Source organism: Panthera onca, chromosome X, assembly GCF_046562875.1.
Source record: "Panthera onca isolate mPanOnc1 chromosome X, mPanOnc1 haplotype 2, whole genome shotgun sequence".
NCBI classification, from domain to species: Eukaryota; Metazoa; Chordata; class Mammalia; order Carnivora; family Felidae; genus Panthera; species Panthera onca.
Window position 1 is genome coordinate 99,307,352 of NC_138357.1, and position 72,089 is coordinate 99,379,440.

Here is a 72,089-nt window from a genome sequence, read left to right on the forward strand (position 1 = left end):
TGTACAGAGCCGTCAGGAGTGTGATAGTGTTCAGGCTGGTTTGAGTCTTGGGTAATAGAGGTTTAGGAAGTATGAATGTTTCAGGGTTAACTCCCTGGTGAAATGTACTCTCAACACTGGTTTGTGGCAAGAGAGAGAGAGGCGGGCAGAGTATAATGTAACTTTCAAGCTCTGAAACTTCAAGAGAGTCCATAAAAGTGGGATTTGGGGAAAAGCCAAAAAGTACTTACTCCTAGTAAAAAGGGTCTTCCTATACCTAATAAGTAAAGGGTTTAAAATCTAAGTCTGTGTGGAACTAAGCTGAGTCCTCACAGATTGATGAATTCCTGCTGACAACTGGGAGAGTGAATTCCTTTTAAGTTTCTCAAATTTTGTATCTTCAAACAAGCCAGATTTTATAGTTTCCTACTGCTAAAATCAACTAGTCTCTATTGACTTGCAATAATCAGTCTTTTATAAGTTTGGGGGGGGGCAGTGGAATGTTTATCTTTCCATTTCCTTACAATCCACAATTGAACACATGCAAGTAAGATAAATATTAGTCTATAAAGATCTATCAACATATCACTGATTTTTGGCAGCTGTTTATACAAAAGAATTTCAAAAACTGATTAAGAAGTAGTTACATATTCTTAGGGGGTATTTTTCTGGCTTTGAGCAAATAAAAGCTTATATCTGTAAAGTTTAAAAGGATTTTTCTTATAGATCAACTTTATGTTCAGCAAGAATTAGAAGCACAAACACACATATACCCATTTTATCCAGCTAGCCAAAGTGAATATCTTAGTATTTTTAGGTGGGATCTCATTTTGAAAGTCTGGCTCATACTTGAGAAAATAAATATCTAAAATGTGTAGAACCATAATTGAAGCAAGCCCACTTGATATGTGGAAACTTTACACATACAAAAAAGGCAGAATTGTTCCTCAAAGCAACTTTGGGCTTCAGCACTTACTGGGTGTAGGTAAATTGACCAGAGAGCAGGTGGAGGTCAAGTATTGGAGATCTAAGAACTGAGTACTAGGAAAAAGTGAGGAAACATTTCTCTATAGCGCTCCTAAAACAGCATATTTTCTATAAGCCAATAAATAAAGATGACCTAAGATCAATTAAAGCCCACTTCCTGAGCTTTACTCTGTTAGGCAAACTTTCTGATTTTTACCACAATCAGGAAAAATAGGCATTGTTATTACTACCATTTTACAGAGAAACTGAGTCATGGACAGGTTGTCCAAAGTTATAGAACCAGTAATGGTAAAACCAGAACCTGACATTATTTATTTCTGACTCCAAATCTTGAATTATTTCCACTACACTGTCAGCTTAATGTTTAATGTTGTGATGAAAGAAAATGTGCCTAGTTTCACTTGACACATATTTAAAAGTGCAGTGAGAGTCACACAAATAACCCATCTTAGTATAGTTTTAAATAAATTATATCTCCAGTGTTTGTTCCTTCTCCGATATCTGCCTTTCAGTGTTGAAAATACTACCTGAAATTATGTGCAGTTTAATCTTCATTTTTTTCACATAAATATTTAAAGTCTTAGATCCTATGTGATGTACCTTCCCCTGAGTCCTCTTCTTGCTCTCTTCTAACAAATTAATGCCTCAAAATGCTGAAGCTGAGGAGAAAGAAAATATTTACAACTTCTTCTCACTGTAGTCATTTTATCAACAGGCATAACATATATTTGATCTTTGTTCTACAGAAAGACAATAAATGAGATAGAAAAGTGCTTAGGAAGAAAAGAACATAGAAAAGTGAAGTAAAAGATAGCAAGACTAAATATAATGGCTTCCCCTTGGGACCTCAGTGCTCACTCATGGGTAAGAGAATTTTGGCAGTCCTGGTGACATGAGTTTACTGTTATTTCCAAAATCTTTCAAATGTAGTTTTTACCAATGGGGAGAGATTTCTGGACTAGTGATTATAAACATACTTGATTAAACAAGAGAATGGACTTGATTAACTGTGATAATGTACATAAACATTCATGTTATCCAGTAAGGACCTAATTAACAAATATTCCTATTTCTCTCCTTTATTTTAAAAAAAGTATTTTCTCTAGAACTTCTGATCTTGTATAGAAAGCATATTTAGAGTGTTAGATAAATTTGTTCTCATAGCCTGATTCTACCTCCCCATAGCTACATGATGGGGGTTTATTTAGTCGACTGCAGCAAATAAGAACATACCCACATGGAATCACATGGGGATTTGAGAAGGGCCACTTATAGTTCTGGGCTTGTGTTTATTATTCTCAAGGGAGATTATGGGATCTTGGCTTGGTTTAGATCTCATCAAGAAGGAGCAGTTGAGTGATTAGATTCTCAGTAATCTTTGTTCACCAGGTAGGATAATGATGCTGGCCTTGGAACATCATTGATAAGAAAGCAAAAATCACTCAGAAAATGGGGTCATGAGCCCTGTTTTTAGCTGTAATGTGGCCTTGTGATAAATACGGTTTACATAACCATGTCCACGTCTCATGGGAAACTGTTTTACCAGTATTGCTGGGTTTCACTTTCTCAAGAATGTATTGCGACACAACCATGAAAAGTTTTAAGAGCCAACATAGGTCCACTGAGTTGGTGTATGCTTTTACCTGGCTTCTGATCAGTTGACAAATAATTGAAATAATAAAACAGGACAAGACCTTAGAAGTTGTCATTTTATGAATGGGGAGCCTACAGCTTAGGGAACTGGCAACTAGCTCAGGATCCCCGAGGTGGCTCGTGCCATGAGAGGATTAGAACCTAGATCCCTGACAGTTGGCCCAGGACCCTTTACATGAAACCAGTCCACCCTTGGATACACAGTGACTGGAACATCAGGGCCACGTGTGAAGTGTTTGCAGATGATTTGTTACTGATCTGAAGTGATGCTGTATACCCATTTTCAAGCTGTAAAAATTGCAAACATCCAGTTAAAATTCTCTCTTGACTTCAATCCCCTCTCTCATCCCTACTACTGTATTATGAGTTCATTCGATATGGGCAGACGTGTGCATTTGACTGTTATACAAATGTAAAATATAGTACTATGTAATTGTTTTTGCACTTTTCTTTCCTCCTAACTAATAATACATCTTAGAGATTGCTCTATATCAGTAGGCATAAAGTCTGGAAACACAGATGGCATTATTTTATTATTTTACAATGTGAAGGTGTCCTCGATTATATTCTATATACTTTTCTACATCTCCAGACTTTACCATTTTTTCATTTATTAAAGAATAGCTAGCTAGCTAACCATGTGATTAAAATGCATGTATTTTCATGAAAAAATTATGTGGAGTAGTGAAGGTATTAAGATACAAAATCAGTGTGCTAGGTATCGTTCATGAGAATTTGCAGGCTATTTTTCCCAAGGGTCATGAGAAATATGAGGAAAAAAATACGTAGTTTGAATACCACTTGTCTCTGTCCATTTGGGCTGCTATGACAAACTAACACAGACTGGGTAGCTTATGAACAACAGAAATTTATTTCTCGTAGTTCTGAAGGCTGGGAAATACAAGCTCAAGGTGTCAGCGTGGCTGAGTGAGGGCTCTCTTCCAGTTTGCAGACTTCTGGCTGTATCCTCACATGGTAGAATGGGCTTGGGACCTTGGTGGGGTCTCTTTTGTAAGCACTAATCCCATTCACAAGGGTTCTACCCTCCTGGCTTAACTACCTCTCCAAGGCCCCACCTCCTAATACTTGGGACTTTAGGATTTCAACATATGAATTTGCAGGGCCGGGGAACACAAGCATTCAGATCATAGCACTGCTCTTTCTGCCGTATATAAACTTAACTCTGCATTTCCAATTCTTGACCTTCAAGGTACTGTTCACAAAATCCGGCTGATTATAAAGAAATAGGATGATAAAATATCAAGTAGCAGATTGAGGAAGATACATAAAACATGATATCCTAGTCTTAATTTCCAAAGGCTTAAATGTTCCAATATTAAACACAGGACCAGTGAGGGATTTTCCATGTGTCCCTTGAGAACTTGTTACAGCATTGCTGTGGTGTGTTTGAGTGAAGCAGTTTCTTACCTTAATCCATCCTACCATGGAATCGTTTTACAGCCCTCTAGGCCTGTTTTATTTGATGTACATTCCTTTTCTGAACCTGGAAACAAGGGTGAAGCCTGCACAACCACATATCTCCCTTTGGAATCCAGCTTTATATCTTTATCTGCTTTTTCTTGGTCCACCCTCTTATACTTTGTTATTAATCCCAAATAGTTTGTCCTTCCATATGTCTCTCTATTTCTTCCAGGATGAGGGTTTCATAGAAAGAAATTCTTTATGTAGTTTTGTAGAAATAATTCCATCATGGAATTCTAATACTTCTGAATTGGCTCCCATATTTGGCTCTACATTATGCTTCATTATAAAGCGATTAACTTTAAAATGGATAAAATACGGAAGTGGATAGTATTGTATTCATTTAATTCAGGGTGTTTTAATGGTACATTAAACATGTGCAATTCACAGTGACCACAATATATATTAAGTTAAAAAAATTGAAGTAGGAAGTTTTTGGTAAATATAACAAATGAACTTCTAATCACAGCTACTTTTAATGTGTTCACTGTTCTATAAAACTATAACATGGCAACTGTGATTGGAAACCTGCTCTATTAAGAACAGTAAATTAAGAGTATTAAATTAGTTTCTCTTGGTTACCAAGATTAAGATAAAAAGTCAAAAGTGCATACTGCTCATATAGCTTTTTAATTAAACTGTCTACAATTACTGTGTGTCATAAAATGGCACGTGACATGCTTTAATTTGCCCATGCCACTTTATGTAAAAGACATTGCCATTGTATTTGCTTTCACTAGGTTATCTCTATTCTCTGTTCCACATTTTTAAAAGAGTATTTTCTAGAGTAGCAAGCCAGTCGCTGAATGTTAGGTTATACAGGCTGTGTGTCCATGCAGAAGTAGTCTACCCTAGGTGAGTATCAATTGTTCATAAAGAGCCCAGTAACTGACAGGTGGTCACCAAGCAATCTGACTGAGTTAACTAATTTCTCATAGAAATAAAATGCATTGATTACATTGAAATCATAATCTAACATACAGTAGACTAAGATTGAGTTAATAGTTTACTGAATTTTAGAGATACATAAGAGTTTAGACTAAGGTTTCTCAATCTCAGCACTGCTGATATGTGGGGCCAGGTAATTTTTTCTTCTAGGGCGCTGCCCGGGGTATTGTACATTGTTTAGCAGCATCCCACTAGTGGCTTCTACCCACTAGAATCACTAACCTCACTTCACCTCAGCTGTGACAACCCGAAAGGTTTCAAGATTTTATGAAATGTATTTTAGAGGACAAAGTTGCCTCCTTTTGAGATACTGTGGTTTATCAAATGGGAAAACTGAAAGCTGGGTGGATAAAAGTACTTGGCAGGGATCACTAAAAGAATCATATGAATATTCTGTTACATTAATATTCTACCTGAATAATTATTTAACATTACTACTTCCAATTCCAATTTCATAATAGATTTTTTAAAGCCCATATAATAAACACATTCACTTGATTTGGGGGCTACTCTCTAGACTATTTAGTAGGTCATGTTCTCCCAGATAAACTAAGGTTCCACATGCAAGTGTTTTAAGGATTTACTCCCAGGAGAAATTATTAAGGGAGTGAAGGAGGCAGGATAGATAAGGGGAAGAAGCCATGTAAGTGTATAATGTCTGGTGAGATCTCAGATTTAATTTAATCCTACAGGGAGCTCTAGAGCATAAAGTACACCTCAAAACTGTTTTGGCCTTGAGGCAAAGGAGCTGTTCTGTCCTTGGCTGTGGATCATTCTGAGATTAGATGCAGGAATGTAAAATTCCTATTCCAATTCTGAATGTCTGTACTGGGAAGGAGGCCATGGATTATCTGGGGATTCAGAGAGGCTAGGAGGAATATAAAATTGCTAGACATTACTGACTCTCTCTGTGAGCAAGGAAACTCCAATGCCCAAGGGTCATTCTGAGAGGGTTAAATGTGTGACAGCTCAGCAGCAAACCATGAAGAAGCCTGGCAAGGGATGCCCAAAGAGATAGTTGGGTAGGGCAGTAGCAGAGTCTACTCTGGGGGTATTGTGGAAAAACCAGTGACTTCAGAGACAGAGAAATACGTATTCAAGCTCTGGCTTTGCTACTTACTACATGACCTTGGGTAAATTATTTGAATTTATAGACCCACAGTTCCTTTAAGTTTAAGGCACTAACACCTAACCTATTTCATATGATGTTGTGAGAATTAAACTACATATTAAATGCAAGAGGGAGATCACATAACAAGGTTGTTATTGTGCTTTTTAATTCTTCATGAAGTATACATCTCCCCATTTTTTTTACATCTTTTAAAATTTCCCTCATTAAGACTACAACATTTCTTTGTAAGGGTCATATACATGTTGCGTTAGATACATTCCCAAGGTACTTGGCATTTTTTTATTCCATTGCAAGTGGTGGGTCTTAATTTTATGATTCAGCCTTTTTCCCCCTAATATGTAGAAACACAATTGATTTTGTTATAAAGAATTAATAACCAGAAAGCTCATATATTTTCCTTAGATTATGTTGGATTATTCACATCCACAATCATATCATTTGTGAATGACAATTTTATTTCAGCCTGTATAATTTCAGTATATTTTGTTTGTATTATCTGCCTTATCTTGGAGGTGAGGATCTCAAATACAATATTGAATTGCCATGTAGAACGTCATTGTCTCAAATGAAAATCTTTTGGAACTTCACCAAAGACTGATGGTCTTTAGCAGGTTAAAGAACTCCCTTCTGTTACTAGGCTGCTAAGAGGATTTTTTTCTTTTTTAAAAAACCTGAATGTATGTTCAAATTTATCAAGTGCTGGTTTTTACTGAATCAGTTATATGAATTTTCTCTCTTACCAGAAATCAGTAATTTACATTAACTGACTTTCTAATGATAAATTAGCTTGCTCCAGGTGTATTATTCTTTTTATATATTGCAGGTTTAGTAAAATTTTATCACATTTAGGAGTTTGGCATCCATGTTCATGAGTGAGATGGACCTATAAATTGGCCCTTTTGTACTTTTCTTCTCCAATTTATGTATCATTGTATATGATATTTGAATCATTTGTTCTTGAACATTTGTGAGCACTAGAAGCCATCTCCTGCTCATCATCCAGGCAGGGTTCCTTGTAATTCCTGAGGATGGGTACACTGTGGGCAAGTTGACTTCTGGTTCTCCCTTACCAGAGCTGCAAGATTACCTAGGGCTGCAAGATTTGGCAAATAAAAATGCAGGGCACCTAGTTAAATTTGAATTATTTTAATTGTCTATGTTATTTTTGCTGGGACGACCATAACAAAGTACCACAAACTAGGTGGCCTAAACAACAAAAACTTATTTTCTTAAAATTCCAGAGGCTGTAAGTCCAAGGTCAAGGTATCAGCAAAGGTTGGTTTCTTCTTAGGTATGTCTTTTTTTGGCTTGTAGATGGCATTCTTTTCCCTGTGTCTTCACATCGTCTTCCCTCTGTGTATAGGTATCCGAATCTCTTCTTGTTATAAAGAAACCTGTTACAGTGAATTAGGGCCCACTCTAATGATTTCATTTTAACTTAATTGCCTCTTTAAAGACCCTGTCTCCAAATACAGTTGTATTCTGAGGTACTGGGATTAGGACTTCAACATAGGAATTTTGAGTAAACACCTAGATTATATACCTCTTTATTTAGCTATATTCCCCTTATGATTTATCTCTAACAGTTTCTTGTTTTACACAATATGCTTATAAAATTCTTTGCAGTTTCAGTCTTCCATTTCCATTATAGCCTAACTTATAATGGTTGCTTTTAGCTTATTTCATTATTTTGTCCTTTGAAAATTAATTAATGAGAACATAGGCTCAACCTGAGCATTATGAGCTGGTATACTGAACATGTACTGGCATGGTTAACAATTCTGACAACCGCTTTTCAAATTTGCTTTATAGAATCATACAATACCATCTTTCATGGCATCTTTCACTTTTCCATCCTTCAGGATTGTTTTGTATCCCTTAACTTTAAAAAAAAAAAAGTCACCCCTTGAAAAAAAAAAGAGCATCGTTCTCTTGCTGGATTAGTATTCAGGAACATCCATGTTACTAAATCAAATTTTTTGAGTGATGAAATCCATTCCAAATTATAGTTTTGGCAAATTCCATAATAATTACCCACTTCAAGTCAGAATTTCTTTTCCTGTTCATAAGTAATGTTGTTCATTTTAAGAAGAGACTCCATACATAGAAGGGAACATTTTTCATCAATTCTTTAACACATTCAACAAATTCTTTTAATCAATGGAGTATTTTAATAATACTGTTTGCTCTTCTTTCAGTGCACATAATCCTCTTGCTAGAGAAATATTGAAAACTATGAGCAAGAAATAAGTAGACTTTGCTCAGGGGCTTATTTAAAAAGTCACCAAGAGTTTTGGGGGCCTTTGCTTCAAATTTAAATTATGATATCAATGCTTCAAATAAACTAAAGATTCTTTCAGCTGCATTTGTTAAAGAGAGCCAATGGATGTTTGAATGAGAATCAAAGACTTCTCAATGCTAACAAAATCCCCAAGTTCTTGGTGATTTAATAGCTTTAATAACTCAGTTCAAAGAAGGTAAATGTTGAAATAAGAATCATTTTATAACTATCTCTTCAATTTCAATAAAAAGGACATCAGATGCTGTTTGAATTGCATGACACGGAATATGGACAGATAACCAACATCTACCATCAAATCATGCATGTTTTTAATCAACTTTAAGCACTTGAATTAACTCCTAACTTAAAAAAAAGGAAGTCACTTCAAAAATTGTTGTTGCTTATATAGTCACATTTCCAAATGATTTTTCTCACAATAGCCTTATAAGAAAGCCTTTTTTTGGTGATAAAACTTTCACAAGCCAACAGAAAATGTATTATGTAATTGTCATTACATGCATCTGTGGCTATACCATAAAAATGGTGAGGCTTTTAGATCTTTGATAATCTCTGTAATAGATGGAGCCATTATATATATATATTTTTATTGCAGTAGATTTGGTCTTGGCACTTGGAAATTTGTTTCCAACTTGAAGTGAAAGATTGATGATGATATACCGCATAGAAGGCCATTATAACTTCTGTGATTATTTTATCTTTTTAATCTCAGTGTCTCTTAAACAAAAAATTTCATTATTATTTTTCACTGTCTTTAGTACCATTTGAGGAAATCCTGCATTGCTCATGCTCAGCTGTAGGCATATGCTGGTTTCTGTCTGACTTTCCACCTTTTCTATATTGAATGAACCATTGCATACTGCAGAAAGAACTTTGAAAGGACTTGTTCCTCATTTGTTAAATGTCCACCATCCATAAAATTTGTCACAATATTTACACTTGTGTTGGGCATTTTGAGGTTCCAATATACACAAAGAAAACAACCTTTGCAAGAACTGAAAAGATTGAATTTGCACATCTCTTCACCACCTCAGCCAGTGTGCCTGACACAAGTCTGAACAAGTCCATAAACAGGGATGAATGGTTGAAAAGTTTGTGAACTTGCGAACTAAGAACTTGAACTTACTGTTTCATGCAAAAAAGCCGAACTCCCGGGGCGCCTGGGTGGCGCAGTCGGTTAAGCATCCGACTTCAGCCAGGTCACGATCTCGCGGTCTGTGAGTTCGAGCCCCGCGTCGGGCTCTGGGCTGATGCTTCGGAGCCTGGAGCCTGTTTCCGATTCTGTGTCTCCCTCTCTCTCTGCCCCTCCCCCGTTCATGCTCTGTCTCTCTCTGTCCCAAAAATAAATAAAAAACGTTGAAAGAAAAAAATTCAAAAAAAAAAAAAGCCGAACTCCCCATTTGCCTGAAGGGAGAACTATACCTGTAAGGCACAGTCTTTCTGAACAAAGCCACAGCTGACCCTCCAGGAGGTTTGGCTATTGGGCATTCAGGGATTGGTGGACATTGAGAAGCAGAGTGTTTAGGGGCCAAGAGATGTTCATGGGTGTTCCTGTGGTCCCTAGAGTCAGGCTGCTAGGGACCAACCTGGGGATGCAGGGCACCTGGACAGAGGGTTTGCGGCTTGGATGCTGTCAGAAATGTGAGGCTGTCGCTGATTGGCTGATCTTCATTGTGGGAGTATCACTGATTGGCTGAGTTTCAGGAGCCTGGAACTGACATTGACTTGCTGTCTTGCAGAAGCTTAGTTACTGGGGAGAGGCAGTCCTCGAGGGTCTCATTATACAGGTCGGAAGTTACATGTAGTTAATGGTGGTTACTTGTTCACGACTTGGGACTGTGGCCAAAAATATTCTTTCTTGAATTATTTTCTTTCTTTAATTCTAAATCTCCCCTTTTGATCTTCTATCAGCCAAACCTCTGGAGAGACAAGATCTTTATTTGTGGAGGTATGATTTTCAGCTAGTGTTGCCTTAAGTGATTTAATTGCCAATTATTATGCTGGAAAAATAGTTGTAACTGCTACATTTTTATAACTTCTTAAAAAGCTGAATACAGGGCATTTAGGGTGTCAAGACAAAATCAATATAGAATACAGGACAAAATCACATAGAAGACATGTCCTATGTTTTCAGGATGACTGTCAGTCCTAGATGAAGTCCATGTCTGAGGCAGGGTCTTGTAGCACCAAGTTTTTCCAGCAATACTCAGAGGGTACCCCATAGTTCTGTGGGTGTCAGGGTTCAATGGCTTCCAGGAGGAAGAAGGAGCTGAGTGGACAGGACTCCGGGCTTGCAGTCCCCATTTTACCTAGATGGCTCACTCCTCCTTGTTTTCGTGGATCAGATTTCTGGGGAAAGCTTCAGCTGGAATAAGTAGTCACATGGCTAAAATTTTCACAATCACTGTCCCCTAGTTAGGTAAAGAATGTGTCATGAGGTTTGAACCGCCAGGGCCCTGGACCCAAGATTGCCACCAGCTCCTCGCTCTGTATGTCATGAGAAACTTGAGTTACTACTGAGCTACCAGCTGCCCAGAACAGACACATTAGTTAGAGGAGATAAGTGTGTGTGTATTGTGGATGTAAGCTCAGCCTTGAACAAAGGCTGTTAAGAGTAGAGTCCTACAAAGGACCAAGATAGCAGATAGGCAACTGAAAAATCATTATAACTTCATATATATTATAAGCCACAAATACACAGGCATAGGTAATACAAAGTCAAAAGCACAGATAAATGCTTAGAAAAAAGAGCTTAAGGAAACATAAGAAAGTTTTCTCTAATTAGTAGATTTATGGGTGAGGACTTTCTCCTTTTGAACTCTTCCCTGGATTTATTATGTTTTGTGTAATTTTGGCTTCCAATAATTTTGGGGAGGAGACAGAATATAGGCCACCATATGCACCACACTTGATTTTACCTCCACCTATATGGCCTTGCATGACCTCTCTTGATCCAGCCGAACGTAATCTGCAGGGACCCTCTCCTGATAGCCATTTCCATGTTTACTACTCATAGGACATCTCCACCTGGACAGCTGGGAGAAGCTCACCATCTACATGGCACACGCTGATGGATCCACTACACCCTGCCTAATCTCTACCTCTAACTGAAATTGCCACCAGCTCTTCCTCCTCAAAACTTATCCTCAATCTCAGCTAACAATAGGCCATCTTTAGAACTCAGAGTCATTATAGACTTTCCCCTACCCTTTCATATAGTCCTTAACATCCTACAATTCAAATCTGTCCCCTCCTCACCATCCTTGTATTCATAGCCTGAATCAGGTGCCTTGCTATTTCATTTTGTTTTCTTTACTTAGTGTTTTCCCTCAGTATATGTTCAATAAATACTTGCTAGACAAATGAATGAATGAATGAATGAATCAATCAATCAATCAAAGTATTAGAGGTAACATTCACTGATTCAAAATAATACCAGGTAGAGCCTCTGGCTACCAGGGAAGAAACCCAAAGTGTTAGAACTGCTTACCTAACTTGTGAATTCCCATGGGAAACTATCACTGAGAATGCTATCACTGATGTTTCTTTCACTGCCCCTAACACCCTCATCTCGCACATGGGGATGCTGGCAACAGGATGGTACATCATGCTTCACTCATTGGACCCCGCATATCTCCATCATCCCCTGTCAGTGTAACAAGGAAATGTGGCATCTCCATCACCTTATCACATACTCTGCAAATATTTGCTCCTCGGCCCAATCTGCTGTGCCAGGCAATATCTGGTGGTGACACAGGCCAGCAAACACAGACCCAGGATACCAACCTCTTGTGTGCCAAAAAATCAAGAAGCATGAGAAGGCAGTCTGAGTTAGGAACGCCATCTGGATTGTCTTTCAAGACATGTCCATAGCTAACCCTTGTAGTCACTGAGCTCATTACCCCTAAGGCATTCCTCTTCCAATTTCTCCTTCCTTGCCACTGTATATCCTCTTCTACTACTCATGGTACTCCCAGCCTGTCTCAACTGTGTGTCATCATTCACTAACCGCACCCATTCACACAGCTTCAACCTCAATGGAGGGTGTCTGCTGTATATAAGGTAGGAAATAGTTGTCTCCAAGAGACGTAGAGATAGCTTCCAGCCCAGGTACTTTGACAAGAGTACATTGGAACCCCCAGGGTCATCAGGAAATGTTTCTCTACTAGAATCCATCAGTAACATCATTAGATGACACAGAGGAACCAGTTATGCCTGATTATGTAGAGAGGATTCTAAAGTAGGGTGGGATGTCTGATAGGCTTTGGGTTCTTTCATCTGGAGACCTGCCCACTTAGATCACTCGACAATTTCCAGCTGGTGGAAGTGAGTCAGAAATTTTCCAAGCCTATTTACATAAGTCTCCTTTTATGTCCCACCCTGATCCACCACTTTCTCCCCTTATGGTCACTTCTCCACATATTGCTGAACTTTAGGATCCCCAACTGCTAGCCTCCTCTATGTTCTTTGGACATTTTCATGGACTCTGAAATTGCCCTCCCCTGCCATCCTCCTCATGCCCCTCTCTATCTGGGAGTGTCCTGTCTGGCCCAAATCTCTGGCACCTGGTTATTCTAACCAAATCTTTGTGCCTCAATGGTAAAAGGAAAATATCTTGTTGACATCAGAGTTCTAAAGGCTTGATCAGAGGAATCCTGTGACTCAGAACATTGCTGCAGAATTTCAGCTTTATATGGGGAAAAGATTAAGTTCACCTTCTGCTTAACTTAATTAGAAAATAGGGAAGTACAAATTAATATGAGACATTTTTTCATAAGTTTGACAGAAAGTTAAGGGATTTTAAAAAAAATATGAAAGTAGAGGGTATTTACATATATTAATTATGAAATATTAATTGGCAGATAAGTGGGATGATATTTTGGCAATATTTATAAAAATGTATAGTTTTCATACCCTCCTCACTTTATCCCAATTTCTGTTTGCTATATCTTTCTTATGCACATTTGCCCAAGAACTAATGTCCAAAGATGTTGATTCATTCTATTAAGCATAGAAACTAATGGGAATACTGATGTGTCCATCAGGAGGAAAATAGTTTAGTTATGGAACATACATACTTTAGAATCCTAGGGAGTAGTTAAAATAATGAGGTGGATTTATCTGTGTTGTCATGAAATGATGCTACATTCATTTTATTAAGTGACAAAGGCAGGTGGGAGAACAGTATGTATATCACTATCCAGTATATTAAAATATCACAGTATGTTTTTATAGCACGTGTATGCATTAAAAAGCTTAAAATTGTCTTTACAATAATATACACCGTATTTTTTTCTTATAGTTAGCTCTGAGGAGAAAGCTTGAGTTGTAGAGGAGCATGGTAAAGGGAAGGGATAGACTTATGTATGTTGTTAGAAATGTTTGCAATGAGAATATATGCACTATTATTACCTTTGTCATTAAAATTTTTAGATAAGCTTAACAACATAAATATTACCTGTTTATTAGCTGGGTAAAATAACTGCTAGCTGATGCAAAACATAAAACATAAAATCTGAATGACTTAACACAGGTTTATTTCTTGTGCAAGTAAAATTTGATGTGATTTGGCAGTGGATCTTCACCAACTGGTGGCTCAGAGACGTAGGCGGCTTCTGGCTTTGTCTTGCAGTTCCATCTCCATCTTTGCCACTGAATGGAAGAAAGGGAGTGGAGGTGGTGTGCTGGATCTCAAATGGGTGGGCCAGGAAACGACAAATACTGCTTCTGGCAAGAGTAGTCACATGATCTTTCTTAACTGCAAGTAGCCTGGGAATGTAGCCTTCCTGTGAACCCAGGAAAGAAGGCAAGAAAGGATGTGGGTAAGCACTTGCAGTCTCTCCCTTTAATTGTTACGTAGTAGGTGCTCGATAAAGAGCAACTCTTGAGTTTTTTAGGACAACAACCCTCTTTGTTTCCTGCAGTAGTTTCTGTGAAGCCCAGTATTGACCTTGCAATGTACCACCTTTTTTAAGCTCCCACTATATGACGAGTACTTTCAAGTACAGGATCATATCTGATTTTTAAATGAACCTTGTAGGGGCGCTTGGGTTGCTCAGTCAGTTAAGTGTCAGACTCTTGGCTCACGGTTTGTGAGTTCGAGCCCTGCACTGGGCTCTGCACTGACAGTGAGGAGCCTGCTTGGGATTCTCTCTCTCTCCCTCTCTCTGCCCCTCCCCAACTTGTACTGTCTCTGTCTCTCTCAGAATAAATAAATAAACTTAAGAATGAATGAATGAATAAATAAATAAATAAAAGAATGCTGTAACCTCCCCCAACAGGAAAGGTTCACCCTTGTTCACTCAGCACATTTCTGTACGGCCCTTTGCAAAAACCTCTATAATTTCAGCAGGTGAGAATTAGCTCTTTCTTTTTCCTGCATGGTCAGTATCTTAACTTGGGAGTCTCTACTATACACCACCTGACTGAATGTGCCTGAACGCCTGCAAAGTGCTAGTAGGCACAGTGAAAACCAAGATTACCTTCTGGGGAAACTACACAAGTTACAGATATCAGAAGGATAATGCATTATTATTTTTTTCTTTTTTTAAATTTTTTTTTTATTTAAAAAAAATTTTTTTTTCAATATGTGAAATTTATTGTGAAATTGGTTTCCATACAACACCCAGTGCTCATCCCAAAAGGTGCCCTCCTCAATACCCATCACCCACCCTCCCCTCCCTCCCACCCCCCATCAACCCTCAGTTTGTTCTCAGTTTTTTTTTTAACGGTTTTTTTTTTTTTTTTTTTTTTTTTTTTTGAGACAGAGAGAGACAGAGCATGAACGGGGGAGGGGCAGAGAGAGAGGGAGACACAGAATCGGAGGCAGGCTCCAGGCTCTGAGCCATCAGCCCAGAGCCTGACGCGGGGCTCGAACTCACGGACCACGAGATCGTGACCTGAGCTGAAGTCGGCCGCTTAACCGACTGAGCCACCCAGGCGCCCCTGTTCTCAGTTTTTAACAGTCTCCTATGCTTTGGCTCTCTCCCACTCTAACCTCTTTTTTTTTTTTTTTTCCTTCCCCTCCCCCATGGGTTTCTGTTAAGTTTCTCAGGATCCACATAAGAGTGAAACCATATGGTATCTGTCTTTCTCAGTATGACTTATTTCACTTAGCATCACACTCTCCAGTTCCATCCACGTTGCTACAAAGGGCCATATTTCATTCTTTCTCATTGCCACGTAGTATTCCATTGTGTATATAAACCACCATTTCTTTATCCATTCATCAGTTGATGGACATTTAGGCTCTTTCCATAATTTGGCTATTGTTGAGAGTGCTGCTATAAACATTGGGGTACAAGTGCCCCTATGCATCAGTACTCCTGTATCCCGTGGGTAAATTCCTAGCAGTGCTATTGCTGGGTCATAGGGTAGGTGTATTTTTAATTTTCTGAGGAACCTCCACACTGCTTTCCAGAGCGGCTGCACCAATTTGCATTCCCACCAACAGTGCAAGAGGGTTCCCGTTTCTCCACATCCTCTCCAGCATCTATAGTCTCCTGATTTGTTCATTTTGGCCACTCTGACTGGCGTGAGGTGATATCTCAGTGTGGTTTTGATTTGTATTTCCCTGATGAGGAGCGACGTTGAACATCTTTTCATGTGCCTGTTGGCCATCCGGATGTCTTCTTTAGAGAAGTGTCTATTCATGTTTTCTGCCCATCTCTTCACTGGGTTATTTGTTTTTCGGGTGTGGAGTTTGGTGAGCTCTTTATACATTTTGGATACTAGCCCTTTGTCTGATATGTCATTTGCAAATATCTTTTCCCATTCCGTTGGTTGCCTTTTAGTTTTGTTGGTTGTTTCCTTTGCTGTGCAGAAGCTTTTTATCTTCATAAGGTCCCAGTAATTCACTTTTGCTTTTAATTCCTTTGCTTTTGGGGATGTGTCGAGTAAGAGATTGCTACGGCTGAGGTCAGAGAGGTCTTTTCCTGCTTTCTCCTCTAGGGTTTTGATGGTTTCCTGTCTCACATTCAGGTCCTTTATCCATTTTGAGTTTATTTTTGTGAATGGTGTGAGAAAGTGGTCTAGTTTCAACCTTCTGCATGTTGCTGTCTAGTTCTCCCAGCACCATTTGTTAAAGAGATTATCTTTTTTCCATTGGATGTTCTTTCCTGCTTTGTCAAAGATGGGTTGGCCATACGTTTGTGGGTCTAGTTCTGGGGTTTCTATTCTATTCCATTGGTTTATGTGTCTGTTTTTGTGCCAATACCATGCTGTCTTGATGATGACAGCTTTGTAGTAGAGGCTAAAGTCTGGGATTGTGATGCCTCCTGCTTTGATCTTCTTAAGAATTACTTTGGCTATTCGGGGCCTTTTGTGGTTCCATATGAATTTTAGGATTGCTTGTTCTAGTTTCGAGAAGAATGCTGGTGCAATTTTGATTGGGATTGCATTGAATGTGTAGATAGCTTTGGGTAGTATTGACATTTTGACAATATTTATTCTTCCAATCCATGAGCAGGGAATGTCTTTCCATTTCTTTATATCTTCTTCAATTTCCTTCATAAGCTTTCTATAATTTTCAGCATACAGATCTTTTACATCTTTGGTTAGATTTATTCCTAGGTATTTTATGCTTCTTGGTGCAATTGTGAATGGGATCAGTTTCTTTATTTGTCTTTCTGTTGCTTCATTGTTAGTGTATAAGAATGCAACTGATTTCTGTACATTGATTTTGTATCCTGCAACTTTGCTGAATTCATGCATCAGATCTAGCAGACTTTTGGTGGAGTCTATCGGATTTTCCATGTATAATATCATGTCATCTGCAAAAAGTGAAAGCTTGACTTCATCTTTGCCAATTTTGATGCCTCTGATTTCCTTTTGTTGTCTGATTGCTGATGCTAGAACTTCCAGCACTATGTTAAACAACAGCGGTGAGAGTGGGCATCCCTGTCGTGTTCTTGATCTCAGGGAAAAAGCTCTCAGTTTTTCCCCATTGAGGATGATGTTAGCTGTGGGCTTTTCATAAATGGCTTTTATGATCTTTAAGTATGTTCCTTCTATCCCGACTTTCTCAAGGGTTTTTATTAAGAAAGGGTGCTGGAGTTTGTCAAAGGCCTTTTCTGCATCGATTGACAGGATCATATGGTCCTTATCTTTTTTTTTATTAATGTGATGTATCACGTTGATTGATTTGTGAAGGCTGAACCAGCCCTGCATCCCAGGAATGAATCCCACTTGATCATGGTGAATAATTCTTTTTATATGCTGTTGAATTCAACTTGCTAGTATCTTATTGAGAATTTTTGCATCCATATTCATCAGGGATATTGGCCTGTAGTTCTCTTTTTTTACTGGGTCTCTGTCTGGTTTAGGAATCAAAGTAATGCTGGCTTCATAGAATGAGTCTGGAAGTTTTCCTTCCCTTTCTATGTTTTGGAATAGCTTGAGAAGGATAGGTATTATCTCTGCTTTAAATGTCTGGTAGAACTCCCCTGGGAAGCCATCTGGTCCTGGAGTCTTATTTGTTGGGAGATATTTGATAACTGATTCAATTTCTTCACTGGTTATGGGTCTGTTCAAGCTTTCTATTTCTTCCTGTTTGAGTTTTGGAAGTGTGTGGGTGTTTAGGAATTTGTCCATTTCCTTCTGGTTTTCCAGTTTGTGGGCATATAATTTTTCATAGTATTCCCTGATAATTGCTTGTATTGCTGAGGGATTGGTTATAATAATTCCATTTTCATTCATGATTTTATCTGTTTGGGTTATCTCCCTTTTCTCTTTGAGAAGCCTGGCTAGAGGTTTATCAATTGTATTTTTTCAAAAAACCAACTCTTGGTTTCGTTGATCTGCTCTACAGTTTTTTTAGATTCTATATTGTTTATTTCTGCTCTGATCTTTATTATTTCTCTTCTTCTGCTGGGTTTAGGCTGCCTTTGCTGTTCTGCTTCTATTTCCTTTAGGGGTGCTGTTAGATTTTGTAATTGTGATTTTTCTTGTTTCTTGAGATAGGCCTGGATTGCAATGTATTTTCCTCTCAGGACTGCCTTCGCTGTGTCCCAAAGCATTTGGATTGTTGTATTTTCATTTTCGTTTGTTTCCATATATTTTTTAATTTCTTCTCTAATTGCCTGGTTGACCCACTCATTCTTTAGTAGGGTGTTCTTTAACCTCCATGCTTTTGGAGGTTTTCCAGACTTTTTCCTGTGGTTGATTTCAAGCTTCATAGCATTGTGGTCCAGAAGTATGCATGGTATGATTTCAATTCTTGTATACTTAGGCAGGGCTGTTTTGTGACCCAGTATATGATCTATCTTGGAGAATGTTCCATGTGCACTCGAGAAGAAAGTATATTCTGTTACTTTGGGATGCAGAGTTCTAAATGTATCTGTCAAGTCCATCTGATCCAATGTATCATTCAGGGCCCTTGTTTCTTTATTGACCGTGTGTCTAGATGATCTATCCATTTCTGTAAGTGAAGTGTTAAAGTCCCCTGCAATTACCTCATTCTTATCAATAAGGTTGCTTATGTTTATGAGTAATTGTTTTATATATTTGGGGGCTCCGGTATTCAGCGCATAGACATTTATAATTGTTAGCTCTTCCTGATGGATAGACCCTGTGATTATTATATAATGCCCTTCTTCATCTCTTGTTACAGCCTTTAATTGAAAGTCTAGTTTGTCTGATATAAGTATGGCTACTCCAGCTTTCTTTTGGCTTCCAGTAGCATGATAAATAGTTCTCCATCCCCTCACTCTCAATCTGAAGGTGTCCTCAGGTCTAACATGAGTCTCTTGTAGACAGCAAATAGATGCGTCTTGTTTTTTTATCCATTCTGATACCCTATGTCTTTTGGTTGGCGCATTTAATCCATTTACATTCAGTGTTATAGAAAGCTACGGGTTTAGAGTCATTGTGATGTCTGTATGTTTTATGCTTGTAGTGATGTTTCTGGTACTTTGTCTCACAGGATCCCCCTTAGGATCTCTTGTAGGCCTGGTTTAGTGGTGACAAATTCCTTCAGTTTTTGTTTGGGAAGACCTTTATCTCTCCTTCTATTCTAAATGACAGATTTGCTGGATAAAGGATTCTCGGCTGCATATTTTTTCTGTTTAGCACACTGAAGATATCGTGCCAATCCTTTCTGGCCTGCCAAGTTTCAAAAGAGAGATCAGTCACGAGTCTTATAGGTCTCCCTTTATATGTGAGGGCACGTTTATCCCTTGCTGCTTTCAGAATTTTCTCTTTATCCTTGTATTTTGCCAGTTTCACTATGATATGTCGTGCAGAAGATTGATTCAAGTTACGTCTGAAGGGAGTTCTCTGTGCCTCTTGGATTTCAATGCCTTTTTTCTTCCCCAGTTCAGGGAAGTTCTCAGCTATTATTTCTTCAAGTACCCCTTCAGCACCTTTCCTTCTCTCTTCCTCCTCTGGGATACCAATTATGCGTATATTATTTCTTTTTAGTGTATCACTTAGTTCTCTCATTTTCCCCTCATACTCCTGGATTTTTTTTATCTTTCTCTCAGCTTCCTCTTTTTCCATAACTTTATCTTCTAGTTCACCTATTCTCTCCTCTGCCTCTTCAATCTGAGCCGTTGTGGTTTCCATTTTGTTTTGCATTTCATTTAAAGCATTTTTCAGCTCCTCCTGACTGTTCCTTAGTCCCTTGATCTCTGTGGCAAGAGATTCTCTGCTGTCCTGTATACTGTTTTCAAGCCCAGCGATTAATTTTATGACTATTATTCTAAATTCACTTTCTGTTATATTATTTAAATCCTTTTTGATCAGTTCATTAGCTGTTGTTATTTCCTGGAGATTCTTCTGAGGGGAATTCTTCCGTTTGGTCATTTTGGAGAGTCCCTGGAGTGGTGAGGACCTGCAGGGCACTTCCCCTGTGCTGTGGTGTATAACTGGAGTTGGTGGGCGGGGCCGCAGTCTAACCTGATGTCTGCCCCCAGCCCACCCCTGGGGCCACAGTCAGGCTGGTGTGTACCTTCTCTTCTCCTCTCCTTGGGGCGGGATTCACTGTGGGGTAGTGTGGCCATCTGGGCTACTTGCACACTGCCAGGCTTGTGGTGCTGGGGATCTGGCGTATTAGCTGGGGTGGGTAGACAAGGTGCACGGGGGGGGCAGGAGGGGCAGGCTTAGCTCGCTTCTCCTTAGGTGATCCACTTCAGGAGGGGCCCTGTGGCAGCAGGAGGGAGTCAGATCCGCTGCCGGAGGTTTGGCTCCACAGAAGCACAGAGTTGAGTGTTTGCGTGGAGGGAGCAAGTTCCCTGGCAGGAACTGGTTCCCTTTGGGATTTTGGCTGGGGGATGGACGAGGGAGATAGCGCTGGCGAGCGCCTTTGTTCCCCGCCAAGCTGAGCTCTGCCGCCCGGGGGCTCAGCAGCTCTCCCTCCCTTTGTCCTCCAGCCTTCCCACTTTCTGAGCAGAGCTGTTAACTTATGACCTTCCAGATGCTAAGTCGCTAAGTCTCGCTTGCTGTCAGAACACACTCCGTCCGGCCCCTCCGCTTTTGCCAGCCAGACTCAGGGGCTCTGCTGGGCTGGCAGGCTGCCCCTCTGCCCCGGCTCCCTCCCACCAGTCCGTGGAGCGCACACCTCCTCGCCGCCCTTCCTACCCTCTTCTGTGGGCCTCTTGTCTGCGCTTGGCTCCGGAGACTCCGTTCTTCTAATCCTCTGGCGGTTTTCTGGGTTATTTAGGCAGGTGTAGGTGGAATGTAAGTGATCAGCAGGATGCGCGGTGAGCCCAGCGTCCTCCTACACCGCCATCTTCCGTTCCCCCATTTTTTTTCTTTTTTAATCAGTACAGCATGTTAGGCCAAGGGACCAATCCTTGCCTTCTCAATTCCTCCTGCCTCCTAGGACTTCCAGAGTGAGAGGAATTAGAGTCAGGATTTATAGATGTTTGCTTACACAGTGACTTCCATGGTCTTGCCCCATGTATCCCTTAAGGGTGAGGCTTTGGTTTTTGACCACAGAGGTATGCTCATTCATTGGTATATCTTTTCAGTGGCTAGTCCCAAATATGATACCCCATTAAAATCCTACTGCACATATCAAGGTGGTTCCAAAAACTTCTCTTATTTCAGATTTACATCCAAAGAATCAGTATGTTCTGTGCCTACTCAGACTCAGCTCACAAGCCTACTTGTAAAACACTTTGAGAGTATGGTGAAGAAGCCTGTCAGGGAATGACCATGTACCTAAATTTCACTGTTCAAAGAGAAGGGGGTATAGCAGAGGGATCCCATGGTGAAGGTCAACCAGGAGATACCTGCAGGGAATTGGAATACTCTGAGTCAGGGGGCAGATAGGTGATCCTGGAAAGTCTGTTCCACTGGGAGCACGGTACAGTGTCCAGAGGAGGACACACCAAAGAGCCGGCCAGCAGGTCAGTTTCCAGAGTTGGACAGGAGGGCAACTGGGAAAGACTCAGGGGATGGGCACCATAATGTGGGCAAGTGTTGGGACTGTACACGTGTGCCAGTTACTGAGCAGAGGCAGCTCTCAAGGAACCCTGGGGTGAGGCAGCAGCACTTTGGGTCAACGAATGTCACATACAACCCCCAAATGGCGTGTGATTCTCATTTTCACGTTCCTTCTCTGTATCTATCTGGTTTTCATACTTTGGCTACAAGGTCCTTTTTTTAAATGGAGAAGCGTTGTGGGGTAATAAGAGAAATGAGTTAACAGAACATTAGGGAGGAGTAGAATAGCATGGGCTCTAGAAGAATCCAAACAGGAGGTTTAGTTCCAACTCTGTACATTCTAAGCCTATGAATTTATGCACATTCACAAACTTTCTAAGTCTTATGTTCTTCATCTGTGAAATGGGCTTGATAAGCCTTGTGTTGTATGTGTGACTGTTAGAAAGTATGTATTATATATAAAGCCCTTGGTACAGTGAGTGGTATGCCTTGGGTCTTTGATGATTGGCAGTTATTACTATGTTTATTTTGACCCCAGACATTGGTGCCTTCCTCTCTGGGATTTGTTTACCCAGGAGATGTCAGAGAATATGCAGTGCTGTAGGACACGGCATACCAAACCAGTCCAAATGGCTGCTTAACAAAAAAACCTTGGTAAATCTAACCCAGTAGAGGATAGATTATTTAATCTGGGCTTGGGAGAGTATTTCTCAACTGAATGCAACTCAGAATTCCTAGAATTTGTGTCAAGGACCAACTCCTTCCCTCCTTCCCAGTTGTCCTTCCAATAACCCATCCCTATCTTCATTTACTTACCTCCTCCAAAAATCTAGGTCTTGCTTAGAGCTTGCCAAACTATACTGAACATAACTTATTCAATGAATAGTATAGGCTCTGGATCTGCAAACTCAGGGCAGAGTTCCAGCCCTGTGGCTTTTGGGTATCTCACCTCAACGAAGTATCACCCTTATTTCTCACAAACTCCTTGAAGATGGTGTTCATGAAACACCTAATTTGTGCATTGTGTTCAACTGCACTTGGATAAGGATGCAGGGTATCTTCCATTTTTTGTTCCAGGTGGGATCTGGTTAACCCATAATCCCAAAGAAGCCGCTAAGAATAGTTTTCCATCCTAGGCTTTAATCTCTCAACTGTGAGACATACCATCTGAGGATCTGACCCCTGGTCACCACTCTCATAGCCTCGGCTCATGTATTACAGCTTAATTTACAATTATCTCCCAGTGAAAGACTTGCTGTTTCCCAAGGTCACAGCCTGTCTTGTCTTGGGACATTTTACTTGACTGCCTTCATATGGACCCCCCAACTCTTCATTCCTTTTTACTTTTTCTTTTGGTATTAAAGGATACCTACCATTGTCTTTACATGATTGTTGATCCTAGCATCTAAAATTATATGGGCAGGCAGTGAGTCTTGTTTATCCTGGCATCCCCACTACTAACACAGTGCTTTCCAAAATGCAGATGGATGAACTAATATTTGGGGAAAAAATAAGCCTGTGTACATGGAATGTAATTTATTAAGGTTTATTTCTCATACATTTGTTTTAATTTGAAAGAGAGAGAGAGAGAGTTTGGGAGAGGGGCAGAGAAGAGAGAGAGAGTGAGAGAATCTTAAGCAGGCTCCATGCTCAGCATGGAGCCCAATGCAGGACTTAATCCCACGACCCTGGGATCATGACCTGAGCCAAAATCAAGAGTTGGGCACTCACCTGACTGAGACACCCATGCACTTCTCTCATATATTCTTAAATAATCTAAGTAAATACATGTGTGTGTCACTAAATTTTACAGAATGGGAGATTAAAAGGGTTAAGGAAAGCTAAGAATTGACCATCTTGACCCCAATTATTTTACTGCTGAGTTCTTTGATAGTTCCAAAGAAATGCCTATTTGAATATCATTTATCTTTTCCAGATCACAAAATAAGATGGTCAGTTTTACAAATTTGTTTTACAAACAAACAAAACTAGTATTCTTAAATTTCATAAATGGCAATAAATGTATGACCAGTGTTATTCATAAACTTAGATCCTGGAGTTGATAAAATGCTACATTAAAGGGAACAACATTTGAAAATGAACTCTCCCTTCCATGAAGAAGATAAACCTCCATGTTAGCCATATAGAAGAGGGACACAGAGACGTTATACATTGTGTTCCCTATAGCCACACCCCAGCCCTCCACTACTTAGAAGACTAATTGTTAATTTTAATGACAAACTGAAGAATCTGCTTCTGACTTCACTAGGGATGGGAGACGCTGCTGGATCTGGCACTGGAATGAACCCTCTCGGTGGCAGTAGTGCTGGCCCTGTTTGTGCCTCCAGTTCAGGCTCTCTCTGCTTCATCTCTCAAAGCCTCCTCATAATGGAATGGGAAGCACCTGGGGTCAGACTCATGGATCTTGGTTAAAAACTCCAGCAATTTCATGTTGCTGGTTTCACTGTGGGCTCTGTGGCCCCAAAGGAATTCTTAGCATGGAGAATCACTTTTGGGTACCTGGTGGTCCTCCAAGTACTTTTCTTGCACCAAATCTTTGGTGATGAACTTCCTGGGCTTCCCAAAAATGGAGTGTTTCCTCCCAGAATATAGGTCCCTCATATTCAGCACTTCTCAGATCTCCTCAGTGGCACAATTGCCCTTCATGAAGATCACACTGAGGATAGTTATCAGGAGGCTGGTCTTGGGCATGCTCTCTTCACCCCAGAGCCTCAAATCATAAGCAAGTCCTAGTTTGTTGACAAGGGCATAACTGTGGCTGGTGGGGTCCACCTTCTTCACATCACACCAAAGACCAGCTCCATGTGCTCAGAGGCTCTCCTGAGGATCTCAAGGAAGTTGTCCTTGCACTCTTTGATGACAACATCAATCATGTGTGCCTTTTTGATGGGCTCTTTCATTTGATACTTGCGCAGCAGGAACTGCACCAACAAAGTCACCTTCTCATCTAGAGGGTCTACAGGCAAGTTCTCAGTGTCTGACAGGGCCTTTGATGAAGAAGCTGAACTATCTTCCTTTTCTTGGCTGGTGGAGCTCTCATCTGATTTGCTTGGCGAGGTGGCTGTGATGACAGTGTAAGATGAATAGGCACTCTGAGGACTCTGGGGAGTACTGGGTATTCTAGCAGCCAGAGCTTCCTCCATATTGCCAGGCATAAGAGGACAAGGTGAGGGAGAGGTCCCCTCCACATCCTTGGAGACCTGTGTGGCCTCAAGGCCCTGGATCTCATTGTGGGCATAGTGTTGTTCCTGTGTGCAACGTGGAATTTCCTGATCCTGAGACATCCTCACTCTTGTCGGTGGAGCAGGCAGGAGGGTGGATGATAGGGGATCATAACCTAGGAGTAAAGGGAGGATGTGAGTGGCCTCATCTGGTAAACTCAACTGTGGCAGCTCTGATGAACAGTGCCTCCACCTTCCCTGAGGACAGTACTCTAGAGCCTCACAGATCTCCTGTGCTGTCATGTAAGAAGCTGGAAGAGGGAGTGAGAAAGCTCCTCAGGGTGCAGCCAGCTGACACAGCCAAGGTTTCCCACAGCTGACAATAGGACAGGTAGGATCCATTAGGCTCTGTGGATCTTAGTCTCTGTGGGATCTTTTCTCTTTTAGAGTGAGTAGTCCCTTCCGTCTTTCATTAAAATCCTCAGTGTGACCCCAGGGAGTATCTGGGACTCTATCTATAGACCCAAGGATTATCACCTCAGGAGACCTTAGTCTCCTTGAGTCATTTGAGTTAAAAGAAAGGGCCTGCTTCTGATTCACAACTCTTCTCAGAACCTCTCAGCCAGGAAAGTCACAGGAATGACAGATAATGTGGGAAAAGAAGTAAGGGGGTGCCTCATTAAGCTACACCTTCCTGGGCCTCCCAGAGTTGCTCGAGGAAGCCAGCTGTCTGTTGGGGCTCTATTGTTCTTTTTTTTAATGTTTTATTTATTTTAAGAAAGAGAGAGAGAGAGGTACAGAGAGCATCCCAAACAGGCTCTGCACTGGCAGTCAAGAGTCCATTGTGGGGCTAGAACTCATGAACTGCGAGATCATGACCTTAGATGAAATCGACAGTTGGATTCTTAACCAACTGAGCCACCCAGGTGCCTCGGGGGCTCTGTTGTTCTGGCATGTGTGGTACCCTCTACCTCAGGGTCATAAATTTGACCTTGACAGAGACTAAGATACTTAGTATGCTAATCTGAGACAACAGCCTTCAGACTCCTAAAGCCAAAGTCAGAAAACACCAAAGTCCAACAACTGTTGCAGGGCCTACCAGTGTGACAACATAAACAGGGCTTGGTAGGGCCTGTGCTATTCTGGAGTGTTTGATTCCTCCTAGTCCTTACCAGCATCTTACTTAGATTCCTAGCAGGGGGTCTGGGATTCCCTTTTATGTTTACTTGAGGCCGCACCTCTCAAACAATGTCCTCACCACCCTCACACTCTCTAGGCAAAAGTCAGGGGAAGTCACTCCTGGCCACCCCATCCTCTTCCCAGGGCAGACATCAGTTCTGAGGGGCCTTCTCTATTCTGGTGGAAAGTCCTCCTTATTCCTTATTCAGCATTTTACCTTGACTCCTGGCAGGGTCTGGGACTCCTCCCTCTGCTCACCTGAGGCTGCCTTCCTCAGAACAGATCTCCCCTCCCTGAAAACTCAAAGTAGAAGTCGGGGGGGGGGGGGCAACTCAGTCTTACAGCTATTATAGGGCCTCCCAGAGCTCATGGTAGGGACTGGGCTCTTATCTAGGGGATCCCTCTGTTATGAAGTGGGTAGTTGCATCAGTCTCCACTCAGAGCCTTATGGCGAGAGTTGGCAGGCCTGCCATTTCTGCCTCTGCTGAGACCTCCCTCAGAACAAAGTACTCACCACCCTTAGATTCTGAAAGCAGAGTCATTGGATGCCAATTACAGCTACTCCTGCCCAACACCTCCCGGGGTGCCAATAGGGTTCAGGGTCTGTACAGTCCTTTCCAGTGTGGAGTGGATGTTCGTTCAATCTTCACTCAGCATCTTACCTTAAATGTGGTAGAGGCTAGGACAACTCCTCTCTTAACTGAAGGCTGCACTCAGACTCCTGAGGAAAAGCAAAGGGAAAGGACTTCCAGGCCTGCCCTCTCCCTACTCCCAACTCAGCCTCGACCCACCCACGGCTGACAGTAGACCTGTAAGTGGCCCCTCCATGCTGGCAGAAGGATCCCCTCAGTCCTTACTCAGTCGTCCCTCTGTTGACTTGCGGCCATACCCCTCAGACAAAGGCTCTCACACCCTCAGATTCCTGAGGCCCCAGTCATTGGGTGCCTCAGGCTGACAGTTACTCAAGGGGTTTCCTGGGATGACAAAAGGGACAGAGCTTTACTCAGTGGGGCCCCCCTATTCTGGTGGTGTTGGTTTCCTCATTCAGTGTCCTCGGGTTGACACTTGACAAGTCTTCGGACTTCTTCTGTTGATAGAGGCCATGCCTTTAAGTATTGGCCTTCACCAGCCATATTGAAAGTGGAAATTAGTGGACTTGCCTTCCACTCCTTCTCCCGGTCCCCTCCTCTGCTTACTCCCCCATGGTGCCAGGGTCCTCCCCAGGAGGACAGCAGGAGTAAGGTTCTGTGGGGCTCCTTATATTCTGGGTAATTAACCTCATTCAGTGTCTGCACCTGGAATCCCTTCAGGCCCAGTGATTCCTCCATCCACCGAACTGAGGTTGTGCCCCCATACACCCAGACCCTCACCACTGTCAGATTCCCAAGAGGCTGGAGTCAGAGGGAGCCTCTGATAGTTATTCTGGAGCTTCCTGTTGCCAACATGGTGGAACTCTTAGAGCAACTTCCATTCTGGACTCAGGAGTGCCCTCAGTCTCAACCTGGAACTCTTCCCTCTACTGACCTAAGACCACACCCCCTTAACTCATGGCCTTCGTTGCTTTTAGAATACTGAGCCAAAGTCAGGGGATGCCATTTCTAGACACCTCTGCCGAGAGTCTACCAGGGCTGACAGCAGGGACGGAGTTTTATGAGGTCCTTCTCTTCTGTAGCAAGTGGTTCCTCTAGTCCTCACTTAGGGTCGATACCTTGGCTCCAGTCTTTTTGATTAATTACTTCCTAAGCAATGCCACCTCCTTGCCAATCTGTATTTGCCCCACTGACTCTCCTAGAGGTTGAGTCCAAGTTCCAGGCTAGACACTAAGTGGTGAAGCTTCAGCACAGCACTTAAAAAACACACACTTTCCCAAGGAGTCCTTTCCCAGACAGTTGGGAGCCTTCTGTTCTAAAAGACTTATTTTCTACAGGGAGCCTCGAATAGACACATATGAACATAGAGAAGTGTTGAAGTGTTTTTCAAATGATTTGTTATTGATCAGAGTTAAAATACTAAAGTTGTGTTCTATGACTATGTTCTCACTGCAAACGTTTCAAACATTACAGTTAAAACAATTCTCTCTTGCCTTTTCAATCCTCTCTGCTACCTGCACCACCATATAACCTTATTAAGAATAAATTTTGTATGGATATAATTGTGCATTTGATTTACATAAATAAAATTTATGTAAATTACATAACTATAACAATAAAGTAAGTATGGGTTTGCTATTTGCTTTTTCATTCAATCATCTTGAGTAGTGTTCCTTATCAGTCTTCAGAGTGGCCCTAAAGTTTGGAAAACCAGATAGTATTATTTTATTGGTATTTGAAAATTGAAGATGTTCTTGATGGCATTCTATATGTTGTCTCTATTTCTAGACTGTATAAGCTGGCTTTATATATATATATATATATATATATATATATATATATATATATATATGCCATTTTTTCCTTTTATTTAAAAAATAAAATAGATGGCTATGTCTACAATTAAAACTCTTGTGCATATTTGTCTTCAGATATTTTCATGAATGGAAAGAGTGTTGAGATATACAGTTAGTGTGCTAGGAATTGCACATAAGTTTTTGTGTCTTCAGGGTTTTTGATCTTCAGGGTCAGTCCACAAAGCTTTATTGATCACGGTCATGAGATACTCACTAATGTATTGGAAAGCACATATGAAACAGGATAACCTACCCTGATGTCCAAAGGCCCCCAGACAAGATCCAGTGAGGGATTTACCATTTGCACTTTGAGAGTTTACGATTTTACTGCTGTGCTGTCTGAGTAAAATGATTTCGTCACCTAACCCATCTTGCTATGGAATCATTTAAAAACCCTATGAATTTGTTTATTTACATTTCTTTTCTGAGATGAATATGAGAGTAAGACAATCCACCTTTGGTGCCTGCATTTGATTCCTTTTATCTACTCATCGACATTATTATTAGCATAAATTAGATTTAATTTCTCCATTTCTTACATATATTTGCATAGATTTAATTTCTCTGTTTCGGGGTTTGAAGAAAAATACTATTCATAGACTACATGGAATTAATGCCATCTAGAATTTTAATGCTTCTTCATTTTGTCTAGTATATGAGTTCATGCTATATCTCATTTCAAAGCACATATACATTAAAATGGTAGAATTCTGAATTATACTGCTTAATTTGATATATTTTAATAGCATATTAAATAAAGCTGACAGTGGCCAATGCTATACATTGAGTCAAAAAGCTGAAATAGAATTTTTTTTAAACATGTAACATGTGGATTTATAATCACAGTTCTAGTATGTTCAGTGTTCTATAAGACTTGACAGTTGTTACTGGAAATCTGTTCTATGGAGAAAAGTAACTTAAAGCATTAAATCACTTTCTCTTGGTTACTGAGATTGATAAAATGTCAAAATGTGGATATTGTTTATATAGCCTGTTGTTTAAATAGTCCGTGATTGTTTTGTGTCCTAAAATGGCCCGGTGCATACTATGTTCAATATGCACATGCCTCCTCGACAAATAACGCTTATATTTCAAAGGGCAAAGTTGATATCCAAACAGATGAAATGACCCAGCCAAGGTCACTAAATAAGGTACACACACATTTAACTGATTAAACACTTAGCTCAAATGACTAATTTTAATTCCATACTCATAACATGATCTAAAAAATTAATACCATGCCCCCATTATCCTGTGGTTAAATTCTAGATGAAGTTACAGTGAAATATCTGTATATCTGTAGAAGCAGATCCTGAAAGAAAATTCGTGCGGAAGTGTGCCCTGGGTAAAGCCAGTAAGAAAGTAAAGGTAGCATGGAAGAAAAGAAGAAGAAGCCAAGCAAAGATACAGTGTTAGGTGAGGTCTTAGTGAGGTCCTGTGGGGAAAGCTCTGGAGCCTAAGTTCAACTTCAGAGTTTGCCTTGCCTTGTGGCAAAGGACCTGGGCTTTTAAATCCCCACACCAGTCAGGCATTGACTATGTCCCACCGTGGGATGATGAGGGGGTGGGGGTGAGGGAGCGAGGCATGGGGAGTCCAAGACCTTTCTGACTCTGTTCAGGCTGTGAGATTCCAGTGTCCAAGAGCAATGCTTTCAAGGTCAGAGGCGCAGCATTTAGTAGCATAACAAGCAGAAGCTAGATGAGTGTGCAGAGTTAGGGGAAAGGATCTGAGAAGAATCATGACACCAGCAGAGCCTACAACTTGGTATGGTGGGGAAAACCGTGGACTTTAGGGATAGAAAAGTGCATGTTCAAGTTCTGGCATTGCTCATCAGGTATAACCTTGGGCAGATTACTTGGGTAATCTCTTACACAGATGTTTGTGAATAAATCCTTTTCATTTTTATTCCGAACCTGTAGGAAAATGCCTGTCACATAGTTGGCATTCAAGAAAAGAACGTTGAGTAAATGAAACCACTGAACCTATTTTTACATAGCTCTGGTGGGATTCAGCTTGTTGGGTTTTATTGTTACTGTTGTTTGTTACTTTTTAAATTTTTGTTCTCCCTTGTCATTGAATAGAACTTCACTTCTGTGGTTTTAATTCACATCTTACTGGAATATCAACTATCTCTACCACAGAATTGACTCTGGGATTAAAGTTCACATCATAAATTTTTGATGTATATGTGTATTTAAAAAGTCATATATACTGATTGATTGATTGAGGGGACTTAGCAATTCCACCACTAGTCAAGAGGGAACCTAAGATTTTTTTCTTGCTCTAATCAGTCAGATCCTAGGAAGCAAATTTGAATGCTAGATTTTGATGTTTCCCATAAGGGTATTATGGGAAAAAATTAAAAATAGATTTGATTACCTAATTATTCTTAAGATAATCAATGTTGATCTACCAGATCAGACTTAAATGGAGGAGCCATACAAAATAGAGATGATGAACTTAGTACTCATTGTCTAAAAAGAGGAGGGAAATTTTAATTTACATTCACTCCGAGAGGCCACGAAAAAGCTTATTATAAATTACCCCATTATTAGGTTGCTCCAAGATCTATTTTTATTTGATTCTTATACCTCATGGGTCATTTGTTTTTCTTTGGATGCTGATGGCTCCAAGATCGTGCTTCTCAAACTTATTCCATGCCCCTAGTAGGATAAATCCACAACTTTTTATGTCTAGAGATGTACAACAGCAAGAAACAGTTATTGAGAATGTGCTTGTGCCCGGTACTGTGATGAGGATGATTTCATCTCATTTCTCATTTAATGCTTGATACAACTCTATGAGTTAGAGACTATAATCATCTAGATTTCACAAATGGGGAGATGTAGGCTTAGAGAGGTTAAGTAATGTGACCATAGGCTTGTGGCTAGAAAGAGGCAAAAGCAGGATTCACGTCCAGGTGGTCTGAAACCAGAGACTCAGCCCAAACTTCCAAAAGGGAGAAAACATTTTGAAAGTCTGTATTAAAACTCAAGATTCTTTGGGGAGTCCAGCCTACTTTAAGACATGGGATGGTGAAAATACAGAGAAAAAGCTTTGCTCCTCAAATCAATATAGCCTGCATTCCCAGCCAGACAAATCAGAACATTCTTTACTCCATGTAACTTTCTCAAGATACTGTGCTGATCTCTCTTCACTCCTAACTCCAGTGGACACAAGTGCTTATTTGAGAAATACCCCAACAAGGGTTTGTACAATTAAAACACATGAAAGTCCCACTTGGACCCCTTGAACAAGAAACAAGAGTTAACTTAATATGAATAAATGGTGGGAGGATTGAGATTCTTATAGAAAGCTTTAAGAAAGCTTTTTATTTACTTTTAGAAGACAGATTTTAACGATTCTATTTTAGGAGTTGTGTCCCCTTTCAGTAAAAATAGAACAGTAAACAAGTCCCAATTATGTCATTTTCACTAACAAGAAAACTTAATTTCACTGCCTGTCATATGGGTATGTAATGATTGGATGAGAAACTCCATGAATTCGTGAAGGAAGTGTCACCAAGCACGGGGAGAGCAAAGACATGAGCAGGGCCATAGCCAACAATGAGAGGTTGTTGGCTTCACAGAGGAGACATGCATGCAAATTCTCAAATCACACCTGGGTCTCTGTGGACCACATTAGAGGTTAAAAATGACTCAGGGCTGGCATTAGGGCAGGGCTTGCTCTTCACAGGGGAACTCTTTGCTTCATCCAAAATGCCAGGGCTATACTGGGAAGAAACATAAATTCTGCACAAAACAGACTTTCACATTGGAAGTGTTAATCCGAGCCAAGTAGGAAGTTGGGTTTTTTTTTTTCCTAAGTACCAATTATGGTGATCCTGGGGGAAAATGGATTTGGGGTAAACACCACCTGCATTGGCAGCTGACAGAATGTGACAGGAGAGTTTGGCATCTGAACCCCATTATGTATGTTATATTATGAGTAGAATGTGTGAATTCCATCTGTCCCAAGACTGTGGTTCTTTATTGCTAAAAACCTGTTTTGACAGACCAATTACAGATGGAAAAGACTCACTCATTTGTCTAAGCTGGACCCCACACTGCTCTGTGTTGTATAGCATGCCATTATTCAGTTAGTTGAGGCTAATTCCCAATGCTCTGAGTATAATGCTTGATGTTCATGCCATTCCCGGTTACTGTCCACCATCCTTGCTCTGCTCATGAAAACAGGGAATAAAAACAGGTGGGGTACGTCAAGGTGGGAATTGGTAGCATCAGTTACCTTGTTTTCCTTTTCATACAAACAGAATTGGGAAGTGGAAACATTATTTTCATTGCCACGCTGGGGTGACCATACAGGAGGCTTCTTGTAGTCTCAGCAATAAGCTCTGTGAGCAGTGAAAGGAACAGAACAGAAAGCCCTATTTCCTACTGAGATTTATGTTGGCAAATCGTTGCTGCCAGGGCCACGGGTTACACTGAGACATTTCTGAGCTTCCTCTGAGTCTGTGAACAAGACAAACATTGCAGAGTCTGAGAGCCACAGGATTGCTGTTCTATTTCCTTGGTTAGGAGCAATTAATCATGGTTGTATGCCACCAACGAATGAAAATATTTTTCTTTTAGACAGCCAGGAAAGTTGGAAAGGAAGTCAGGAAGAGTGTTCCATTCTAAATACATCTTTATTCATTTTAGAGTCAGTGCAGGATGTTTTTATTTTATTAGTATATTTCCAACAAGAGTACTGAAGCCCTGTTGCGAAGCAGGTCCATTATGCTACAGTCCTGTGGTCTCATTCGCACCTTCTTGCTAACTCAAGGATGTCTTTAGTGCATTTTTCTCACCGTGATACTAGGACAGGCATTTTACTTCCAGTGGAAAGACACTAAGGTTCCCAGATGTGTGTAATGCATAGATCTGTGCCTAGGTGTCGGGCGTTTTCCTAACTAATATTTTATGCAAACTAGCTGCAGTTAAGAATTTTCACAAGAGAAGATTGTGAAACTCATTCAGTGTGCTTTAAATGCCTTGTATGTGCTCATACAAACTCATTCCAGTGTGCTTTAAATGCCTTCTCATAAAAGTAGTAGGTGACTTTTTTTAGTTCCTGGAAAAAATGAAGTTTCAAGATTCCAAACTTCATCCCTTCCTGGTCCACCATTGAGGCCTCGTAGGTAATGGCTTCTCTGGAACCCAGCACATGACGCTGTCAGCAATCCTAAATGCTTGACTTTATCCTCATGTTTTGCATTGTCCACTCTTTGAAACAGCTGGATCGAAATACTTTAGCCACAGAATTTCCAGTGTCTACAACTCAAAACAAAAACAAGCACACAAACCGCTTCTGGAAAATTATGTCTTCTACAGTGTGTGAAGAAAAGATGGACAATGAGAGTATTTTATCTATTTTTCAAGAATGAGGGAGAAATAATAAATGAGGCCTATAAAAAGTCTATTATTTTTACGGTACATTTCAAGAGTATTTTTTTATTTTTCTTAGGATTTCACAAAAATCCTTGTAAACTCAAACTGCTCTGTTTAATGTTGCTCTTGCTCTCCTGCAACTGACAGGAAATTTTCACTTATGTTTAATTTCAGTTGTGTAGCATTTCTACTTTACTAAAGGTTGTCTGACCCAAGGTTAAAAGTGAATGGGAATAAAATGTTAAAACCCATTTATTTAACAATTTATTTATTTTTTTTTACTATATGAAGTTTATTGTCAAATTGGTTTCCATACAACACCCAGTGCTCATCCCAAAAGGTGCCCTCCTCAATACCCATCACCCACCCTGCCCTCCCTCCCACCCTGCCCTCCCTCCCACCCCCCATCAACCCTCAGTTTGTTCTCAGTTTTTAACAGTCTCTTATGCTTTGGCTCTCTCCCACTCTAACCTCTTTTTTTTTTTTTTCCTTCCCCTCCCCCATGGGTTTCTGTTAAGTTTCTCAGGATCCACATAAGAGTGAAACCATATGGTATCTGTCTTACTCTGTATGGCTCATTTCACTTAGCATCACACTCTCCATCCACACACAAAATCATTCATGGTTTTGATGGTTTCCTGTCTCACATTCGGGTCCTTTACCACATGGATGCCATATCCATCCACGTTGCTACAAAAGGCCATATTTCATTCTTTCTCATTGCCACGTAGTATTCCATTGTGTATATAAACCACAATTTCTTTACCCATTCATCAGTTGATGGACATTTAGGCTCTTTCCATAATTTGGCTATTGTTGAGAGTGCTGCTATAAACATTGGGGTACAAGTGCCCCTATGCATCAGTACTCCTGTATCCCTTGGGTAAATTCCTAGCAGTGCTATTGCTAGGAATAGGGTAGGTGTATTTTTAATTTTCTGAGGAACCTCCACACTGCTTTCCAGAGCGGCTGCACCAATTTGCATTCCCACCAACAGTGCAAGAGGGTTCCCGTTTCTCCACATCCTCTCCAGCATCTATAGTCTCCTGATTTGTTCATTTTGGCCACTCTGACTGGCGTGAGGTGATATCTCAGTGTGGTTTTGATTTGTATTTCCCTGATGAGGAGCGACGTTGAACATCTTTTCATGTGCCTGTTGGCCATCCGGATGTCTTCTTTAGAGAAGTGTCTATTCATGTTTTCTGCCCATCTCTTCACTGGGTTATTTGTTTTTCGGGTGTGGAGTTTGGTGAGCTCTTTATAGATTTTGGATACTAGCCCTTTGTCTGGCATGTCATTTGCAAATATCTTTTCCCATTCCGTTGGTTGCCTTTTAGTTTTGTTGGTTGTTTCCTTTGCTGTGCAGAAGCTTTTTATCTTCATGAGGTCCCAATAGTTCATGTTTTCTTTTAATTCCCTTGCCTTTGGGGATGTGTCGAGTAAGAGATTGCTGCGGCTGAGGTCAGAGAGGTCTTTTCCTGCTTTCTCCTCTAGGGTTTGGATGGTTTCCTGTCTCACATTCAGGTCCTTTATCCATTTTGAGTTTATTTTTGTGAATGGTGTGAGAAAGTGGTCTAGTTTCAACCTTCTGCATGTTGCTGTCCAGTTCTCCAGCACCATTTGTTAAAGAGACTGTCTTTTTTCCATTGGATATTCTTTCCTGCTTTGTCAAAGATGAGTTGGCCATACGTTTGTGGGTCTAGTTCTGGGGTTTCTATTCTATTCCATTGGTCTATGTGTCTGTTTTTTGTGCCAATACCATGCTGTCTTGATGATGACAGCTTTGTAGTAGAGGCTAAAGTCTGGGATTGTGATGCCTCCTGCTTTGGTCTTCTTAAGAATTACTTTGGCTATTCGGGGCCTTTTGTGGTTCCATATGAATTTTAGGATTGCTTGTTCTAGTTTCGAGAAGAATGCTGGTGCAATTTTGATTGGGATTGCATTGAATGTGTAGATAGCTTTGGGTAGTATTGACATTTTGACAATATTTATTCTTCCAATCCATGAGCTCAGAATGTTTTTCCATTTCTTTATATCTTCTTCACTTTCCTTCATGAGCTTTCTATAGTTTTCAGCATACAGATCTTATACATCTTTGGTTAGATTTATTCGTAGGTATTTTATGCTTCTTGGTGCAATTGTGAATGGGATCAGTTTCTTTATTTGTCTTTCTGTTGCTTCATTGTTCGTGTATAAGAATGCAACTGATTTCTGTACATTGATTTTGTATCTTGCAACTTTGCTGAATTCATGTATCAGTTCTAGCAGACTTCTGGTGGAGTCTATCGGATTTTCCATGTATAATATCATGTCATCTGCAAAAAGCGAAAGCTTGACTTCATCTTTGCCAATTTTGATGCCTTTGATTTCCTTTTGTTGTCTGATTGCTGATGCTAGAACTTCCAACACTATGTTAAGCAACAGCGGTGAGAGTGGGCATCCCTGTCGTGTTCCTGATCTCAGGGAAAAAGCTCTCAGTTTTTCCCCATTGAGGATGATGTTAGCTGTGGGCTTTTCCTAAATGGATTTGATGATGTTTAAGTATGTTCCTTCTATCCCGACTTTCTCGAGGGTTTTTATTAAGAAAGTTGCTGAATTTTGTCAAAGGCCTTTTCTGCATCGATTGACAGGATCATATGGTTCTTTTCTTTTCTTTTATTAATGTGATGTATCACATTGATTGATTTGTGAAGGCTGAACCAGCCCTGCATCCCAGGAATGAATCCCACTTGATCATGGTGAATAATTCTTTTTATATGCTGTAGAATTCGATTTGCTAGTATCTTATTGAGAATTTTTGCATCCATATTCATCAGGGATATTGGCCTGTAGTTCTCTTTTTTTTACTGGGTCTCTGTCTGGTTTAGGAATCAAAGTAATGCTGGCTTCATAGAATGAGTCTGGAAATTTTCCTTCCCTTTCTATGTTTTGGAATAGCTTGAGAAGGATAGGTATTATCTCTGCTTTAAACGTCTGGTAGAACTCCCCTGGGAAGCCATCTGGTCCTGGACTCTTATTTGTTGGGAGATTCTTGATGACTGATTCAATTTCTTCGCTGGATATGGGTCTGTTCAAGCTTTATATTTCCTCATGATTGAGTTTTGGAAGAGTGTGGGTGTTTAGGAATTTCTCCATTTCTTCCAAGTTGTCCAGTTTGTGGGCATATAATTTTTCATAGTATTCCCTGATAATTGCTTGTATCTCTGAGAGATTGGTTGTAATAATTCCATTTTCATTCATGATTTTATCTATTTGGGTCATCTTCCTTTTCTTTTTGAGAAGCCTGGCTAGAGGTTTGTCAATTTTGTTTATTTTTTCAAAAAACCAACTCTTGGTTTCGTTGATCTGCTCTACAGTTTTTTTAGATTCTATATTGTCTATTTCTGCTCTGATCTTTATTATTTCTCTTCTTCTGCTGGATTTAGGCTGTCTTTGCTGTTCCGCTTCTATTTCCTTTAGGTGTGCTGTTAGATTTTGTACTTGTGATTTTTCTTGTTTCTTGAGATAGGCCTGGATTGCAATGTAGTTTCCTCTGAGGACTGCCTTTGCTGCATCCCAAAGCGTTTGGATTTTTGTATTTTCATTTTCGTTTGTTTCCATATATTTTTTAATTTCTTCTCTAATTGCCTGGTTGACCTATTCACTCTTTAGTAGGGTGTTCTTTAACCTCCATGCTTTTGGAGGTTTTCCAGACTTTTTCCTGTGGTTGATTTCAAGCTTCATAGCATTGTGGTCTGAAAGTATGCATGGTATGATTTCAATTCTTGTATACTTAGGAAGGGCTGTTTTGTGACCCAGTATGTGATCTATCTTGGAGAATGTTCCATGTGCACTCGAGAAGAAAGTATATTCTGTTGCTTTGGGATGCAGAGTTCTAAATGTATCTGTCAAGTCCATCTGATCCAGTGTATCATTCAGGGCCCTTGTTTCTTTATTAACCGTGTGTCTAGATGATCTAGCCATTTCTGTAAGTGGAGTGTTAAAATCCCCTGCAATTACCTCATTCTTATCAATAAGGTTGCTTATGTTTGTGATGAATTGTTTTATATATTTGGGGGCTCCTGTATTCGGCACATAGATATTTATAATTGTTAGCTCTTCCTGATGGATAGACCCTGTGATTATTTTATAATGCCCTTCTTCATCTCTTGTTACAGCCTTTAATTGAAAGTCTAGTTTGTCTGATATAAGTATGGCTACTCCAGCTTTCTTTTGGCTTCCAGTAGCATGATAAATAGTTCTCCATCCCCTCACTCTCAATCTGATGGTGTCCTCAGGTCTAAAATGAGTCTGTTGTAGACAGCAAATAGATGCGTCTTGTTTTTTATCCATTCTGATACCGTATTGTTTTTGGTTGGCGCATTTAGTCCATTTACATTCAGTGTTGTTATAGAAAGATATGGGTTTAGAGTCATTGTGATGTCCGTAGGTTTCATGCTTGTAGCGATGTCTCTGGTACTTTGTCTCACGGGATCCCCCTTAGGATCTCTTGTAGGGCTGGTTTAGTGGTGACAAATTCCTTCAGTTTTTGTTTGTTTGGGAAGACCTTTATCTCTTCTTCTATTCTAAATGACAGACTTGCTGGATAAAGGATTCTCGGCTGCATATTTTTTCTGTTCATCACATTGAAGATCTCCTGCCATTCCTTTCTGGCCTGCCAAGTTTCAGTAGAGAGATCGGTCACGAGTCTTATAGGTCTCCCTTTATATGTTAGAGCACGTTTATCTCTAGCTGCTTTCAGAATTTTCTCTTTATCCTTGTATTTTGCCAGTTTCACTATGATATGTCGTGCAGAAGATCGATTCAAGTTACGTCTGAAGGGAGTTCTCTGTGCCTCTTGGATTTCAGTGCCTTTTTCCTTCCCCAGATCTTGGAAGTTCTCAGCTATGATTTCTTCAAGTACACCTTCAGCCCCTTTCCCTCTCTCTTCCTCCTCTGAAATACCAATTATGTGTCGATTATTTCTCTTTAGTACATCACTTAGTTCTCTAATTTTCCCCTCATACTCCTGGATTTTTTTATCTCTCTTTTTCTCAGCTTCTTCTTTTTCCATAATTTTATCTTCTAGTTCACGTATTCTCTCCTCTGCCTCTTCAATCTGAGCTGTAGTTGTCTCCATTTTATTTTGCAGCTCATTGATAGCATTTTTTAGCTCCTCTTGGCTGTTCCTTAGTCCCTTGATCTCTGTAGCAAGAGATTCTCTGCTGTCCTTTATACTGTTTTCAAGCCCAGTGATTAATTTTATGACTATTATTCCAAATTCATTTTCTTTTATATTGTTTAAATCCTTTTTGATCAGTCAGTTAGCTGTTGTTATTTTCTGGACGTTTTTCTGAGGGGAATTCTTCCTTTTTGTCATTTTGGATAATCCCTGGAGTGGTGCGGGACTGCGGGGCACTTCCCCTGTGCTGTCTTGAATAACTTGCATTGGTGGGCGGGGCCGCAATCAGACCTGATGTCTGCCCCCAGCCCATCGCTGGGGCCATAGTCAGACTGGTGTGTGCCTTCTCTTCCCCTCTCCTAGGGGCGGGATTCACTGTGGGGTGGCTTGGCCCATCTGGGCTACTTGCACACTGCCAGGCTTGTGGTGTTGGGGATCTGGCGTATTAGCTGGGGTGGGTTGGGAAGGTGCACAGGGGCGGGAGGAGCAGGCTCAGCTCGCTTTTCCTTAGGAGATCTGCTTGGGGAGGGGCCCTGCCGCACCAGGAGTCAGACCCGCCGGAGGCATGGATCCTCTTCTGTGGGCCTCTCATCTGCGCTTGGCTCCGGAGACTCCATTCTGCTAGTTTTCTGGCGGCTTTCTGGGTTATTTAGGCACATGTAGGTGGAATCTAAGTGATCAGCAGGCCGCGTGGTGAGCCCAGCGTCCTCCTACGCCGACATCTTCTATTTCACAATTTAAATTGAAATAATCCTTGTATTTCATAACTTGCAAGGACTTGTTCGTCGAAGCCTTTCTTTTAAACTTTTTGGTCCCTGACAGTCTTAAATCTAAACTGTAATATTTCATGGAATCAGGTCTCACTGTAGATAAAATAAATTCTAGTTTTGCTTTCTGTTTTCCTGTCCTCTGACAAGTGTTTATTAAATATCCATTTTGAACAAGTCATTTAACCTTCTCAGGTCTCAGACTCCCCATTTCTAAAGGAAGGTTTGGGACTAATGTTTAAGATACTTTCAACTTTAATTTTGCATTTATAATTTTGCCATAGGCTTAGGATCCTTCTAAATATCCAAAAGGGTTACATATAGGAGTTGATACCATGACCAAGTAGACATATAATAGACTTTGTAGTAAAAAGGCTGTATTCAAATCTAAGTTCTGCTCTTCTGTGACTTCTGTGAGCCATAGTTTTCTCACCTGGGAGATGGATACACTACTGCTGTTGTGAAGACGTTGTCTGGAGAACTGGAATAAATGACAAAACATGTAACACATAGTAGCTCAATAAATAATACTGGCTGATCTCTCTTGCCTCAAATTGCTTACACTCCAAATACTGAGAGAGGATCTGTGCAAAAAAAAAAAAAGATACAGCAATGTAATGTTAGAAAATGGTATATGAAATGGGCAATTTATACGTAATGGGCATCATAAATATGTTTTGCAACCTAGCTTAGCTGTCCCGGCCCTGCTGAATTCTAAATTCTGCTCCTTACTTATTTCTGGTAATTGCCTTGACTCAACATTTGTCTTTGGTGGTCCTGATTAATCTTTTATATAGTAATTAATCAAATGAGGTCTGAAACCTTTTCCCCATACTATCAGAGCCAGGAATATTAAGATCAGGTGTAGGAGCTATGGTTAAGATGGGGAATAGAAGTTCTGAATTGAGAGGCAGATCACCTGCTGAATGGGGAAAGCTTCAGGCCTGAACAGTTAGAAAGTCCACTTGTTCAGCTTGAGCTTACTTTATAAATTCATCATTCCCTACTGGCTGAGGTAGCCTGTTTCCTCACTGGGTCCTAACAATTCATTAGAGATAGAAAAAATAAAAATAAACAAATTTAAAGTCAGGTGAGCAAAAATCCTTTATTACAACCTTCTAATGGGAATTAAACAAAAAATTACTGAGGGCTTTGAGATGCTTAGAATAGAAGGTATTACAAATAATACTGAGAAACATCCAGAGTTATCTTTAAATCAAACTATGTAGTTGGCTCTGCATAATTTTGAGGGCCTCCACAAATCGCAGAATTGAGACGTTTTAGAATAACAGGCTATCTAGTCCAACTACTTGATTTCAAAGATGAAGAAACTGAGGGCTTGGATTAAATGACCTGCAGATTAGCACATAATTCAGTAGGTTAAAAGTAAGGGACCTGCTCTGCCATTTTCTACCAGTGTGACTTTGGCAAGTAGATAGCCTTTCTAAGTTCCACGGTACTCAGATGTAAAATGGGCTTAGAATAGTAAGTACCCCATAATAATCCATAGGATGCATGTAAAATGGTTAGCAAAATGCCTCACATATATTAAATACTAGTATCATTATTAGAATGGGGATTAGAATCTGGCATTATAATGGTTTATAATTTGGAATAATGAATAGGAGGACTCTACTTAATATACTAAGTTGAAGAAAATTTTAGATCGTGTTGATAATCAGTCTTTAAACTTGGATGTAGTAGAGATGGCAATACATAATACTTACCCTAATACTCTCCTCAAAGAAAAACGTCTTTTCACTAAAAGCCTTCTGTTGTAGCAACAGGGAAATTCCCCAGTAGATACAACTGTTGATAAGAAGTGAAATCTATTTCTCCTTAACTTCATAATATTTATTTACCCTGGAAAAGTCAGATATACTTAATGATTTCAATCCCCTGCCTGAGAAGCAAAGAAGCCCGATAAGACAAATGAAAGAAGAATAAGAAAGACTTCAGATAGTATGGTTTTATGGTATCGAGGAGTCCTTTGTTACACTATGAGGCCCTCAAAGTCCAGACACATTGTGAGTTTTATACACAAGGAACTCTTTACTAAATAAGGGATATTATGTTGATCTATCTTACTTAAGTGTTTCTGCTTCCTGTTAGTCTTTTTTCAGTTGTTAAGCTATTTCACAACCCAAATTAAAGCTCATAGGGTAAAGGGTAATTTTTTAAACAAGCCAAATTGCATTCACATCCATCCTAATTCTGAATTGCACTATATATACAGTCTTTTCAGAAAAGACATAAGAAGATCCTCTTTGTCATTGCACTCCTCCATTTCTCTCATGCTAGTGGGGCTGAGCTTGGAGGCTCTTCTTGAGTAGAGGCAAACTTGTATCTCATTTGGGTAGTGTCCAGAAGCCAGGTCAGTGGTAAGTGGTCCTAAGGCTGTGGGGTATCAAAAATGGATCCATGGATGTCAGGACGCTGAATTTGAGTGCACAACCCAGGGTACTCAAATGTTCCAAGACTTTAGTTAATCTACTTTGAAACTGTAGATACGGTTCTGGATTATGTGTCAGAATAGCAGGCAGTATTATCTGATCCAGCTTTGCATTTGGGAAGGAGGTAGATATTAGAACAATTAATCTCATAATGTAATTTGAGGGTTTTTTTTTTTGTCCTGATGAAAAGCCAGGATAAGTATAAGACTTGATTTTGCCCACTCTCACATGCATCTACCCACCCAATTTATTTTTTCCTATCTTGGAGTTAGAGTTGTCCCCACTGAGTAGTAAACTTTATACCCAACAATACATAAGCAACCAGGAGGAGGTGCTTTATGGAGGATGCTACCTTAGTTCTCATGCGTTCTCTGTAAAAGGACAGAAAATCCAAACACTTCTCATATGGTCACTGCTCATTTTGATATGTATATATGTATAATATATATCGTGGTCCATAACATCTTGAAAAATATTTAGATATATCTTTTCCTTCAAATAAAAATTACACATTTAGTTTTCCATATAATTAATCCCAAGTGCATTATTTCCAATAGCCAGTTATGAAAATTATATACATCATATTCACCCTTCAGGTAGTGAATAGTATACTCTGTCTGAGAATGTAATTAGACAGATCACATAAACTAAATCCCAAGGAAGGCACATTTGCTCTCATTTAATTTCCTAATTGTAAGCCACAGAATGGCTCATAAAGTTGTTATACCTATTATTATCAGTGATCTTATTCAGGATGAAACAAATACTTGAGAAGCATTTGTTTTTATGCTGGTGTTTGTTTTGTTCCAAACACAGTGATTGTGAAGGAACTAGTTTGACTGAAAGCCATAAATTAAATATGTTTGAGAAAAAATAAATTGGGAAAAGACTGGACATAATTGAGTTTAAAAGGTTGGTTGTCTATGAAGGAAGGTTTTTGTTAAGGGAAAATGTATTACATTATGGAACCATCAAACTGGCATTCATTCTGTGGTCCCTAGAGACTTTCTGCTCATGTCAAATGGAAGACTGACTTGGTCCTCAGCCTCAGGGCCAAGTTGTTCTACAGGTTGAACTCCAAGTTGTCTCATTACATGATTAATGACATCGTCAATAAGAGTGATGCACAGTTAAGTTTGTGGTGCTTCTACATAAATAGGTTCAATGTTAGAAGTTATAAATTATAAGGGAGAGAATGCTCTTTTATGCAACCAGGAAATCACTTTTCCTGGTGGGCTTTTAATAACATTGAATTTATCAAGGGTTGACACTTCTGTTATTTCCTCTAGGCTATACATATACATATACATAGATATGCATATATATATATATATATATATATATATATATATATATATATACCTTAACTGTTTATCCACAATTACCAGGATATTTTTAAAAGAAGACAAAGAGGGATTGGTGATAGGAATAGCACCAGATAAGTGGTTCCCAGAATAGATCACCTTCCTTTGCTGAATCGCTTCATGTGAAGCAAAAAGGCTGAATGTGAGGGCTTCAAATGCCAAGGTGATTCCTTTGATGAAGTTGTGCACTTGAAAATGGAAGGTAAACTGGAAAGTCATAGGCACTACCCAGATAAGCTTTAGGAAGCTAGTTTACATTTCCAGTTCACCGTCCTGTCAGGTTCTTTCACCCTGGTGGGAGGGTGATTTGGAAGGCTGTTTTGCTAAGTGGGAGTTTTTCATATGGGCAACTTAATTGAGTCTCAAAGTCGATCACTTATTAGAATGTGTTTGAAGCCACTTAAAAAAAGGTAATGCCCTGCTAGACTTGAATAGATAATTTTAAGTGTGCACTCGGTGGCATTAAGTATGTTCGTCATGTTGTGCAACTACCACTACTCTCTATTTCCAAAACTGTATCATCATCCGAAACAGAAACTGTGTACCCATTAAGCAATAAATTCCTGCTGCTCCTCTCCTCTCAGCCCCTTGGAATCTCTATTCTCTGTCTCTCTGAATTTGCCTCTTCTGGATATTTCATATGAGTGTTAGCATACAATATCTGTCATTTGTGTCTCAATTATTTCACTTAGCCTAATGTTTTCAGGGTTCACCCATGCTGTAGCATGTACCAAAATTTCATTTCTTTTTATGACTGAATAATATTTCATTGAACATTTTTACCATATTTTGCTTATCCGTTCATCTGTTGATGGATTTGGGTTGTTTCCAACTTTTGACATGATAAAGGCAAAGAAAGGAAAGACTTCAAAAGAATTTATTTATTTATTTAAATTCATTTTTATTTTGAGAGAGAGCATGCATGCACGTGTGAGCAGCGGAGGGGCAGAGTGAGGGAGAGAGAATCGTAAGCAGGTTCCACACTGTCAGCACATAGCCCTATGCAGGGCTCGAACCCACAAACTGTGACCTGATCCTGACCTGAGCGAAAACCAAGAGTCAGACACTTAACCAACTGGGCCACCCAAGTGACCCAGACTTCAACAAATTTAGTTAAAATACTCTTGGGTGGCTCTTGTGTTAGTCTTGTAGTAATATAATGCTGAGCTTGTCATGACTGAGTTTACTTTAATGAATTATGTTTTAAAAGCACATGAAATATAAAATGCAGACCACATAAGGACTACTGAATATATTGTCACCTTTAGAGTATATTATTGATCATCTAGATTTTATGCAAACACAGCCAACTTCCAAAAATGAGTGGTTTCAGCTAAGCCCAAACACCCACTGAGTAAATTTTGCTCATCATCATCCATGCTTGATTTTTTTAGTCTATCAAAACAACCCCACCAGTCGCTACTGCTCGCCATGTTGCTATATCCACTGGCTAAGTACAAATCAGTCTTATTTAAAATGTAAGCATATTTTGATATAGCCTATCTCTTCCTTCTCATAAAAATACCTTCTTCATTTGTTTTTTGGCATAATCATAGTCCCAGGTTTTCATTTTCACCGGCCACCATTTCTCAATTCCATTTGATTGCTTGTTCCTCTTCTTTTCTATTATTTTTTAACACTGGGGTTCCCCCAAGGCTTAGTGCTGAGACCTCTTATCTTTGTACCCCTCCTCTTCTTGACATACTTTCAAGCTGGAGTTCTCAACACCATCTACATTGTAGCAACCCCTAATCATATCTCTAGTATGGGTATTTCTCCTGAACTTTAGACTCCTAATGTTCAATTGCCTATTTGATAACTCCCATTTGGATATCAAAGAGACATCTTTAAGATAACATGTCTGACACCAAACTCCTAATCTTCCCATGCACCTGCTTTTTCTAGTTGCAATTAATGCCAACTCTATCCTTCTGGTTGCTAAGATCAAAGTCCTTGATGTTATTCTGAGTTCCCCATTCCTAGTATGTCAGAATATCCATTAATTCTACTTTCAAAACATATCCAGAATCTGGTGAATTATTTCTTTAATCACTTTATTGAAGCATAATTAACATAAAAGCTGTACATATTTAATGTATTTAACTTAATGAAGTTGGGTAAATGTACATTTGTGAAACCATCACCATAATTTATGCCACAAACACACTTTCAACACAACCACCGTATTCTCAGTCAGTATTGTTTCTCTCCCAGATTGCTGTGGTAGCCTCCCCCAGTCTTCTCCCTGATTCTACTCTTGTTGCCCTACAGTCTGGTCTTAACACAGAACCTAAAAGGATCCTCTCAGAAGTCCAGTGGATCATGTTATTTCTCTGCCTAAAATCTGTCAATGGTTCTGTGTTTCTCTGAGAGTAAAAGCTCAAACATTTAAAAACTCACAAGGCCCTGTATGATCTGATCCATTTCTTTAAAAAAATATTTATTTATTTTTGAGAGAGAGCACAAGCAAGGGAAGGGCAGAGAAATGCAGGGAGACACAGGATCTGAAGCAGGCTCCAGGCTCTGAGCTGTCAGCACAGAGCCTAATGAGGGACTCAAATTCACAAACTGTGAGATCATGACCTGAGCCAACATCGGACCCTTAACCAACTGAGCCACCCAGGCGCCCCAGATTTGACCCCTTTCTGACCTCATTTGTCAGTTCCTCACTACCATATCCTCTGCTCACTTTGGTCAAGGTCTAATGTCCTATCCAAACATCCCAGGTGAGTTCCTGCATTAGTGATTCGGCAATGACTGTTCCTTCGGTCTGACTTGCTTTTCCTCCAGCTATCCTTGTAACTCATTCTACCTTCTTCTTGCCAGGAATGCTGCCTGTGGGTGTGAAGGTTGAGCTCTAACACCAGGGCACCTAGATGAGGGGTAAGTGGGTGCAGAACTCTTGCTCCTAAGGTATGCATTTACACTTGAGGGCTGGTGCAGACCTTGCTTTTCAGTGAGATGAATTCTGACTAGCCTCAGAAGTCCTGGTTTTCTTTAGTGTATTAGCCATATTTTTTTTAATTTTCTGTATTCTGATGCTTTGCTGTCTGGGACTTTGCTGACCCTGGAGGGACTGGCCCTCCCAGGGCTAGCCAATTCCTAGAAGTAGTAGAGGATTTGCCTGGGCAATGTGTCTTTCAAATGCAAACCAATCAATCCAAAGTCCATACCCCCAACTACCTCCTTCATCTAGCTCCTACACTGTGGGCCACTATCCATCTGCCCTAAGTGCTCCACAGCCAGATGCCAGACAACTGGGTACAGTTCCTGTATCCCAGAGCCTGCTGAAATTATTCAAACTAGTCAATCCTAAGCATACTTATCCTCCCTTGCCAGAACCTTCTTATGGAAACTGCAAGAAAAGTTCTTGCCAAAGTTCCCTCTCTGTCCCCTGTGCCTCATGACTGACACTGGTGTTTCCCCATGTGGCTCCACAAGGCATTGCATGCCCGCTCCTCTAGGGAACCATAGATAAGAAACAATCTTCTCAGTGGCAATCATCTGCTGATCTGTTGGCCTTACTGTACCTCGAATTTTCTCTTAATACACAGTATTTTAAATTACTTAATCTATTCTAATTTTTAAACAGCTCATATAATTTTCCAACATATATATCATTCTCTCATTTATTACCTACCCTCATTTATTATTTTCAAATATTTGATCATTGAAAATGAGAATATTTGTCTTTTTTCTTCACTAATATATCTCCCACTCTTTATGATGGTGTGTAACACACAGTAGGTGTCCATCAATAGTTTATAAATGAATAAATAAATGAATAAAGAGTGGTAGTGAAATGTCAATTTACATATATTTTAAAGGCATACATAATGCTTTTCAGTATTTGAATTTCAATAAACTCTAAAGTCATTAAGAAATCAAGGCACCTAAATGAAGAAAATCAAATGCCCATATAAAAATGGGCATTTTAGTAAGAAACTGAGATTGCGAAATTTAATTGAGATACATTTGTCAAGCTGGCTCAGAGTAAATGTTTATTAAGTATATATACCTACATTTATTATACATGTTGTCTATAGCTTAGGCTTATCCCTCCCCTGTTAAAATAATGTCAAATTATTCAGGTAGCAGGCAGAGGTCCCTGGATTTCAGAGAAGCTGGATGCCTCCATCATCACCAGATCATCATAGGTGGCAGTAAGGGGCATTTGGTGGAAAAGGAATCTGGATAAAATGCCAGATTCACTGTTCTTACCAAGATACAGATTTTATGTAATAAGTACTTCTCAATTTGTTGTATGCCTTAGCCAGTTGCCAGTCTTTATCTAGATGGCTGTTTTTGACAAATTTGTCCAGTTCTTTTATATGTTTCTCAAGAGGGAATTTGGGAAGATCTTTACTCAGTCATTCCAGAAAACACACTACCCAGACATGGGACTTTTATGTATCCATGGCATATAGCGTGAGTGAGCTAGCACTAGGTAAAGGATAAGCGTTGGTCTAAAAGACAGTCCAGATAATGGTAAACTAGGACAGTGGCAGTAGTAACAGTATGATGTACAGTGTAGAAAGGTCTTGGCTGGTAGAAATGGCAGAGCATTTTGGCTACTGATTGGATTTGGCAGGTGACAAAAAAGGAGGGTTTAACCCTTGTCTCTAAGATGAAGAAATTGGAACAGGATTGGGTCTGGATAGGAGAATGTAAAGGTTTTGTGGCATAGGTAGGTTGATGTGCCCAGCAGACTGTTGAAAACGTGCATAAGAAGAAAAAATAAAATGCAGTACATTTTCAACATTCCTAAGGAATATAGCCTGGGATCTGAAACTTCTGTAAGTCTCTAAACATGTATGTATTTGAGGAATAAGGAGTAACTGTGAGTGACCAGATACACAGTGGTGAGTAGAAGACAAAAGACGAACTGCCTTAGGATACATCCACTGGCAGTATTCTGCCCTCATTCCCTGGCTGTGTGTCTAGTTTCTTGCCTTGCTGTACTTAGTATTCATATTCATGCTTTAGGAACATCACAATTACTTCGCATCATGGACATCTGTCCATCTCAAATAGTTTAACTGTGAGTCTCTGCAGCCATGACATTTCATCAATAGGATACCAGAGGGCTCCCTAAAGATTTCCTCTAGTCAGGAGTCTCCCCAGACCCTCAGTCTCTCTGATCTTTGCATAGTCTTCAGACCATTTTTCCTTCCCTACCATCTCTCTGATACCTCCTCTTTTTATAAATGTTAGAAAATTATAAATAGAAATACACTTTAAATATGGTCTGAAACAAAGGGTTTTTTAAGCTTTATCTGTATCTGAAGAAACCAACTATCATCATTTCTACTTGATTTTGTGCCATGTTCTTGGTTTTTATTATTTCTTAGTGAACAGGGCCCCTTAGTTATCATTATTATATTTTGCAACATAGAAAACTCAAGGGCATATATTTAATGAAGATGTTATTATGGTGATGAATGTTGTTATTAAGATGTCTTGGAAAATGAATTCATAATAGCTAAAATATAAATTAACTTCTCTCTTTTGAAAATACTTTGTTTCTCTTCATTCTAAAGATATTTGTGTAGGATAGCAACCAGCAGTACCCATAGCAAGACACTCTCCTTTGCCAGAACTTCTAGCGTTCTGTTGTACTTGCCTTGGATGCCATGAGCTATTCATAGATCAGAACCACTCCATTCAAATTCATACAAATATTGCAGCAATTTCAAGTATGTGATACACATACATATATACATATATGTATCTGTGTAGTCCTGAAATTTTATATATTATATGCTATCATATGTAGCTTTAGAGAGACTCAGTTTCAAGCCCAAATTCTGTGTCTCATTCTTCAAGAACCAGATAATATACTCTGGCCCTGGCCATGAGGGTGTGCGTGTTTCTTATCCTTTATAAAACAATGTGTGATTTCTCATCATCATGGTGCCTTGAGTTCACACTTTGTCACATGTCTCTGCTCCAAGGAGATAGTAAATGATAATGCTTAAAAATAGAAAAAAAAATGGTAGAGTCAGGCCAAAAGTAACAAGATAAATCATCAGGGACCATAAAGAGAAGAGCAAAATGATTCAGTTTCTAGATGGTAAATCACACAAGTGCTCCTTGTATTTTGGGCATTAGGAGTACTTTTCAGATTCCATACTTGAATTCAGGGACTGAGGGGTACCACGTCCACTTTTTCAGGAGGCTGAAAACATTGTTGTGGAGTCATTGTTGTCCAGTAAAACCTCATGCTGATTGATGCGCACTGCATGACGTTTCTAGCTGGCTGAGAGATGAGATTCACAATACCCTCAAAATCACAGTGGGGCTGGGACCCAGAAATAGCCATGTCCAGTCTTATTCTGCAGGGGGTGGTGGAGAGGGCCTGTGGACCAGGTGGAAACAACCATGCAATCTCTAGATAGGCAAGGAAGACCACACAGAGAAGGGGCATATTTACTTTCTATTGCTGGCTTTCCAAATTACCATAAATTGAGCAGCTTAAAACAACGCCTATTTTTTTTTAGCTCATAGTTTTTAGATTAGAAGTCTGAGCAGGCTCAACTGTGTTCTCAGTCTAGAGTCTTGTAAGTCCAAAATTAAGGTGTCAGCTGGGCTTGTATATTATCTGGAGGGTCTAGAGGAGCATGTGCTTGCAAGTACATTCAGGTTGCTGGGGAAATTAGGTTCCGTGTGTTTGTAGCACTAAGGCCCCCAGTCCTTGCTGGATGTCAGATGGAGGTCATTTGCAGATTCCAGAAGCCACCTGCATTACTCAGCACTGGCCTCCTCCCTTTTCAAAGCTAGGAATGGTGTGTCAAATCCTTCCTGTGCTTCAAATCATTCTGAATTCTTCTTTTGACTTTTTCTTCTGCCACCAGCTGGAGAAAGTTCTCTGCTTTTAAGGGCTCATGTGATCAGATTAGGCCCACATGAATAATCTCCATTTTAGAGGTCACCTGTGTTGTACAAAATAACACAATCACAGGCACACTATTTTATAACATTCACAGGCTCCAGGATATATGGCCTAAGTCCTCAGGCTGTGTTAGTATCTTATAGCTGCTATAACAAAGAACTACAAGCTGGGTAGTTAAAAACCATTAAAATTTACTCTCACACAGCTCTGGAGGCCAGAAGTCTGAAATTAAGGTGTCAGCAGGGCCCGTTCTGTGGAGGTTCCAAGAGAAAATGTATCACTTGCGTCTTCTAGCTTTGAGAGGCTATTGGGATTCCTTGGCATTCCGGGTACATCTCTCTCTCTGCTTCACCTTTACATTGCCTTCTCTATTGTGTGTATCTGTCCAAAACCTGTCTGCCTTTGTTTTTTTTTAAATATATGAAATTTATTATCAAATTGGTTTCCATACAACACCCAGTGCTCATCCCAAAAGATGCCCTCTTCAATACCTATCACCCACCCTCCCCACCCTCCCACCCCCCAACAGCCCTCAGTTTGTTCTCATTTTTTAAGTCTCTTATGCTTTGGCTCTCTCCCACTCTAACCTCTCTTTTTTTTTCCTTCCCCTCCCCCATGGGTTCCTGTTAAGTTTCTCAGGATCCACATAAAAGTGAAAACATATGGTATCTGTCTTTCTCTGTATGGCTTATTTCACTTAGCATAACACTCTCCAGTCCATCAACTGATGAATGGATAAATAAATTGTGGTTTATATACACAATGGAATACTATGTGGCAATGAGAAAGAATGAAATATGGCCCTTTGTAGCAATGTGGACGGAACTGGAGAGTGTTATGCTTTTGTTTTTAAAAATAAGGATACATGTGAATGTATTTAGAACTCACTCAGATAATCCAGGATAAGCTCCTCTTTTCAATATCCTTAACTTAATATTTTGCCTTACAACATAAAGTAATATTCCCAGGTTCCAGGAATTAGGATATGGACATATATTTTTGGAGTCACCATAAAGCCCTTCATAGAAATTCTGCCTACCCCAAGGCAAGAGCAAGAAAACAAGAGGAAAACGTCAAGGAAAGCTAACAAAAAGAAATCCCATTCAAAAATTAGTCTGGTGACCAAAATCCAAAGTTACATGATAAAATCTAGTATCAAGGATGAACAAAAAACTGAGACTTTGATGCCAGTCACAGTGAAAATAATTGATGGAAGAGCCTGACAAGTAATGTGAGACACATATGTCTGACATATGTCTGACATAGCTCAAAGAGGGCTATGAAGGAATAAGTTCTATAAAAAAGCAGAACAATTTGGAATAAAACTGGTAGGAAATGAAGGTAGTGTAGTATAAACAAAACTAAATACTGTGAAATTGGAAAGTATTTTTTTAATGTTTTATTTATTTATTTTGAGAGTGTGTGTGAGCAAGGGAGGGGCAGAGAGAGAGAGGGAGATAGAGAGAATCTCAAGTAGGTGCTGCGCTGCAAGCGCAGAGCCTGGCTCAGGGCTTGGACTCATGAATCATGAGGTTCGAAATCTGATTCTACAAGCCTGAGCCAAAATCAAGCCTGATGCTTAACTCACTTAGCCACCCAAATGCCCCAAAACCATTAAGTATTTTAATTGAAATAAACCTAGGATCTTTATCAAGAAGGATAAAAGTCTCCTGCTACCCACAATGTGAGATTATTTAATATTTCTGCTCTTGCATGGAGAAACACTGATAGGCAAATAGTGGAATATATCATTAATGTAGATCTCTACCAAGGAAGGTATTTTCCCCCTAGATTATAATCACATAATTACTACAGCATGTTTTGTTTTCTATTTTAATATAAAGTTATAGGTTTTTTTGAGTTTATTTATTTTAGGAGAGAGACAGAGATGGCATGAGTGGGGGAGGGACAGAGAAAGAGGGAGGGAGAGAGAATCCCAAACAGGCCCTGTGGGGCTAGTGCAGAGCCCAATGCGGGGCTTGAACCCACAAAGCCGTGCTATTATGATCATGACCTGAGCCAAAACCAAGAGTAGGACACTTAACTGACTGAGCCACCCAGGTGCCCCTAAAGTGACAAGTTTTGAAAACTTCATCCTCCCCAGCTTCACCTCCCCCCAGCCAATAGGGCACAGATGAGGAGCTCCGTCCACACCAATGGTGAAGTGGGGCAACTAAGCAAGTGATTTAAAGGATGTGAAATGGAGGATCCCTGCACCATCACCACAGTGATGTGACTGGACAAAGGATATGAATGGAACAAAGAACAGCATTCGGGGATCTGGTATAACTGGATAGGTGGCATAAACAGAGCAAGGAAGAAGAGCCATGCCCCAGTGAGGCAGTGGCATAACTGGACAGGGCATATGAATGGGGAGAGGGAGAGAAGTCCTGCCCTTCCAGTGCAGGGGATAACTGGCCAGAGAATGTGGTCACAGGTTATAGGCGGAGCTACACCCCATCCATATAGAGGTAAGAGGACAGGGGATGTGAACGGAACAAAGAAGAGGAGTGCCAAAATGCCTGTGCCGTGGAGGGACTGGACAGGAGAGAGAAAAAGAGCAGTAGTGTGCCATTAGTGCAGTGAGGTATCTGGGCACAGAACATGAATCAGGCAAACACAGGAGCCTGGGTCCTAATGCAGCCATGTAACCTGGTGGAAGAAGTGAACAATGGGAAGAGGAGGAACCACTGTTACTGGGTTGGGAATGTGAGCACGGAAGAAGCACCTGTGCACTGCTCTGATAGGCTCAGCATTCCCGCTGCTATACTATTTAGAGGAAGCCAGGGATGGCTTTGATGCAGGCAATGCAATGCCCTCCTGAGTTAGTAAGACCTACATTGCTCTTCTCCAGTGCCCCAGGAGAATTGTAAGTGTGCCTTCAAGATGGTGTGATTTATGCTCATGGTATCGTAAAACATTTCATCTGCAGTAGGCTGATCTGCTTTCCAGGGTGTGAGGTGATCTGCAGACACTATTGAGCTAGTTAGTGGACAGCCAATTCTCCCATCGTCCTGCTCAGAGCCTGTTGTGTGTTTGTCTCGTATATTGCTGAACACTTTGAAAGCAGAGGTCTTAAATGTTCAAACACTGTAATTGTCCCAAGATATATACTACAATATAAATATGCACAATGGTTACACTCTAGAATATGAGGTAACTAACATGGAAACCAAGTCAATGACCCAAATCCAGCCCAGGTTGTTGTGACTGAAAGTCTTCATGGACTGTCTGGCAGCCTTGACAAACCGAGTTTCAGCCGAAAAGAGAAAGGATCACAAAGCAACCCCTGCCACAGTTGGCACCTTATTGATGTTTCTGCAGGCATGGCCAGGAAATCAATGGGCTGTGAACGCTGAATTATCCTCTTATGCCCGGAAGTGACCCCTGCAGGCCAGGCTGCAAGATGTTAGCAGACTGACTTGCAGGAACACACACCATTCCTGGCTGCTGCTCCTTCTGCTCTGGGAATGGAGGGGCTGCCTCGGGTTCAAGGTTGTGGACCTGACATTCGAAAGCAGCGCTGTGTTCGCCACGGAGCCACCTAGTTAGCCAGATGTCTCTCCCTACATAGTTGTGCTACATTAAATGTGCCAAAGTTAAAGTACATTGAAAAAGATAAGCCAAGTCAACTTTAATGGGTAGAAACTCTAAACCTTTAGACAGTATTTAATACGTAGGGGTATGGTGCTCGTGGAAGAAAGAAGAGGAAATAAGTTTGGGACATAAAGTGGGGAAAGTAACTTTGAGCAGTGTAACCAGGGTTCAACAGAGCCTCACCGCTTCTCCAGGATCCGGTGACTATAGAGTCAGTGCCTCACAGAGCTGGGGCCCCTAATGTACCCTCTCCAGTTATACCGATTGGTTAGTACTTGTGCCTATATATTTGTGATTTTATATTTCTATTCATTTTATATGTATAATATTTGTTGTTAGATAATTCTCATAACATCCTCAATCAGAGGCTCAGAAATACACTTGCACATCTGACACCGATGAGCCTGCATCCCTGTCTCCTAGGATATTTTCTTAACCGGTTCAGGTTAGTTTAGGCCGGTCTTGGAATCCATGACTATCTGAATGTCAGCAATCACTCTCTCTCGGAATTCCTAAGCCGCAGCATCCCTGAGAGGTGGCCACGGAGGGGTTGTCTGGGAGAGGCTCAGCCGGGCTTCTTAACCAGCGCCGCTGAAGAAGTCAGCCTCTGCCTGAAAGACTGTGCCAGGAGTTATGTGTCAGGAGTTACGAAGTAAGCAGGTTGCAGTAGAAACAGAGATACTTAAGACAGTCCTGAGCAGACATTGTCACACTTTTCAGAAGTGTGCTACCAGCACCCCTTTCTCCGGCTGACGTCTCCCTGAGGGATTCCCTCTGCTCCCTGAGGACCTCACCTCCCTGCACCTCACCCACAAGGCAGTTCTTGGATGGGCTCTTTGGTTTTATGACAGTTTATGATAATTCGGATCATTTGGAATTTCGTGTGTCGCAGCAACCCAGCTACTGGTTCCCCAGCCCTCCCCTCCTCCCTTGTTGCAACACAGTCCTCAGTAACTCGTACCTCATTTGATACCCCGAGGCTGTGATCTTCTTTTCCACAACATTAGCCTCAAGAACGGAAAACACACTCCCACAGTGACTTTTATAGCCCAAACCCACCTGCAGTAGGAAGACGAGGCAGAGAAATTTCCGAGTCTGGCTAGAGAAACTTAGCCACAGAGACATAGGTTGGCACAGTCCTTCATCTGCCCACTTTGGGCTGTCCTCACCCAGGTCCGCCAGCCCTTGGCCATCTCAGTGCCACACTAGTGAGAAGTGCCAGTGACCCATGCACTCGGACCCTCTGAAATACCAGCCACCAAGCTATGGGCTTCTGCTGATGTCCTTGCTGCCTGTAGAGGATGCTGCGGTGCCCCTTCCCTGTCCCCTGGTGCCTTAGCACAGGAGCACAAGCTCTGCGACTTCTACCTGCCTGAGGGCTTTGCTCAGCTGCCAGGGCCCACTCTGCCCAGTCAGGACAGCTGCGAGAGCCAGAGGCTTCATGTCCCGGACGCGGTCCTCCGTTGTCTCAGAAAACATAACTGAGGTGCATGCACTGCACTGACTCTCCGGGCTCCCCAGTGGGACTGAGCTCTAGGAATCATCCACAGTGGTAACTTCTTGATACTGTACCTTGTATTGGCTGCCTTCCCTGCCCTGTCTCCCGACTCCTGGGTGGCCTGAGATCAATCCCACCCCAAATGTAACTACTTGCATTTCAGTGTGGTCTCAGGTCTGCTTCCAGCAAATCCAAAGTCAGCTACCGCTTCAGCGCCCACTTCCAGTATCAGATGATTGGCCCCACTAGTCATTATGACCAGCACCCACACTCTTGACATGGAGGAGGTTTCCTGGAATAAGACTGGAATCCTGTCTCTAGGTCTTTCTCACATGGGATGAAGTATGTGAAATGATGCTTTTCTAGAACTATTCCTGCTCTGTGGAGCCCAGCATTTATGTATTTTTCTAGGTCTGTCATGGAGAAACCACCTATTACACGTTTACCCTTTGCTGACAACACGGTGCAGGGACAAGTTCACTCAAAAATGGCAAACTGCAGGAGGTACGCCCTTTATTCTGTGTGCGACCACCTGCATGGCCCTAGGTCCGTGAGGGGGCCGCATTAACAACCCCATCAAAACCTAGGAGTGCTGGCTCCTAAGTGCTTCCCATCACAGACAGAAGGTCAGTCGCACTGCTCTGAGACTTTCTCAAATGGCTACTCTTTCCAGCCCACTGATGTCCACGTACAAATCCGTCATGAGCAGGCAGACTGTTTTGTCTCTTCACTGCTTTCCACTAATACACTTCAGGCCCGATGCACATGAGAAACTTAAACAAGAACCAGACCCGGAAGCACTACTGGATTAGAAAGAAGTTTATCTTTACACGTGTCTACATGGCCTCGTGGTTTCCCTTTCACCCTCTAAGTGACTTCTGTTGCTTCTTCTCCAACTGTCTGCCCCTAGAATTCACTTTTATTTTATGTCTAATTACAGATACCACCAATTCATACTGCAGAGCCATTTTCAGAGGACTTTGGATATTATAAGAAGAACCATTGAAGATTAGGGACCTCCTGGGAAACCTATTATTTCCCAGGTAAGTTTATTTCATTTATTCATTTCACATTTATTATATATTTACTATGTACTGGGCACTGTTGGAAGAACTGGTGATTTAAAGACATAATCCTCTTAAGGAGTATATATTCCAGATAGGGAGTTCATAAAAAACTCAATGCTTCCATCATAATGCATGGCACGAATTAGCCAAATAAAGTTAAAACCTCAAGAAAATGAAAGATCATTAATGTTTTACTGGGAAAACACCACAACCCTTTTCAAATGTAGGCTATAAACATACCTTTTCATATTACACTTTCAAGTAGCTTTTTGAAGTCTACTCCTCCCTTCTGACCACCAGGCCTTTGATTGGAGAACTTAATCCATTTACATTTAAAATAATCATTGACAGGTAAGGAGTTGCTAATGTCATCTTGTCAATTTTCTGTGTGTTTTATAGATCTTTGTTAGTTTTTTTCTCTTTTGTTGTCTTCCTTTGTGATTTGATGATTTTCGGTAGTGGTATGCTTTGATTCCCTTCTCTTCTAGGTCTGACCATCTGTAGAGCAATTGTGTTTAATTCTTTATCAGGCAATTCATGGATCTCCGTTTCTTTGCGGTCAGTTACTGGAAGTTTACTGTGTTCCTTTGGTGATGTCATGTTTAGTGGTATCATTCTTCATAATCCTTAGAGCCTTACATTCACTCTACTCTCCTTTCCCAGCAAGGGGAACTCTCTCTTGGGGAGGGAAAATTCCCTTTTGGTGCTGTGAAGAACTGGCCTGGGGGATAGGAGGATGCAGGCAAAATGAAACTATTCTTCCTATACTTATTATGCATTTATTCACAGGGATTTTTTGCTATAGTGTATTGCTGAAGCTTCTGAAGTGGAATTTGCAGTTCCCCCAAAGCTATTTTAATTTGTGGATAGCTGTCCAGTTGTTGTTTTTTTTATAGTAGGATGGAGGCTAGAATATACTACTCTACCATATTGGTGATGTCCATACTTTGTCTCCTTTTTAAAGAAGTACTGCTTTCCTATTTTGCCAAGCCATTATAAGAGTAGATACATGATTAAATTTGAATTTTGAGAATATCCTATTTCCCCCCTGCCTATCCATGCATGTGTGCACACACACTACATGCACATATGTTCAGGTGCAGATAATGTTTGGGTCAGAGTTGGAGAGGATTGACCTAGTCAGATCAATCACATTCCACTCCAGTATCCTTGCTTCAACTATTGGAAAGGAGGTGTTTTTTTGTGTGTGTCCAGAATTTCTAGCTGTAGGAGAACTGTGTACTTAGAACTGCATTTCTGTATCCACAAGGGAAAAATAATCTAGGGATAAATACAACAAAGAGAAAAGCAAAGTTGAGATATGGAGAACAGAAGGGTGAATCTTATTGACTTAATTCAACCTCCTAGATCAGATGCATCTAATGATATCTGAAGATAGCTTATATCATTCTTTTCATGCCATGTACGCTCTTCATGTCTTCTTTGATTTAACTAGTGCGAAAATATTTTCTGCTGTGGGTTCTGAAAAACACACTGTGATAGTAGGAAAAGATGAACAGAGAGTACTGTGTATGCTCATAGAACATGTGTTTTGTGCTTTGGAGTAAGTAATGAGGTTAGATAATTAGATGAGCTAGAGTATCTCCACAAGGGGAAAAACTCATTTTCTGTCTCTCACAACATGAACCATGAAGTACTCATTGGTTTATATATGACATTTGAGAAATACTGCTGCTCAGTCTTTCTTATCTTGAGGATATCTGAAGAATCCAGAAATTTGTATAAGAAGGCTGTGAATTTATATGTTTATTATTGATAAAGTGGGTGTTTTCTATGAATTTTGTTGTCAAAACAACTTTTTGAGCTTCCTGTGGCAAGTCTCATGATTTCCATTTTACAGAAGAGAATAGTGGGGCAAAAGAAGGTTTTATGGTTTACCCAAGGCTATAAAAATAATTATGGGCTTGGCTGGTATTTGAAACTAGGTCTTCTGATCCTAGATTTGGTGTTTATGTCTCAAGACAACTCCTTAATCCATGTTCAGTAGTGTCTAGTTCACTGGGGGAACTTTTTACATTCATGAGATATCCTAATCATTTCTTTTTTTTTTTTTTTTTTACTCTTTTTAAAAAATTTTTATTTATTTTTTAAATATGAAATTTATTGTCAAATTGGTTTCCATACAACACCCAGTGCTCATCCCAACAGGTGCCCTCCTCAATACCCATCACCCACCCTCCCCTCCCTCCCACCCCCCATCAACCCTCAGATTGTTCTCAGTTTTCAAAAGTCTCTTATGGTTTGGCTCCCTCCCTCTCTAACTTTTTTTTTCCTTCCCTTCCCCCATGGTCTTCTGTTAAGTTTCTCATTTCTTTTTTAAAACTAGAGTTATTGAGGTATAATTCACATACCATTACAGTTCACTTATTTAAAATGTATAACTCATTGGTCTTCAGTCTATTCATAGATATGTGCAACTGTCAACAAAGTCAATTTTAGAATGTGTTCATCACTTGAAAATAAACCCTATATATTTTATTTATTACCCCTATATTCCCCTGCTCCTGAACAACCAATGGACCAAAGAAGAAATCAAAAAGGAAATTAAAAAAAATATCTTCAAACAAATAAAAATGAAAACACAAAATACCTAAACATGGGATGCAGCAAAACCAATTCTAATGGGTACATTAGAATGACAAATGCCTACATTAAGAAACACTGGAGGGGTGCCTGGGTGGCTCAGTCGGTTGAGCATCCAACTTCGGCTCAGGTCATGATCTCGCGGTTTGTGGATTCGAGCCCCATGTCAGGCTCTGTGCTGGCAGCTCAGAGCCTGGAGCCTGCTTCGGATTCTGTGTCTTTCTCTCTCTCTCTCTCTCTCTCTCTCTCTCTCTCTCTCTCTCTCTGTCCCCCGCCCCCTGCAATCACACTCTGTCTCTCTCTACTTCAGAAATAAATAAACATTAAAAAAATTTTTTAAAAAACACTGGAAATAATCAACCTAAGTTTATACCCAAAGAAACTAGAGAAATAATAACAAACTAAGCCTAGAGTTAGCACAAGGAAGGTGATAATAATAAGAGCAGAAATAAATGAAATAGGGAATAGGAAAATAACAGAAAAGATTAATACATCTGAGTTCTTTTTAAAGATAAAAATTGACATTTTAACTAAATTTACCAAGAAAAAAAAGAGGACTCAAATAAATAATAATAAGTACAAGAATAGACTTTACAACTGATATCACAGAAATACAAAGGACCTTAAGAGACTACCATGAACAATTATATGCCAACAAATTTAACAACTTGAAATAAATAAATAAATTTGTATAAATACTCATCCTATTAATACTGAATCATGAGGAATAGAAAATATGAACTGGATGGTAATGAGAGACTGAATCAGTAATCAACTTCCCAAGAAAGAAAATCACAGGACTAAATGCCTTCGTGAGTGAATTCTACCAAATACTTAAAGAAGAATTAATACCAATTCTTCTCAAACTCTTAAAAAATAAAATGAAAGAAAAGTAAAAAAATGACAGAAATAAAAGAAAATGAGTAAAATAAAAATGAAAAAAAGGAGGAAACAATTGCAAACATACTTTATGAGACCAACTTTACCCTGATACCAAAGTCATATAAGGAGACTACAAGAAAAGAAAACTACAGACAAATACCCCTCATAGATATAGATGCAGAAATTCTCAACAAAATATCAGCAAACTGAATTCAGTAGAATATTAAAAGGATCATACAGCATGATCAATGGGAGTTATCCCTGGGATGCAAGGATGGTTCAAAATATACAGATCAATAAATGTTATACATCACATTAATAGAATAAAAGATAAAAGTCATCAGATCATCTCTGTAGATATAGGAAAAGCATTTGGAAAAAAAATACAAAATTATTTTATGATAAAATCCTTAACCAAGTGGATACAGAATAAACATACTTCAACACAATGAAGGCCCTCTGTGTGTGACAAACCCATAGATAACATCATACTCAACAGTGAAAGATTGAAAGCTTTTCCCCTAAAATCAGGAGAAAAACCAAGTGTGTCCACTATCATCACTCCTATTGAACATAGTACTGGAAGTCCTAGCCAGAGCAACTAGGCAAGGAAAAAAAAAAACAGCAAAGGCATGAAAATTGCAAAGGAAGAAGTAACATTGTTGTAGTTGACATGATCATATGCATAGAAAAACCTAGACTCCACCAAAAAACTGTTATAATTAAAAAGATTTAGTAGTTTTAGGATACAAAAATCAAAATACAAAAATCAAAATACAAAACTCACTTGCATTTGATACACTAACAACAAATAAATAAACAATCTCATTCATAAGAGCATCAAAAAATGTTTAGGAATAAATTTAGCCAGGAAGGATAAATAGTTATACACTGAACTTTATAGGACATTCATATAAGAAATTGAGGAAGGCACAAATAAATAGAAAGATACCACATGTTCATGGATTAGAATATACTATGAAAATGTCCATACTGTCCTAAGCCATCTACAGATTCAGTGCAGTACCTATCAAAATCCCAGTGTATTTTTCACAGAAATAAAAAAAGCAATCCTAAAACTAATATGGAACCACAAAAGACCCCAAAGAGCCAAAGCTTTCTTGAGAAAGGACAAAGCTGGAGGCATCATATGTTTTGATTTCAAACATATGATAGAGCTACAATAATCAAAACAGTATGGTACTGATATAAAAACAGACATATAGACCAAAGGACCGGAATCAAGAGCCTAGAAATAACCAGACACATATATGACCAACTAATGTTTCACAAAGGAGCCAAGAATACTTTTTTGGGGAAAGGGTAGTCTCTTCAATGAATGGTTTTAGGAAAATTAGATATTCACATGCAAAAGAATGAAATTGGACCCCTATCTTTTTTTCATTGAAGTATAGTTGACATACAATGCTATATTAGTTTCAGGTATACAACATAGTGATTCAACAACTCCATATATTAAGCTATGCTCACCATAAGTGCGGTCACCATTCATCACAGTGCAATGCCATTATAATATTATTGACTATATTCCCTATGCTGCACCTTTCAATCTTGTGACTTCTTCATTCTATAACTAGGAGTTTGTACCTCTTAATCCCCCTCACTTATTTCACCCATTCCCTCCAGCCCCCACCCCTCTGGCAGCCACTAGTTGGTAGACCACTGTCTTATAACACTCACAAAAATTAACTTGAAATGAATTAAGAACTTAAACAGAAGACCTGAAACCATAAAATTCCTTGAAGAAAACATACGGACAAAGCTCTTTCATGCTGGACTTGGCATTGATTTTTTTGGATTTGATCCCAAAAGCATGGCTTAACAAAAGCAAAAATGAACAAGTAGGACTGTATCAAACTGGAAAGCTTCTACACAGCCAAAGAAATAATCAACAAAATGAAAGGAAACCTATGGAATGGGAGAAAATATTTGCAAATCATATATCCAATAATGGGTTAATATCCAAAATATTTAAAGAACTCCTACAACTCATTAGTCACTAAATAAAAACAAGCTAATTAATTGATTCAAAAATGGGCAGAGGGGCTGACTAGACATTTTTACTAAGAAGATACCAAAATGGCCAATAGGTACCTGGAAAGGTGATCAACATCATTAATCATCAGAGAAATTCAAATACAAACTCCAGTGATTATTACTTTATATTGTTAGAATGGCTTTTATCAAAAAGACAAGAGATAATTGCTGGTGAAGATGTGGGGGGAAAAGGAACCCTTGGGCACTGTTCCTGGGAATATAGTTTGGTATAAACACTATGGAAACAGTATGGAGTTTCCTCAAAAAATTAAAGATAGTACTATCCGTGATCCAGCACTCCCACTCCTGAGTGTATATCAGAAAGAAGTTAAATCACTATCTCAGAGAGATATCTGCACCCCCTTGTTCATTGCATCATTATTCACAATAGCCAAGAAAGTATCCATCAGTGGATGAATGGATAAAGAAAACAGTGTCCGTGTGCATGCATGCACACTCACACACTAAAATGTCATTCAACCATAAATAAAGAAGGAAATCCTTCCATTTATGACAATATAGATGGACCTTGAGGGCATTATTCTAACTGAAATAAATCAGAGAATGAAAGGTAGTGTATGACTCACTTATATGTGAAATATAAAAAAGCTAAACCTATAGAAACAGCAGCTACCTGTGGCTGGGGGGTGTGGGAAATATGCTGGTCAATGGGTACAAACTTCCAGTTATAAAATGAACAAAGTCTGAGAAAGTAATGTACAGCACAGTGACTGTAGTTAACAGTATAGTACTGCATACTTGAAAGTTGCTGAAAGAGTAGATCTTACATTGTTCTCACAACAACAGCAAAATTGAAAATTATGTGAGGTGGTCGATATATTAACTGATTTTATTTTAGTAGTTGCTTTATAATATATACAGGTATTAAATTACTATGTCGTACACCTTCAAATGTACACAATGTTATATATAAACTAAAACTCAATAAAACTGGAAAAAAGTAACGTATGTCAAACACATGCAGTAACCATCCTATTTACCTGTTTTTCCTTTCTATCAAATAGTGAATAAAGTACTTCACAAAATCTAGATCACTGATAAGAAGTGGGACTTCTTTCCAACATATGGTGAGAGTAACTGGAAAATGTATTTGGGAATCACTGAAAGCCCTCGATGACCCATTTAGAATCCTCTTTTCTGTGTGTGTGTGTGTGTGTGTGTGTGTGTGTGTGTGTGTGTGTGTGTGTATGAGTGAATGTAGACACATTACCCTGAGGAACTAGCAACAAAAGTACAGGTGTTTAGAACTCAGACTCTGAAGCCAGGTTGGCCACGTTTAAGTCTTGAATTTACAAGCTGGGTGATCTAGAACAAATTATTCCAGCACTCAGGCAATGATTCTTAATATGGAGATAATAAGAGCTTTTTCAGAGGCTTTTTTTTGTAAAGATTGGATAAATGAATTCATGTGAAAGATGCAGGGCAATACTGGGCATATAGTAAGCAACAGTTATTGCTGTAATTTTAATGACTCCTCTTTGTAATTTATTGAAAGGCAAATGCAGTCACATGAAATGATGGCCTGCTCCTGAGAATCAAATGCAGAATTGCTTCTTTCTCCAGGCTTCTCTGTTGTCCCCAAATCATAGTACTTGGTGGTAATTCTCTAATAAGCAGAAATGGCACAGCAAAGATAAAACAGAGTGAGATGGCCGGAGACAGAAGCATTTCCCCTAAGTTCTGATTTCTACATCCCAAGGGAAGAGAGAAGAGAAAAGCTAGAACCCGAAGTCAGGGGACCTCCGCCGATCACAGCATCTGCAGCTCTGTGCTTCATATTCTGACCTCTGCATATTTACCTTCCTCCCACTTCATGCTCTGATTTGCTTCCTGAGGCAGAGCCGCTGTGTTTCATCAATTAAAACTGGCTCCTGAATCCTCAGCTGTGAGTTTCTCATGACTCCTGCTTTCAATGGGATGCATTTTTATTGTACGGTAAATGTCAGTTTTCATCAGCTCAAACGTCCTCATAACATAATATGACTTGAAGATATGCAAATACCTTCTTACCAGATACTTCTAATTAGGCAGAGGTCTTGGGTGGGGAGGTACTCCCTAATTACTTCTGAGGTAATCAGGAGAAATCACGTTTGATTATATGCTGTACATTGGCTTCAGGAAGCTCAAAGCCAGCATTCACCGCCACAGGGCTTTGGGGAGGCAGGCTCCCAGCTTTTCTTGTCTGGAAAGATACTTGTCTCTCTTCTCAGCTTCCTCAGACCACCTCCTCCCTCTTTGTAGTCACGGTTTGCAGACAGCCAGGGACCTTGGTTGGCATTAAAAGTGGGCCACCAACCAGGCTGAGAGCACATGGCTACACAGTTCTAAAGCCACCCGATAATCAAACCTCAAAGCACACACACAACTGGGTGCCAGGCGGCTTTAATCAGAAATCACTGGGAAATGTCACAAGTGCAGGCATTATGGTTTAAAGGGAACTTGTCAGCTACTGGGGAAATGACAATGATGGTGTCCGGCTTGTGCACAAGACAGGGCATTAGTGCTACTAACTGAATGGAAGAGAAATCCCTTAAGAACTATCACCATGAGAACTTGAGGCCATAAATCCATTTTTATGCACTTTTCCCTGTCATTCTCTTTGGGGCCATTAACTTAAACTTAGTTTGATTCATAATTGTTAAAGGTTCGTGTTCTTAAATCTGATAGGGTTTACGTTAAGCCCCACCTCTGGACTGACAGTAAGCAGTATAACTATGAAATCCAGGGAACATTCCAAATGAGTGTGTGTGGTTTGCCTGAGTCACTTCCACTGTCCTGACTCGGGTATAAATGCAGAAGGAAAGCTCCCCTCAGCGACTCAGTGAATTTTTCTACTCCTGGTTCGCAAGTGTCTGTGGGTTTTCTACTTAAATATGGGGATAAGAGGCAAATTCTCTACTGTGATTGCAGGGATCCAGGGAAGGAGGTCAAATGTCTCTCTGCTGCTGCTGTCTACTAACGTAGAAGAGAATTCGAACCACACTGCAGTGCTCAATGCTTGTGTGACTTAAAGGGTAAAGGAGGTGGTACTGTCAGGTTTGCTTTAGGAACGGGGACTTCCCATTTACCTGGACTGACAAGGGTACAGAATGCACTTTAAGGTCAAGCAGTTGGGCTTTCTACCTCTGAATTTACCAGGTATTACACAAAGATTGCATTCTGATTTCAGAACTTGTGAACTTCTGTGTTCAAAGACAATCTAATTGCTTGTCATTGCCTTGCAGCCCTTATTGGGACAGAGGATAGAGCCATCCACTCAAAGTCCAATCCAAAATGCTAGTCATGTAAAAGTATTCACATTTGACATGTAGCAGTGGGTCGCTTAGGGCTGAGAGGGCTGAGAAATGGTTCAACTGTAACCTAGGATTAGGCAAGAGATAGTAACAGGGGAATGTAATGCCTGACTTTAATCCACATAAATAGCCCGAAGAATAACTTCAAGACAAAATAAGAGCTCTGTGCTCTCCCTTAAGAAAGGTGACTGGGTAAACTATTCAATTTAATTACCCAAAAAATAATGTAAATTACCCATATTTGATAGTTACTCATTGTGCAGCATGACACCCCTAAATTCCAATGTCATTGTTTCAACAGAAAACTTCAGAAACCAATAGACAATTAAACATTCATTCTCTGTCTTAGAGCCACACACCAGCTAAGTATTGCTTAGTCATGTTCTTGGAAGCAATATAAATGCATCTTCTCTCAGCTCACTTTACTGATAAACAGTATCTCTCTCATTCCCCAACTTTGTTGCTTGAGGACTTAAAGGATCATGTTGGGAAAGGGTCTTTAACTTAGAGTATAGAATTGACCTGCCCTTGAGGCTGAATTGGTAGCAGGGGGAAGAAGCTAGAAGATGGTGTTAGTGGACAGGGAAGATGAGTTGTGTTGTTGTTGGTAAAGGACTCTATACATGGCCAGGCAGGACATGGGCATCATAACACATAGAATGAACTGGCATTTGTACCAGTTTGCACTGCACTGCCGGCCTTCAGGGTACATGATACAAATTGGGATCAGTTTGTAAGCAAAACAAAGCATGGGATTTTTAAAATAATTAAAAGGAAACTGTAGCAAAACAGTCACTGCATGAGGGTAGGAAGAAACTGAGCAGAGAACTCAACCTCTTGGCAAAATTATGGCTTAAATATCCCCGCTCCATGTCTTAGTTGTCAACAGGCTACAATTACAAAGAGGAAATGAGGTGTTTGCTGTGGTCTCTGATAGCCACAGCACAACAGGACTGAGCCTGCTGGAATCATAAAACAATGCTGAATCAAATAATTACTGGCACAAAAGCAACTGCAAGTTGCTTTATGAGCAGCGCTGTTCAATTTTCTTTTGGTTTAGTTTAGTTTGTTTCTGGAACTGGCATTTAAAAATTTTTTGGAACAAAGAAAACACTGTTTCAAACATGTTTCCACCAGGGATGTGTGTCCAGTTCCAGGCAACAGTGCCTCAGTGACATTATTTTTCGGCAATCGACCAAAATAAGCTTACAGAACTTCATAGTCAGACATCCAAGGTGACAGGACAGGAGAGTGCACCACTTCACTTGTCACCAACTGAGATAAGGATTCTCTACATCTGTAGGTGAAACACATTCTTTTTTGGCTCATGAGTTCTGAGCAATCAACATTGGCCCTACAGACGTAATCTCATCTATTAGGAACTAAGAGTTCTAAGAAAGCATAAAAAATTTGAAAGCCTGACCTAACTTTATGCAAAATTTCCAGAGCCCTGTGATAAACATAATATGTTTACTCTAAAAAAAATTAAATATATTCTTAATCTGTTGTGCCAATTTTTTTAAAGATTTTAGTTTTAAGTACTCTCTACCCCAAATGTGGGGCTTGAACCCATGACCCCGAGATCAAGAGTCGCAGCTCTTACAACTGAGCCAGCCAGGCACCCCACTTTGTGTCAGTTTTCATTAGCTTTAGAAGATAAGGAGTTACAGGATGTGGGAAAAAAGAAACTGTAATGCAGCAGGGGAAGATGCAGACATATAATACAGACTTTACAAACATTGTGCCTAATCCAATATTTTGCTCATTGAAATTTGTGGCAAAGATGTTCTTTGCTTTTTGTTCAATTCCCACTTGAAGAAGACACTGAAATAATTAGTCAGGAGGTTTTGCACTCTAGCAAAGTAAAGCAGAATTACTCAGATGCTCTTGGAGGAATACTGGTAAAAGGCTTGTACTAACAGCAGAAATGAAAATGGTCGGAGTAACCTACTTTGCGTCTCCTCCTCTGTCAGTGGGTCCTACACCTGCTTTGCTTTGTTGCTATTGGAGGGCATGAAGATGATACTCTTAACAGGCTGCCAAAGGGCCAAAACTGGGTCTACTGCATAAGCTGGATACAGGCAACTGCTAAATGAACAAAGCATCTTACAGCTTAACAACATCTCTTTGCTAACATCTAATTTACTGATACCATTCTATATGTTATCACCAATTACCATTCAGTGATCCCCCTAACCTGTTGATGGTATCCACACAAGCATTGCTGAGGTGGGGCAAAAGGCCAAGTATTTCTTTTTCTTTTTCATGTTTCAAGTTTTTATTTAAATTCTAGTAAGCTAACAAATAGTGTAATATTGGTTTCAGGAATAGAATTTAGTGATTCATTGCTTACATGCAACATCCTTTGCTCAACACAAGTGCCCTCCTTAGTTCCCATCACCCATTAAGCCCATACCCTGCCCACCTCCCCTCCAGCAACCCTCAGTTTGTTCTTTATAGTTAAGAGTCTCTCCTGGTTTGCCTCCCTCTTTTTTTTCTTTCCCCTATGTTCATCTGTTGGGTTACATAAATTCCACATGAATGGAATCATACAGTATTTGTCTTTCTCTGACTGACTTATTTCGCTTAGCATAATAAATTCTAGCTCCATCCGCATCATTGAAAATGGCAAGATTTCATTCTTTTTGATGGCTGAATAATATTACATTGTGTGTGTGTGTGTATACACACACCACATCTTCTTTATCCATTCATCAGTCAGTTGACGTTTGGGCTCTCTTCATACTTTACCTATTGTTGATCATGCTTCTATAAACAACCGGGTGCATGTGACCCTTCAAATCAGTATTTTTGTATCCTTTGGGATACTTAATGATGCAATTGATGGGTCACAGGGTAGTTTTATTTTTAATTATTTGAGGAGTCTCTGCACTGTTTTCCAAAGTGACTGTGCCAGTTTGGTTTCCCACCAGCAGTGTAAGAGGGTTCCTTTTCTCCACATCCTCACCAACATCTGTTGTTTCCCATGTTGTTAATTTTAGACATTCTAACAGGTGTGACACAGTATCTCATTGTGGTTTTGATTTGTATTTCCCTAATGATAAGTGATGTTGAGCATCTTTTCAAGTGTCTGTCAGCCACCTGTATGTCTCCTTTGGAAAAATGTCTGTTCATGTCTTCTGCCCATTTCTTTGCTGGATTACTTGATTTTTGGGTATTGAGTTTGAGAAGTTCTTTATAGATTTTGGATACTAACCCTTTATCAGTAGGTCATTTGTAAATGTCTTCTTCCATTCCATAGACTGCCTTTTCAGTTTTGTTGATTGTTGCCTTTGCTGTGCAGAAGCTTTTTACCTCAATGAAGTCCCAATTGTTCATTTTTGCTTTTGTTTCCCTTGCCTCCAGCAACATGTCTAGTTAGTTGCTGCGGCCGAGGTCAAAGAGGTTGTTGCCTGTTTTCTCCTCTACAATTTTGATGATTTCTTGTCTCACATTTAGGTCTTTCGTCCATTTTGAATTTATTTTTGTGTATGGTGTAAGAAAGTGGTCCAATTTCATTCTTTTGCATGTTGCTATCTAGACCAAGGTATATTCACCTGTGTCATGTGGTGTGATGAGTCTATACTGAAAGTCAGATCCTAGAAGAGTAGCTGGATAAACTGCCCAAAAGAGAAGTGGAGTTGGGGTCTCTGCCTCAGTGACTAGAAGGAGTGAAGGAAGAAGTGATCTTCCTTCAAATATCACAGATTTCCTCCTTTCTTACCAATTGTCACAAGTTTCCTTGAATAGATGTTTCTCTATTAGCTATTTTTCCTTAGGGCCACTTCCAGAGTCTTTTAAAGGTTGTGGGTTTTAGATAGAGAGGTGTAGATGTAGATACATAGATTTATATACTTTTCACCTATGTCACTAGGGAATGTATCAGCAAAGCCTATCACATTATTATTCTGGAAGTCACACTCTCCTCCTCATCTCTTTAACGTTTTTTTGTTTTTTTTTTTTTTTTTAATTTATTTTTGGGACAGAGAGAGACAGAGCATGAACGGGGGAGGGGCAGAGAGAGAGGGAGACACAGAATCGGAAACAGGCTCCAGGCTCCGAGCCATCAGCCCAGAGCCTGACGAGGGGCTCAAACTCACGGACCGCGAGATCGTGACCTGGCTGAAGTCGGACGCTTAACCGACTGCGCCACCCAGGCGCCCCCCTCCTCATCTCTTTACTACCCTTATTAGTTTTCATCAAATTCTGAATCAAAAAGAAACTTTGAATGAATTCTTTTTTGCCAAGCTTTATTGAGGTATGATTGACAAATAAAAACTATATATTTAAGGCATACGATATATTGTATGGATATAGGTACATATTTTGAAATGATAACCATAATCAAACTAATTAACATGTCCATCAACCACATAGTTACCTTTGTGTGTAACGCAAAGTACACACAAAGTGGGGGAGAACATTGGAGATCTACTCCCTTGGCTAATTTCAAGTATATAATACATTACTATTAATTGCAGTCACCATATTGTGCATTAGGTCTCCAGAACTTATTCATCTTATAACTGAACATTTGTACCCTTTCATCAATATCTCCCTTTTCCTCCAACCCCTCAGCCTCTGGTAACAACAATTGTACTCTCTGTTACTATAAATTGAATTTCTTTTTCTGATTCCACTTATAATGAGATCATGAGTATTTGCCTTTCTGTATCTAGCTTATTTCACTCAGCATAATGTCTTCCAGGTTCATCCTGATGGTGGTAAGATTTCCTTCTTTTTTAAGGCTGAATAATACTCAGTTGTGTGTACCTCCATATTTATACATACTCAGGTGTGTGTATACTCACACACACACACACACACACACACACACATCTTTATCCATTCGTTCATTGATGGACATAGGTTGTTTCTATGTCTTGGCTATTGTGAATAATGCTACAATGAACATATATCTTCAAGATAGTGATTTCATTTCCTTTAGATATACACCCATAGTGAGATCATGTGGTAGATCCAGATTTAATTTTTTGAGAAACCTCCATATTGTCTTTCTTAGTGGCTGTGCCTTTTTACATTCCTACCAACAGGGAACAAGGGTTCCCTTTTCTCTACATCCTCACCAGCAGTTGTTACCTCTTGTCTTTTTAATATTAGCCATTCTCATGGTTGTGAGGGGACTATCCCATTGTGATTTTGGCTTACTAATGATTAGTGATGTTGAACACCTTTTCATGTACTTTGGCTGTTTGTATCTCTTCTTTGAAAAATATCTATTCAGATCCTTTACATGTTTTTTAATCTGGTTATTATTTTTTTTGGCATTGAGTTGTATGAGTTCCTTAGACATTTTGGATCTTAGCCCATTATTGGACATATGATTTGCAAATATTTTCTCCCGTTCCATAGGTTGTCTTTTAATTTTGTTTATTATTTCTATTTTGTTTGAATATTGTTGCTCATAGTACTCTCTTACGATTCTTTACATTTCTTTGTATCTATGTAATGTCTCCTTTTTCATTTCTGGTTATTTGAGTCTTCTTTGTTTCTTAGTGTAGCAAAAAGTTGGTTGGTTTTATCCTTAAAAAAAAAAACTTAGTTCCATTGATCTCTATTGTTTTTCTAGTTTCTATTGCACTTATTTCTACACTAATCTTTATTATCTCCTTTGTGCTAAGTTTGGGCTTAGTTTGTTCTGTGTTTTCTAGTTCCTTGAGGTGTAAAGTTAGGTTGTCTATTTGAGATCATGCTTTTACCTTAATATAGGCATTTATTACTATAAAATTCCATCCTAGAATTGCATTTGTTGCATCCATATGTTCTGGTATATTTCTGTTTTCATTTGTCAAAATACTGATTTCTGTATTGATCTATTCTTTGAATAATTGGTTTTTCAGAAGCATATTGCTTAATTTCTACGTATTTGCGAATTTTTCCTTTTTCTTCCTGTTATTAGTGTCATGCTATTGTGATCAGAAAAGATGTTTGATATGGTTTAATCTTTCTGAATTTGTTTAGGCTTGTTTTGTACCCTAACATATGATTTATCCCGGATAATGTTCTGTGTATGCTTGAGAAGAATTTGTATTCTGCTTCTGTTGGATAGAATGTTCTGTGAATGTCTGTTTGGTCCATTTGGTATAAAGTGTAGTTCAAGTTCAGTCTTTCCTTAATGGCTTTCTGTCTTGATGGTCTATCCTGTGTTGAAAGTGTTGTAGGCAACATAACTTGGGCCTTGTTTTTTTATGCATTCAGCCATTCTGTGTATTTTTATTGGAGTGTTTAATCTGTTTATATTTAATTATTGATAAGTGAGGATGTATTGCTACCATCTTGTTAACCAGTTTCTGTTTTATAGATCTTTGTTCCCTTCTTCTCTTGCTGTCTTCCTCTGTGATTTGATAA

General features: G+C 39.8%; 1 pseudogene; it reads right to left on the reverse strand.

Moving 5' to 3' along the window:
* Window positions 1-24,215: 24,215 nt before the first annotated feature.
* Window positions 24,216-25,171, reverse strand: LOC145713816 (melanoma-associated antigen B16 pseudogene; annotated as a pseudogene).
* Window positions 25,172-72,089: the final 46,918 nt, after the last annotated feature.